The sequence below is a fragment of the Lithobates pipiens genome, unplaced genomic scaffold (assembly GCF_037356315.1).
Source record: "Lithobates pipiens isolate NorthernLeopardFrog02 unplaced genomic scaffold, aLitPip1_a1.2 Scaffold_22, whole genome shotgun sequence".
Taxonomy (NCBI): domain Eukaryota; kingdom Metazoa; phylum Chordata; class Amphibia; order Anura; family Ranidae; genus Lithobates; species Lithobates pipiens.
In genome coordinates, this window is record NW_027507784.1 from 310451136 (window position 1) to 310523224 (window position 72089).

At 42.6% G+C, this 72089-nt stretch overlaps 1 protein-coding gene across 1 annotated transcript; it reads left to right on the plus strand.

Annotated features, from left to right (window-relative positions):
- Positions 1-6851: 6851 nt before the first annotated feature.
- Positions 6852-40915, plus strand: LOC143924871 (NADPH oxidase organizer 1-like). Its single transcript, XM_077449376.1, has 8 exons — positions 6852-6984; positions 13024-13104; positions 24089-24164; positions 30997-31177; positions 34815-35005; positions 36359-36469; positions 37250-37364; positions 38448-40915. The coding sequence occupies exons 1-8, from the start codon at positions 6910-6912 to the stop codon at positions 38923-38925; spliced, it is 1308 nt and encodes a 435-aa protein (XP_077305502.1). The 5' UTR covers positions 6852-6909; the 3' UTR covers positions 38926-40915.
- The last annotated feature ends 31174 nt before the right edge of the window (positions 40916-72089 follow it).

Sequence of the window (72089 nt, forward strand, 5' to 3'; positions counted from 1 at the left end):
CAACTTCCCACTTTGGCTCAAGCCTGTTGCTCCTGCCCTACCCCTACCACCCCTGCGGAAGGGCCTGCCTCTTCCTCTGCATGTCATTTTTTAAATGACCCTGTGACAAAACTCTTAGTCCCTATACCGCTGAAGGACTGCTGCAGTATAGGTGAGCGGTCAGCAGTGGTGCACGTCAACCCTATCTATTGTGGACCTATAGCGGTCCTTACAGAACAGCAGACTGTACCGCACTCAAGCCTATGTACCGTAGCACCCTATACCAAGTTACCAGTCCTTATAAGAACTTTTGTGGACCAAGCAGGTTGTGTATTAGTGTTTAGCAGACTGTACGTCAGTCCCTATACCGCTGAAGGACTGCTGCAGTATAGGGCAGCGGTCAGCAGTGGTGCACGTCAACCCTATCTATTGTGGACCGATAGCGGTCCTTACAGAACAGCAGACTGTACCGCACTCAAGCCTATGTACCGTAGCACCCTATACCAAGTTACCAGTCCTTATAAGAACTTTTGTGGACCAAGCAGGTTGTGTGTTAGTGTTTAGCAGACTGTGCGTCAGTCCCTATACCGCTGAAGGACTGCTGCAGTATAGGGCAGCGGTCAGCAGTAGTGCACGGCAACCCTATGTATTGTGGACCGATAGCGGTCCTTACAGAACAGCAGACTGTAACGCACTCAGGCCTATGTACCGTAGCACCCTATACCAAGTTACCAGTCCTTATAAGAACTTTTGTGGACCAAGCAGGTTGTGTGTTAGTGATTAGCAGACTGTACGTCAGTCCCTATACCAATGAAGGACTGCTGCAGTATAGGGCAGCGGTCAGCAGTAGTGCACGGCAACCCTATGTATTGTGGACCGATAGCGGTCCTTACAGAACAGCAGACTGTAACGCACTCAGGCCTATGTACCGTAGCACCCTATACCAAGTTACCAGTCCTTATAAAAACTTTTGTGGACCAAGCAGGTTGTGTGTTAGTGTTTAGCAGACTGTGCGTCAGTCCCTATACCGCTGAAGGACTGCTGCAGTATAGGGCAGCGGTCAGCAGTGGTGCACGTCAACCCTATCTATTGTGGACCGATAGCGGTCCTTACAGAACAGCAGACTGTACCGCACTCAAGCCTATGTACCGTAGCACCCTATACCAAGTTACCAGTCCTTATAAGAACTTTTGTGGACCAAGCAGGTTGTGTATTAGTGTTTAGCAGACTGTACGTCAGTCCCTATACCGCTGAAGGACTGCTGCAGTATAGGGCAGCGGTCAGCAGTGGTGCACGTCAACCCTATCTATTGTGGACCGATAGCGGTCCTTACAGAACAGCAGACTGTACCGCACTCAAGCCTATGTACCGTAGCACCCTATACCAAGTTACCAGTCCTTATAAGAACTTTTGTGGAACAAGCAGGTTGTGTGTTAGTGATTAGCAGACTGTACGTCAGTCCCTATACCAATGAAGGACTGCTGCAGTATAGGGCAGCGGTCAGCAGTAGTGCACGGCAACCCTATGTATTGTGGACCGATAGCGGTCCTTACAGAACAGCAGACTGTACTGCACTCAGGCCTATGTACCGTAGCACCCTATACCAAGTTACCAGTCCTTATAAAAACTTTTGTGGACCAAGCAGGTTGTGTGTTAGTGTTTAGCAGACTGTGCGTCAGTCCCTATACCGCTGAAGGACTGCTGCAGTATAGGGCAGCGGTCAGCAGTAGTGCACGGCAACCCTATGTATTGTGGACCGATAGCGGTCCTTACAGAACAGCAGACTGTAACGCACTCAGGCCTATGTACCGTAGCACCCTATACCAAGTTACCAGTCCTTATAAGAACTTTTGTGGACCAAGCAGGTTGTGTGTTAGTGATTAGCAGACTGTACGTCAGTCCCTATACCAATGAAGGACTGCTGCAGTATAGGGCAGCGGTCAGCAGTAGTGCACGGCAACCCTATGTATTGTGGACCGATAGCGGTCCTTACAGAACAGCAGACTGTAACGCACTCAGGCCTATGTACCGTAGCACCCTATACCAAGTTACCAGTCCTTATAAAAACTTTTGTGGACCAAGCAGGTTGTGTGTTAGTGTTTAGCAGACTGTGCGTCAGTCCCTATACCGCTGAAGGACTGCTGCAGTATAGGGCAGCGGTCAGCAGTGGTGCACGTCAACCCTATCTATTGTGGACCGATAGCGGTCCTTACAGAACAGCAGACTGTACCGCACTCAAGCCTATGTACCGTAGCACCCTATACCAAGTTACCAGTCCTTATAAGAACTTTTGTGGACCAAGCAGGTTGTGTATTAGTGTTTAGCAGACTGTACGTCAGTCCCTATACCGCTGAAGGACTGCTGCAGTATAGGGCAGCGGTCAGCAGTGGTGCACGTCAACCCTATCTATTGTGGACCGATAGCGGTCCTTACAGAACAGCAGACTGTACCGCACTCAAGCCTATGTACCGTAGCACCCTATACCAAGTTACCAGTCCTTATAAGAACTTTTGTGGAACAAGCAGGTTGTGTGTTAGTGATTAGCAGACTGTACGTCAGTCCCTATACCAATGAAGGACTGCTGCAGTATAGGGCAGCGGTCAGCAGTAGTGCACGGCAACCCTATGTATTGTGGACCGATAGCGGTCCTTACAGAACAGCAGACTGTAACGCACTCAGGCCTATGTACCGTAGCACCCTATACCAAGTTACCAGTCCTTATAAGAACTTTTGTGGAACAAGCAGGTTGTGTGTTAGTGATTAGCAGACTGTACGTCAGTCCCTATACCAATGAAGGACTGCTGCAGTATAGGGCAGCGGTCAGCAGTAGTGCACGGCAACCCTATGTATTGTGGACCGATAGCGGTCCTTACAGAACAGCAGACTGTAACGCACTCAGGCCTATGTACCGTAGCACCCTATACCAAGTTACCAGTCCTTATAAGAACTTTTGTGGACCAAGCAGGTTGTGTGTTAGTGATTAGCAGACTGTACGTCAGTCCCTATACCAATGAAGGACTGCTGCAGTATAGGGCAGCGGTCAGCAGTAGTGCACGGCAACCCTATGTATTGTGGACCGATAGCGGTCCTTACAGAACAGCAGACTGTACTGCACTCAGGCCTATGTACCGTAGCACCCTATACCAAGTTACCAGTCCTTATAAGAACTTTTGTGGACCAAGCAGGTTGTGTGTTAGTGTTTAGCAGACTGTGCGTCAGTCCCTATACCGCTGAAGGACTGCTGCAGTATAGGGCAGCGGTCAGCAGTAGTGCACGGCAACCCTATGTATTGTGGACCGATAGCGGTCCTTACAGAACAGCAGACTGTAACGCACTCAGGCCTATGTACCGTAGCACCCTATACCAAGTTACCAGTCCTTATAAGAACTTTTGTGGACCAAGCAGGTTGTGTGTTAGTGATTAGCAGACTGTACGTCAGTCCCTATACCAATGAAGGACTGCTGCAGTATAGGGCAGCGGTCAGCAGTAGTGCACGGCAACCCTATGTATTGTGGACCGATAGCGGTCCTTACAGAACAGCAGACTGTAACGCACTCAGGCCTATGTACCGTAGCACCCTATACCAAGTTACCAGTCCTTATAAAAACTTTTGTGGACCAAGCAGGTTGTGTGTTAGTGTTTAGCAGACTGTGCGTCAGTCCCTATACCGCTGAAGGACTGCTGCAGTATAGGGCAGCGGTCAGCAGTAGTGCACGGCAACCCTATGTATTGTGGACCGATAGCGGTCCTTACAGAACAGCAGACTGTAACGCACTCAGGCCTATGTACCGTAGCACCCTATACCAAGTTACCAGTCCTTATAAGAACTTTTGTGGACCAAGCAGGTTGTGTGTTAGTGATTAGCAGACTGTACGTCAGTCCCTATACCAATGAAGGACTGCTGCAGTATAGGGCAGCGGTCAGCAGTAGTGCACGGCAACCCTATGTATTGTGGACCGATAGCGGTCCTTACAGAACAGCAGACTGTAACGCACTCAGGCCTATGTACCGTAGCACCCTATACCAAGTTACCAGTCCTTATAAGAACTTTTGTGGAACAAGCAGGTTGTGTGTTAGTGATTAGCAGACTGTACGTCAGTCCCTATACCAATGAAGGACTGCTGCAGTATAGGGCAGCGGTCAGCAGTAGTGCACGGCAACCCTATGTATTGTGGACCGATAGCGGTCCTTACAGAACAGCAGACTGTAACGCACTCAGGCCTATGTACCGTAGCACCCTATACCAAGTTACCAGTCCTTATAAGAACTTTTGTGGACCAAGCAGGTTGTGTGTTAGTGATTAGCAGACTGTACGTCAGTCCCTATACCAATGAAGGACTGCTGCAGTATAGGGCAGCGGTCAGCAGTAGTGCACGGCAACCCTATGTATTGTGGACCGATAGCGGTCCTTACAGAACAGCAGACTGTACTGCACTCAGGCCTATGTACCGTAGCACCCTATACCAAGTTACCAGTCCTTATAAAAACTTTTGTGGACCAAGCAGGTTGTGTGTTAGTGTTTAGCAGACTGTGCGTCAGTCCCTATACCGCTGAAGGACTGCTGCAGTATAGGGCAGCGGTCAGCAGTAGTGCACGGCAACCCTATGTATTGTGGACCGATAGCGGTCCTTACAGAACAGCAGACTGTAACGCACTCAGGCCTATGTACCGTAGCACCCTATACCAAGTTACCAGTCCTTATAAGAACTTTTGTGGACCAAGCAGGTTGTGTGTTAGTGATTAGCAGACTGTACGTCAGTCCCTATACCAATGAAGGACTGCTGCAGTATAGGGCAGCGGTCAGCAGTAGTGCACGGCAACCCTATGTATTGTGGACCGATAGCGGTCCTTACAGAACAGCAGACTGTACCGCACCCAAGCCTATGTACCGTAGCACCCTAGACAGACCAAGTTACCAGTCCTGATAAAGAGCTTTGTGGAACAAGTGAGTTGTGAATGATTAGCAGACTGCAGCAGAAGGGCAGCAGTCAAGTATAATATTCTTTCTATATTTGGAAGAAAGAATATTATACGTGTACAAGCCTATTACCGTACCACTGATACCAGTCCTGAAAAGAACCTTTGTGGAACTAATAGTAACAGCAAGTCTTTAAAATTATCCTCACTGCCTGACACACTGCTTCCTGCCTGTCCCTATACAAATTGGCAAAAAAGAGTAGGCTGGAACGATTAGCTGGAACAGCTCTTTTGTGGACCTGATAGTAACAGCTAATGATGATGATGATGATGATGATGAAGAAAGACTAATCTGGCTGAGCTGTCCCTAAAATAGCAGCATACAGCGCTCTGTCCCTTTATCTAAACTGACAAAAGAAACTCAGGCTGCTGACCTAACACCTATACCAGTCCTGAAAAGAACTTTTGTGTACCAAATAGCTAGCGTTTTCTCTGTCCCTACTCCACACAGGATCCTTTCCCTACAGTGACAGAAGAAAGAATGTAAAATGGCCACCGGATCGGGTGTATTTATAGGTTAGGGGGAATGTCCAAGTGTCCATGAGCTGTCATGTCTCAATTGGTTGTCCTGTAACACATGATAAACGTGTCACGAAAGGTTAAAGTTCTTGTATACATTAAACACGTAAGTCCGCCGGGGCGAACGACGGAAAAAGGCGTTCGAACCCGCGGACGGCGAAAGTCGGAAATTCGCCGCGAAACGACCGCCGGGCGAACCGTTCGGCCATCACTACAGGTAAGTGTCCATTTATTAAAAGTCAGCAGCTGCAGTATTTGTAGCTGCTGGCTTTTAATATTATTTTTTTTTTTAGGTGGACTTTTCCAATTTGAGGCAAATTTGCGTGGCAAGTCTCTAGCAAGAGCAAAGTTGCAGTGGTGAGTCTACAGCAAGAGCTCTACAAGTGTACAGCTTGAAAATTTAGGCACAGTGCCCCCTGTGGTGAGATGACTATTGCACAACATAACTGAACCAGAACTTGCAGAAAACTTGCAGAATGTTTGCAAAGAAAGTTGATCTGGAGTCATGCAATGTGAGACTGGTCAGCAGAAATTGGTGATTACATTGGTGGTCAGCAGAGATTGGTAATTACTTTGGTGGTCAGCAGAAATTGGTAATTATATTGGTGGTCAGCAGAGATTGGTAATTACATTGGTGGTCACCTGAGATTGGTAATTACATTAGTGGTCAGCAGAGATTGGTAATTATATTGGTGGTCAGCAGAGATTGGTAATTACATTGGTGGTCACCTGAGATTGGTAATTACATTAGTGGGCAGCAGAGAGTTTTAATTTCATTGGTGGTCAGCAGAGATTGGTAATTACATTGGTGGTCACCTAAGATTGGTAATTACATTGGTGGTCAGCGGAGATTGGTAATTACATTGGTGGTCAGCCGAGATTGGTAATTACATTGGTGGTCACCTAAGATTGGTAATTACATTGGTGGTCAGCGGAGATTGGTAATTACATTGGTGGTCAGCAGAGATTGGTAATTACATTGGTGGTCAGCAGAGATTGGTGATTACTGTGGTGGACAGATTAGATTGGTGATTACTATGGTGGACAGATTAGATTGGTGATTACTTTGGTGGTCAGCAGGTTTGGTCTTTAATCACCATTCACGCAGACAGGGACGAGTGCTTGTGTTTAGCTCCCACCTCCTGTTTTACTGGAAAGTATCTCAATGTGTGGCTGCCATAGTGTCACTATAAGCAATCTCCATTGTTCTGCATGAAGACAGGAGTGAGTGATGAGTAACACTCCTCAGGTGTGCACACAGGAAAGTCTAATGTAATCGTTTCCTTTTCTAAGGACCAGAAATTGCATCACAAAGGAATGTAATAAAAAAAAAAAGAGAGCACTCCCTGATTGGCTGCTGGAGTAGGGACTACGCCCTCTGTCATGTAGATAACTGAGCAGGTAGGACAGACTGAGTTCAGCATCCTTGGGAACATGAAGACCAGCAGCATCACCCGGCATCCCCTGGAGGTGGAAGCCATCGGACTCCTACAGCATGGCAAGCAGAGCGTGAGTCTAACTGTCAGAGCTATTCCTGAAAACTGCTGCTATTGCTGCATCTTATTCTGCAAATGCTAGTTTCCTGGCTGCATTGTTTACCCTCTTGCTTTAAAATGTTGTCAATCAAGAATTAAGATAGGGCTGACTTTCCTGAAATGCATACTTGTTCCGGGCTATTAAACTGAGCCAAGTTGATTAACCACAAGGGCAGACACGTAAGGCTGCCATAGCCCACGCTTGTTTCATGCCAATAACCTTTTCAGAAGGAAGTCAGCAATGGCAGTATTCCTATTTGAAAATATTTTAGGGAGGGATGCTAATTACATTCCTTAAAGAGACAGCCAGATCAGTAGCATTTTCAGAAGAAGGGGGGCAATGACAGCCTCAGGGCCCATTTATAATTTCCTGTTCCCCAAGTAACATGCATAAGCTTGCGTTATGTCTCATGTTAACGTTCTTTGCATTAAGGCAGCCCACCAGGTTTTAGGGAGGGATGCTAATCACATTGCCTGAAGCATCTAGCAGCAAAAACGGTCGCTGGTTCGAATCCCGACCACGACACTATCTGCCTGGAGTTTGCATGTTCTCCCTGTGCCTGCGTGGGTTTCCTCCGGGTACTCCAGTTTCCTCCCACACTCCAAAGACATGCCGGTAGGTTAATCGGATCCTGTCTAAATTAGCCCTATGTATGAATGTGTGTTAGGAGTGTAAGCTCGTTGAGGGTAGGGACTGATGTGAATGTACAATATATATGTAAAGCACTGTGTAAATTGATGGCGCTATATAATTACTTGAAATAAATAAATATAATATTAAAAGCAAAGACAGCAAGGCCACTAGCATTTTTTACAAGAAAGTGTGCAAGCTATGTATTTGTCTTCGTATATAGCTAGCCTTTAGGCTGCATTCACACCTGAGCGTAGCTTTTTCAAGCGTTTTTTGCGGCGTTTTTTACCGCGATTCGCGGCGTTTTTTACCGCGATTTGCGTCGTTTTTTTACCGCGAATCACTGCGTTTTTTGCCGCGTTTTGTCGCGAATTTGCACAGGGCAAAAGGTCACCAATGTTAAAAGAAGAAAAACGCTCAAATCAGCCCGATTTGCGCGACAAAAAAGGGTCCGGAACTTGTTTGAGCTTCAGGCGTTGGGCTTCAGGCGACTTGGAGTGGAGATATGAACCATCTCCATTGAGAATAATGGATTTTTTCCCCTCCAGCGTTTTGTAGCTTCAGGCTTCAAGCTACAAAACGCTCAGGTGTAAATGGGGTCTAAAGCAGGCAACTAGCATTTTCAAAATGAATTTGCACTTATCTTAGGCCCCATTTGCATCTGCGTGGAACAAGGGCGGAAACGCACAATTCTGTGCAAGTTTACAAAACGCATGAAAACTGGTGCCATGAAATTGTTAATGGCACCTCATATGTTCTCGCATGACAAACGCACAATAAACACGTGAAAATGCACGGAAAAAAAGCGAGTGAAATTCTCTGTCCCGGAAAGGTGTGGGAGCTTCTTTTGGCGTGTTTGTGCCACAGGGGAAGCCCATTCAAGTGAATAAGCTGCTCGGAAAAGCATGAGAAAAACGAGAGAATGGAGTTAAACAAAGTGTAAATTCTCTTTGCCAAGAATAGCCAATCATGTGCAAAGAACATAAAAAAAAAAAAAAAAAGAGTTTTCTTGCACATGATTGGGTGAAGTAAACAAAACTTTAGTTCAATCCCTAAGCTCTTAGCAATGTGAAATTTCACCTAGCTTGGTGAATAGGGTAAAGCTCTGCTGACTTCAACCTTCCAATCGTGTGTAAGGAAAATCTTTTTTTATTTACTTGCACCTGATTGGCTATTCTTTGCAAAGAGAGTTTTCCCTTTGTCACACTTCATTCATTAATGGTGGTCACATTCTTTGATTTTAATTATCCGATCAACAAGCGATTCGTTGAAATCGATCAAATCGGTCACTGTAATGTCCAGTCTCATCAATATAGACCTGATTTAGATTGGATTCAAGGAAAATGGCCGGGGTGAAAAAAAACGTTGATTATTTTGCATCGATTGGCAACACAGAGATACAGGGGTTGATGTACTAAAGGCAAAGTGCAGTTGCCCTCCCGCGCTTAGTAAATGATGAAAAGTAAAAAAAAAAAAAAAAGAAATTAGCATTTTTGCTTGCAGCTGATTGGACGATGGAAGTCAGCAAAGCTTCTGCTTATTTATTAAGCTCTGGAGCCACTGCACTTTGCAATGTGCACATTCTATTTGCTTTTAGTAAATCAAAGTGCACATTCTATTTGCCTTTAGTAAATCAAAGTGCACATTCTATTTGCCTTTAGTAAATCAACCCCACAGTGTTTATGAATGTAATCGTATTTCAGTCAACCAGATTGTGAAATTACATGGTGGAAGTGAGCAATAACTTGCGTGCGATCGTATGTTCCAACAATCGACTGTAATCCATTTCCCTGTGTGAGTCATATCGATCATATGGGTTGCCAACAAACGATTGTTAATTCCTGTCATGAGGGATTGATGAGAATTGAAATAAATAATTTGAAGGCGTGTATGGCCATCATTAGATAGGCTCTGTTGCTTTAGTAAATCAGGGTCACGGGCAGGGTTAGTGTAATAGCCAGGCAAATAGCATCTTCAGAATGGGGAGGGGGCTGTGGCAGTCCTATGTGTCTTTCATAAAAGATTTACTTTAAGGCTGGGTTCACACTGCTGCGGGGGGAGATCCGGATGTGATTCGCACAGCAAATCACATCCGATCTCCGTAGCACTGCGAGTTCAGCCATACAGATAGTATGGCTGAACTCGCAGCTGTCCCGCAGCAAACTCGCACAGGACCCTTTTTTGGGTCCGCAACGGAATCGGATCGCATGGGGGTTCACACCATGCGATCCGATTCCTGTGCGAGTCGGCAGATCGCACTGCGATATGCCGACGGATCTGGGGGTGTCATTAACATAACATTGACACCCCCAGCCGTCCGCATAGGGCAGTGTGAACTGCCGGCGGGAGGTATGCGATGCGGGAAAACGCCGCGGATTCGCGGCGTTCCCGCATCGCAATAGTGTTCACACTATAAGGCTAGGTTCACACTATTGCGATGCGGGAACGCCGCGAATCCGCGGCGTTTTCCCGCATCGCATACCTCCCGCCGGCAGTTCACACTGCCCTATGTGGACGGCTGGGGGTGTCAATGTTATGTTAATGACACCCCCAGATCCGTCGGCATATCGCAGTGCGATCTGCCGACTCGCACAGGAATCGGATCGCATGGTGTGAACCCCCATGCGATCCGATTCCGTTGCGGACCCAAAAAAGGGTCCTGTGCGAGTTTGCTGCGGGACAGCTGCGAGTTCAGCCATACTATCTGTATGGCTGAACTCGCAGTGCTACGGAGATCGGATGTGATTTGCTGTGCGAATCACATCCGGATCTCCCCCCGCAGCAGTGTGAACCCAGCCTAAGAGCTCATTTACTTCTTTCAATCAAATAGCCACAGCCTTTGGATTAATTGATGGTTGCCTTTAATAAATTCACACTTCAATAAATAAAGAAATAAACACTTAAAAAAAGAAACACTTAATAAATAAACACTTAATAAATAATCAATTTATTTTCCGATCAGTCTCTTCCAATAGGAATAATCAATCTACAGTTTAATCAATCTACGAGAAAGTGGATTTTAACTGACGGCTAAAATATAACCGTAATTTATGATTGTAAATTTTCAATTGCAGCCATTTTCCACCATGTAATCTCAAAATCAGGATGATCGTAAAACGATTGTTTTCTTGAAAATGTCCATGGGCTGTCGATTGATGCAAAACAATCAGTAATATTTTGCCCTGACCGATCAACTCAGTTTAATTGAAACCAGTTGAAATTGAGTCAATCAGCAGGGAAGGTATAGCTATTCAATTTTTTGCAGATTCGATCATTTGATTTAATTGTACATCAAAAAAGTGTGTGAGGCCACCATTAGATTTAACTGCCTGCCAACCCGCCATAGTACATAGATTGAAGAGTGTATGGCCTCTATTACCCTACAATCACTGATAATAAGGAGCTACACAGTGAAGGTAAATCAAATTAAATATCGGAATGTCTGCCCCCAAGGGGACACTTCCATATATTGTTGGGGAATGTCCCCATCGGCTCTGTGAAATGATGTCTCCTTTGGTTATGACATAGACCTGTCTCCGGTGAAGCAAGATGACATGAGTGTAGAACGGGTGAAGATATTTGTGGAATTCACTTTTAGCCCAGAGCTACACAATTTACAAAATCTCTCTACTATTGGCTACGGCCAGTATTTACTAAGGATTATACAATCTTTAGATCTACCCACAAGTATGTACTGCAAGAGTCTGCCTGATTGTATTGAAATTTACTGAACAGATTAGCTAGGTCCTCGTATTGCATAGTTTTGGTCGATCTAAAATTGATTGTACAGAGATTGTAACATGTATGGTGAACCATTGGGAGAGTTAACTGCTCATAAACTGACATCTGTTATCTAATTAGTGGTGATGGCGGGGCCATCGCTTCTCCTCCCAGCCGAACAGGAATCGGGTCCTGACCAGGGGTGGACTAACCAATGGGCCACTCGGGCACTGCCCGAGGGCCCCGTGCCTCTAGGGGGCCCCATCAGGGCCAGCCTCAGTAAAACCATGGAAAGTATGTAAAAATCTGTGTTTTTTTTACATCTGTCTCTGAAATGTCCCATACCGACATCCTTTTGGTCCAAAAATCCAGAGATTATAGCTACCCCACCTCTCCAGTACCTTCTCAGCCAATAGAAACATGTCTGCATATACTGTGTGATTGTATACTGTGTGTGTGTGTTAGTGTATACTGTGTGGCCCCATAATGTCTGATTACCTGGGGGCCCCATAATCTCCTATTGCCCGGGGGCCCCATGAGTTGTCAGTCCACCCCTAGTCCTGACTGAGACCTGATTGGCTGGGTAGTCCTAAGACTCCCTAACCAACTGCTTCCTGATTGGCCGGGAGGAGAATCTGGAAGACAATAGCGAATATTAATTCGCTAGTGTCACACGAGTGGGTGGGAGCACTGAGTCCCGAGCCTACGCTTTTTTAAAGCCAATTAGAGCCTCAGGCTCAAATCATGTGCTTAAAAAAAAAAACCCCTATTGAAATCCATGCGTCCGGTGCCATGCATGTAGATTAGGCGGCCGGATGCATGGATATGAATGCGCTCACAATTGCATGTTTTCCCGGACACAAGTTACAATTTGATTGTACAACCTTCTTTAGATCTACCAACAAGTATGTAGTGGGAAGGCTATAAACTGACTGGATAGATTAAGTAGGTCCTCATATATAAAGGTGGTATGATGAAATTCTAATATATCTGGTGACCCATATGCCACGTACACATGATCGGACTATCCGGCGGACAATCTGATGGACTTTGCAGCTGAGGTCTGCCGGACTTTCAAGCGAATGGACTTGGCCACACACGATCACTCCAAAAGTCTGGCGGATTCAAACGTGATGGCGTAGAATAAGGAAGCTCATAGCCAGTAGCCAATAGCTGCCCTAGCGTCCGTTTTAATCCATCGGACTAGCACACAGACGAATGGATTGTCCGCTAAAAGGCGAGTCTGGTAGACAATTTTGAAGCAAGTCTTATTTCTAAGTCTGCCGGACTTTTGGGAAGAAAAAGTCCACTGCAGCCCACACAGGATCAAATTGTCCGCCATACTAAGTCAGCAGAATAGTCCGATTGTGCGTACGCAGCATAAGACTGAGCAGGATGGGGTTAGATCCCCTATCGGGTTTGTATTAGGTAGGGCGCAGGCTGAGTGTAGTGAAGCACAGAGACCCAGTGATGATGTCATTGTGTGTAAAATAAAGTATGGAATAAAAATGGAAAGTCGTATTTTATTTTTAGAGAGAAACCAGAGAATATATAAGTAGATTACATTTCAGATTGAAACTCACCTGCTTTAAAATGTAAGAAAATATATATATATTTCCTATTAGTAACAAATGTTTCCCGTGGTTCTTGTTTCCCATACAGGCATACATGTTTTCCATTTTGTGGTCCGACCATAACAAGGTCCTCATTTACAGAAATTTTGTGGAGTTTAAAAGATTGCAGGTAAGGTTGTTTTTTTTTTTTCAATTGATCCCTTGATTGTCCAGAGTTTAGATGAACTTGTGTGTTCCAATGGTGGGGCAGCCAGCACAGAGTATAGGAGGGAGTATATAGTCCACCAGTCTGAGGCACTCCTTAATTCTACTGAATTGTCCAATCCAAATAGCAGTAAAGGGCATCTGATCATTATACATAAGGAAAGGCTGTTCTGTAGTGTGTATAGAAAGACATCCTTGGCATCCAATGTCAATAATCAATGTGCAGTGCTTCATTAAACATAACTATTCCCCATCAACAAACCTTCTAAATCATATGAATAAATAACATAAAAAGCGGGGGGGCGTGGTTTGCCTTGAAGAGGAATGGCAGCTTAACTCGTTCGCTCTGTCAGACGGTGGCCGTTTATTAGCTATAACGGGAGTTTCTCACCTCGTTTTACCGTTCGGAGTATGGGGACTGCTTCTCGTAACAACTCCGCTTCACGTTCGAGATCCCCGAGAGGTAACAGAAACCGCACTGCCCAGACAATCATGGAATCATCCCGCTCCCACAGAGCGAATATGGCGGCCGTCACCTCAGCCTCCTCACAGGCCAGAGATGCCATAGTGCTGACGCCGGCTCCCGCTCAAAATACCGACACTTCAGCGGGTCCCCCTCCTTCACAACATCCGACATTACATGATTTACAAGCTGTGGCTTTAGATATAAAGGACACATTCACTTCTGCAATCACGGACCTCAGACATGAACTGCAGGCTATGGCGGGAAGAGTACAGGAGGTTGAGAGGAAAACAGCATTGCAGCACTCCACACTAAGGAAGGTCACCACAGTAGTAGATTCACACACTGCACACCTGAGGGACATACAGAGGCATGTGGAAGACCTCGATAACCGTGGCAGAAGACATAACCTCAGAGTGAGAGGTTTGCCTGAAAGTATTGAAAACTCTCATTTGCTCTCCACGGTCTCCACTTTATTTAATAAACTACTAGACAGACCAGATACTGACATCATTGATATGGATCGTATCCACAGGGCACTCAGACCGCGCGGCAAGGATTCGGATCCCCCTAGGGATATAATTTGCTATATTAATGATTATAAATTGAAAGAAAATATCTTAAAACAGGTTAGAACAAACAGATCGCTGGAATTTGAGGGCAATAAGATCACTATTTATCAGGATCTATCGCCCATCACTCTGAGACAAAGAAAAGACCTGCGCCCTCTGCTGGAAGTTCTTCAAACAAGGAATATCCCATATCGATGGAAATTTCCATTTGCTTTATCCGCAACACACCGCGGCCGCACATTAGTGCTTCGGTTCCCAGAGGAATTAGACTCTTTTTGCAGGGCTCTTGACATTCCTTTTACAGAGGTTCCGAACTGGTATGCCGAATTCCACACTCCTAACTCGACTTCCAAGACACAGAACGAAGACTACATGGACACCCAGGCCTCACATTTCAGAAGACGCCGCTCTCCCTCCATCACCAGAATGGACCCAAATACTCCTTCGCAACCACATCAACATAGCCCTACCTCTGCTCCACATCCCAGAAGAGCACGTAGAGATCGTTAAACATCTTTTTTTCTTAGTTCCTACAATATCCATGGCTTTACGGGAAAGGAAGTAGCAAAAAGAATAAATAAAATAAAATAAAATAAACACAAGGAAATAACAATAGAAAGAAACAACAATACAAATTTTTTTTTTTTATTTTTTTTTTTATTTATTAATTTTTTTTTTTTATTTTTTTTTTTTATTTTTTTATTTTTTCAAAGCTTTTTCTCGTTAAGATCATATGATGACACATGCAATACTTTATGCGTATACCTACTACTATATATTATTCTCCACTAGGTGATAAAAATGCAGGTATGTTACCTCACATGGAAATAATATCTCGGGGCAGTGGTGCTTCCGTTGAGGATACGGTACACCAAGCACTTCAGCTGAGACGTATATGACAATGAAAACAATATGTGCTTTCTTACGACTCATTCACCCTAGATATTGTTCTATTCGTCACCTTCAGTTTTGCTTCCCATTACAGTGGCACATTAACCTTTATTCAACATCCGAGACTGAGCATCTATGTTCGGTCATGTACCGACTGAAATTATACTATACTCTATACTAGATATGCCCCTGATATTTTATGAAAAATGATTTCCAGGCATCCATACATTCATATTTTCTTCTTTTTTTTTTGAATGGAATGTCACAAGACTTCAATGTAATCCCTATGGTCTCTCCAATTCCACGCACTGGAGGATCCCTTTTGAACTGAATTTATACAGTTGCAACTCTACTCATATTCTTCAGTCTTCTTTAGTTACGCCTAATGTACCAATGTATTTGTGTTTAATAAGAAGTCTTATCAGCTTTCTCAATCCATGACTAGATCTTTACCTTCCTCCCAACCATACCCTGCTTTCCCCCCCTCTCCTTTCCCTCCTTTCCCCAATCCCTCATTATCCCCCATCACCCTTCTCCCAACATCTCTTCCCTCATCCCCCCTACCCCTCTCCTCCCTACCCTCTCTCCATTCCCTCTTTCTATCCCTTCCTCCCCTTCTTTTTTTTCTTTTTTTTTTGGTTTTTTTTTTTTTTTTATTTTTTTTTATTTATTTTTTTTTTTTTTATATTTTTTTTTTTTTTTTTGTTTGTTTTTGTTTCTATAATATACAATATTACCCGTATATATTTGACCGTATATTTTGAGGAGACAGAGTTTGTTTGTTATAGTTTCTGCTCTTTACGGTTACAAAGTTGCTGTTGGATCTGGTACACAGTTCTATGACATATGGTTATACCTCTACAGTTCTTTTAGATTTGTTTAATGGTTTTTACTAGGAATTGTTAAATTTCATTGTTAGCAATTTAAGTGACATTACCTCCATAGCGGTTTAAATATGCTCCTCTATTAATGGTTTACTAGTCGATAGTTCGAGCCTCAGATATGCACTAACATTTACTTATAATCCTACTGAACAAATATTATATCTATCACATAGCCCTACCTCTAGATCATTAATTCACTCAATACCATATTTTATAATTATCCTGCTATATCCACCCTTTCCATATCACTATAATTAGAGATACACCCCCCTCTGCTCTACATTCCACATTCTTTCCCGAAATTCATTCATATCATCTGCCTCTAGGCCCGCAGTCTGACGAATATTCTCGGACAACACTCCTTTTCAATTGAACCACCTCCCACAAAGTGGTACATTATTTTATTACCCCTTCACTCTACGCTTTAATTAGTATTACCACTGCCTTAAACCGGCTCTCTCTTTCCTCACTTTAATAGGTGAGCAGGTTCTCACCTATAGCCGGATATCCTACTACCCACCCCATAACCCCTATCCATCCCCGATTCTTTTTCCTGTTCCACCCCCTCCCACACACATATCCAGGAGTTCTATAAGGTCAAATAGTCTGACTATACATCATACGATAATCCTTTACCCAAGCAGTACTATCTCCAGTCATCTCTTTATTTTACTCCCTCCCATATCCAATTTTCCTACTTTGTTTTATCATTCTTTTGTATAATGTCTCCTAATCAAACAACATCAAATTCAACCCCAATCAAGATCATCTCCTTAAATGTCAAGGGTTTAAATTTGCCTGAAAAGAGATCTCAACTCCTTTTATATATGAAAAGACACCATGCTGATATCATATTCTTACAAGAAACCCACTTCCGAACAGATTCTATCCCTAAACTTCACAACTTAAACTTTCCTACAGTATATCACTCTACTAACACAACGTCAAAAACAAAAGGAGTTTCTATACTCCTGGCAAGACATTCCCCTATTCAAATCACAGACTCTCTCGCAGATATCCAAGGCAGATTCCTTTTTTTGAAAGGCACATACCAAAACCAGAAAATTACCCTGGTAAACATATATGCTCCAAACAGTGGTCAAGTTCCCTTCTTTCGAGATATAAAATGTCGTCTGATAGACTTTCAGGAAGGAACATTGATATTGGGTGGTGACTTTAACACCCCATTAAACCCTCTAGTTGACACATCGAACGGCGCTTCATCCCTACCGTATACAGCCCTTAAAGCGATCAAATCTGAATTACAATCACTTTTACTCCATGACACATGGCGAATACTATATCCAGACGGAAAAGACTATACTTTTTTCTCACCTCCACACGCTAAATATTCTAGAATTGATTATTTTTTCTTGTCCCAATCCGCCCTTCCTTATCTTCAATCAGCATCTATAGATCCTATGTATCTCTCTGACCATCACCCAATATCAATGAGCCTAATCTTCCCGGAACTTCACCCCCGATCCCAATCTTGGAAGTTAGATTCCTTTTTACTGACTGATCAAGCCATTATCACAGATATTGAAAGGAGCATTAAACAATTCTTTGCCGAAAACAACACACATGATACCTCATCGCAAATTGTATGGGAAGCACATAAATGTGTGATTAGGGGCATATTTATTGCTGCCGCCTCTAAAAAACGGAAGCTCAAGGACCAACAACAAGCTGCCCTGATCCAGAAAATTAAAGTGTTAGAGAATCTTCATAAACAATCACTAGCCCTAGATACCCTACATTCCTTAATAACAGCCAGGAAGGAATTGACACAACTTTTAGGCAAACAAATCAAACGTAAGTACATTCTAAAACAAAAATCCTTTTACGAATTCGGAAACAAAACCAGTAAACTTTTAGCTAGAGCCCTACAATCTCAAAGAGCCAACAATACAATACATGCCATCTCAACTTCTCAAGGTCATAAAGTCCACTCCACTCCTGATATAACTCAACAATTCCTGACTTATTATTCGAAATTATATAACCTGAATTCCCTGGATAATCTCCCGAATTCTAATCAACGAACATCCCTAATTAAAACATTTCTGACACAATACAGTCCTACTCCCATTTCAGACACCCTTGCGGAAGACCTCAACAAACCCATAAATATGGAAGAAGCAGAATTGGCTCTAAACATGTTGAAATCTGGTAAAAGCCCAGGACCGGATGGTCTATCTGTTGGTTATTATAAATCATTCCAAAAATTGCTGCTTCCTATTTTCACAACCACATTTGATGAATATTCCACATCTATAACACCCCCAAGAGATTTATTGATGGCACACGTTACGGTCATCCCCAAACCTGGCAAAGATCCCTTATTGGTGCCTAATTACAGACCGATATCCCTACTAAATGTAGACCTTAAATGGTATGCAAAAATCCTGGCTAACAGATTACTTCCCCTAATCCCTGACCTTATTCACCTCGACCAAGTAGGTTTTATTCCGGGCAGAGAGGCGAGGGATAATACCCTTAAAGCCATTAACATCCACCACTGGCTCACCAAATCTAAACAAAAAGGATTCTTTTTGTCGTTGGACGCGGAGAAGGCGTTCGATAGAGTGGCCTGGGATTATATGTCGGAATCCTTGAAAACAATTGGCATCCCAGATCGTATGCTTAATTATATTCTTATGCTATACTCCAATCCCACGGCGAGAATTCGCATTAATGGCCACCTATCGAACGCCTTTCCCATTTCCAATGGCACACGACAGGGATGCCCCCTCTCCCCGCTTATTTTTGTACTCACCTTGGAACCACTCCTTCGATGCATCAGAGCTAATCCAGATATCAAAGGCATCGATATACATTCCCGTACTTACAAACTAGCTGCTTTCGCAGATGACGTACTTTTGTTCCTCACAGAGCCACTGACAACCCTACCGAATCTTTTGACAACACTCAATCACTTTAACCAATTATCCCATCTCAAAATCAATCTTACAAAATCCCAGGCACTAAATATCACCTTATCCTCTGAACAATGCTCACAGTGTCAGAACAATTTCCCTTTCAAATGGAACACTCACACCATCTCATATTTAGGAATCCAACTACCGTCCTCTCTAAAAGATCTATATGACACAAACTACCTACCTTTACTGCGTAATATTACTAATGACCTTAAAAAATGGTCTACTGGTATTTTCTCTTGGTTTGGGAGAACAGCTATACTCAAAATGAACATTTTACCAAGGGTTTTATACCTTTTTCAAACGATCCCTATCAAGCTTCCATCCACGTTTTTCTCAACATATAGAAGAATATGCACCAATTTTATTTGGGGTTCCACACGTCCCAGATTGAATTACCTCAAACTAACCTTTCCCAAGCTTAGTGGAGGACTTGGTCTTCCAGATGTGGAAAAATATCACCAAGCAGCCCATTTAACAAGAATTATAGATTGGAACCTACATTCCTCCACCAAAGATTGGGTCCAATTGGAAAATTCCTTATCTAAAATTCCAATTGCACAACTACCTTGGATAACATGTAATCACACTCCAACAATACACAACACACCCCTTGATCAATTCTACGCTTTTTACTTTTCGAAAGGCTTGCAAAAAATATAATATCTCATCCATTTCTGGTCCAATGACACCGATCATACTCAACCCTGCATTCGCTCAGGGAATGCGGGAGCCCTTACTGAAGATTCAATGGCCTTACAAACAGATCAGAGCCCATCATTTCTTTAAAATCGACAATCTACTTTCCTATAATGAACTATCGAACCTCCTTGGACCAAACACAATTACATACGAAAAGTATCTTCTAATCAAAAATTTCCTTGACTCGCGATCTCCAAACATAGAATGGTCCAGGGCTCTCACCCCTTTTGAAGATATGTGTCAAAAATCTGAACCACATAAACACTTAATTTCTTTTACCTACGCATTATTGTTCCCATCTCAAATGCAATGGAATGATTGGACCTCCATGAAATGGTCCAATGAGTTATCTATTAACTTCACTCGTAGAGAATGGGAAACAATATACACAATTGTACACAAAGGGTCTCTGAATGTTTACGCACAAGAAAATGCTTATAAACTCATTACCAGATGGTATAGAACCCCTCTCAAACTCCATCATATTTTTCCTTCTGTATCCTCACAATGCTGGCGATGTGGAAATGAACAAGGCTCTTTATTACACATATGGTGGTCTTGTAGCAAGATCCAACCTTTCTGGAAGAAAGTTCATGCTTTAATACAAACCATCACCACATACAAACTAGACTACACACCAGCACAATTTCTTTTACACTATCCTGCAAAACCAAAACGTACCTACCTGCACTCATTGACTATGCACATGATCATGGCAGCTAACATGTGTATCCCTAGAAAGTGGCGCTCATCTACCCCACCATTAATAAGAGATTGGTTAGAGCGCATCCAAAAAACTGCTGAAATGGAAGAATTGATCCATCAAGCAAGAGACACCCCTTCCAAATTTATACATACATGGTCTTGTTGGCAACACTTTACCACCACACAAGAATATCACGCTTTGCTTAATGGATGAAGATAATTTAATTCATCATTTAAATGGATTTTACCAAGTCATGAATATGCTTGAATCCTTTTCACACCTCTATTAACCTTTTTTATGTTTGAATATATATAATTGTATTTCCTTACTTTAGAAAACAACGGTTGTATTTACACTTAGCTCCTTGGGGAGTCTCATACCATATTTACACCTGTTGATATCTGCCAACACTCCTGGATTTTACTCTCCTTCCAAGAATCCTTCTCTCCTACGATACTATCCTTCCCTCTCTCAGATAGATCCTTATGATAGACACATTGTTTTGTTACAGTTTCTGTTTACTTTATGTAGTTACTTTCCAATCCTAACTTCATACCTACACACTATTCCTTTGACCAACTTTTCATACACTTTGATCCTATGCTATATTATAGTATCCGGTCACAGTGAGTTCCCATTTGGGGTGACTGGATACTTATTTTTTTTTCACAATAAGCTCTTTCATATATATTTATGTGTATACATATATGTATTTATATATATATATATGCTATTTATTTTTTATTTTTTTCTCTTCTCTTCTCTCAATTTATTTTGTTTTGTAACTCTTGATATTGAATGTTACATTTTAGCATAACGTTTACTTCAAAGTTAGACTTAATTATTTTGTTTTACAACTTCGTAGATTGCTATTTGTAAAGATCTACGTTTTCCAATCTGCTTTCAATCATTTGTTTATATTAATATACTGTTATCTATATTGTATATCTGACAAAATCGAATAAAACATTATTGAAAAAAAAAAAATAACATAAAAAGCATCAAATAAATTAAATACAACTGAAAATTTCCATGGGGCTAAGTGCTCAAAATATAAGTTCAGTTCTTTCAACCATATCCTCGGTATACACAATCCTGAATGGAGAACGTGATGACGTCACTGAGCTCTGCCCCTTTACATGTTACGTCCCGTGGGAGGTGAAGATGTCCCCTATGTAGTGTGTATAGGAAAACATCCCTTTACATCAGAGTCCACAGAGTTCCCCTTTTACATCTGAACTCGCAGAGTTCCCTTTCACTGTAAGAAGGGGAGTCTGCAGACTTTGATGTAAGGGAGAACTCTGGGGACTCTAACAAAGAGGACTCTGGGAACCCTGATTTAAGGGGGACACTGAGCACTCTGATGTACGGAGAGGACTCTGATGTAAGGGGGAACACTGTAGCCTCTGATGTAAAGGGGAACTCTGATGTAAGGGGGGCTCTGGGAACCCTGATTTACCTTGGTGTACTCACTCAGAGGCAGGAGAGAGGAGGGAGGAGACTTCATTCACAGACAGGGATGGATGGTGAGTTCACTCACCCTTTGGCATTCAGTACCTCTCATTCAGATGTATCTGAGGCTGCTAGACTTCCAATTTCTGGCCCCCACTATCCTTTTCTGAGACACAGCCCTGGGGATTGGAGTGTGGGCAGATACAGAGGGGTAGGGGTGTGAGAAAGAGGTACAGATCAAGCCCTCTCTCCTCTCCCGTCAGTGTGGATGTTGGGGGAATTGTTAGTTTTGTTAGTGCTGGCTTTGGGCAGTGTGAAAAAGTGTAACATACACTCTCAGCTCAGCCAACTGCAGCCAGCAAACCTGCTGGGAAGCCATACTCCGAATTGAATAATGTGTCCATGTTTCAGGCAGTCTGAAACCTGGAACTCATGATTCCAAACCCGGACTGTGCGGGTGAATCCTGGACAGATGACAACCCTAGTCGTCCCCGCTGCAGGCCGCATCCACCGGTCACGGGACACTTATTCTAGGCTTACCAATACGCACAATGTATACAGGCGGGTATACAACTTTAATTAAAGCTTAGATGCACAGAACATATTTACCAGCATCAGTTACCTTGATAATAACTCTGGGGTTGATTTACTAAAGGCAAATAGACTGTGCACTCTGCAAGTGCAGTCGCTTCAGAGCTTAGTAAATGAGGTAAAGCTTCACTTTGCAAAAAGTACCCAATCACGTGCAAGGAAGATATATGAAAAAAAACAGCATTTTTGCTTGGACATGATTGGATGATGGAGGTCCACAGAGCTTTTGCTCATTTACTAAGCCATGGAGCAACTGCTCTTGCAGAGTGCATAGTCTATTTGCCTTTAGTAAATCAACTCCTCTACAACTAATCTGCCTACCTACATAATAGTTACATTATTTTGTAATGATACCTCAATAATAGTTACAGTTACATTATAATTATAATACAGGATTTATATAGCTCCAACAGATTACGCAGCCCTTTACAATGTAAAAAGGAGATAATACAGTTATACAGTTATAATACAATAAAATACAAGAAGATTAAAAGGGACCTCAGAGGAGCTTACAATCTAATAGGGTGGGGCAGGTGGTACAAAAGGTTGTAACTGTGGGTAACGAGCTGATGGAAGTGGTAGAAGATTAGTTGGAGACGTGATTGGCTTTCCTGAAGAGATGAGTTTTCAGGGATCGCCTGAAGGTAGCGAAAGTAGGGGATAACCGAACAGGTTGAGGTAGAGAGTTCCAGAGGATGGGAGATGTTCTGGCGAAATCCTGGAGATGAGCATGGGAGGAGGAAATGAGAGTAAGAGGTCTTGAGAAGAACGGAGAAGATGATTTGGGTGATATTTGGAGACAAGATTGGTGATGGAGCTCGGGGCAGAGTTGTGAATGGCTTTGTATGTTGTGGTTAGTGTTTTGAATTTAATTCGCTGGGTGATTGGGAGGCAGTGTAGGGATTGGAGGAGAGGGTTGGCAGACGCTGAGTGGTTGGTAAGGTGGATAAGTCTGGCAGCAACATTCATGATAGACTGAAGAGGGGAGGAGCCTAAGGAGAGGCAGGCCAATGAGATGACATGTAATGTAATGACATGTAAAGCTTTTATTTAGTACAATGTTTTAATAAATTCACTGCTTAGATTTATTATTATTATTATTATTATTATTATAAGCTGTTAAATTGAAAACATAATAAATGTTTTCTATGTTTTTACCCTAACTCCTTCCTGTCCAGCCCCAGCGTCCCTTTAACAGAGAACGACCGGCTGATCACATGACCGCTGTGATTGGCTGTCACAATAATTACATGACCAGGAGCCAATCCCGCCAGCTACTGATCATTAGTGGGGAACGAGAGCTGTGTTTGACAGCTCGGTCTCTGCAAAAGCAGGTAACATTGACCGCCCGGTGATGCGTATGTGCGGCGTGTAGGTGTTAAAACTTACCTCTATGCCACAGTGCATACATATGTGTTACACGGGTGGCAACAAGTTAAGAGCTGCAAAAGGCAGTTGCAGTTCTATGTCTATGTAGGGCACAAATTACGGTAGTTGGTGGGTTTGTTTTGTAAACAAACCCAAGTGATTGCTCTGATTGTCTCTGATTGATCACATGATTGGGAACCATTCCGACTGGTTCCCAACTGTTAGTTAGGACCAAGAGCTATCAGTGAAAGCGTAGTCTTGGAACTAGGAGCTATCTCATCGGCGGTGGCCTCCAGACCCCCCTCATCATGTATATAACTACTATATTTGGCCAAAGTTGATTTTTTAAATTTTTTTTTTTTATAATTCTGTACACAGAGAGATCTTAAGAAGAGATTCCCACTGGAAGCCGGAGCTGTGAACAAGTCAGAGAGAACTCTGCCCAAACTGAAAGGTAGGTACTCTTCCTGTGAGAATACCACGTATGATATAACTGTGGTACATACATGGCATTCCATCCCTGCCATACCACATAACCAACTGTCATTGTATTCGGATAACCTTTATGTGTGCGCACAGCACTCCCTGCTCTCATTCATGATGGCAATAATACTTTATTCATCCATCGCCTGTACAGAATGTATACAAAATTCATAATTCTAACACAAGTCTTGGGGGAAAAAAGGATTCCAAAAAGAATCCCGGTAGGGATTATTGCTGCCTGTGTCCCAGTTAGGGAGATTAGTCCCATTTACCATTTCCACCAAGACTAAAAGTGAAAAAAAAAGATTTAACATTTTTTTGGCTGTCACCAGATCAGGAAAAGAGAGGAACTCTTCCAATAGGCACACTAGTTCTGGTGAAAACCCGCAATTCCCTCACTTTGGGATTTCTCTCACTTCCTGTTGTAGTTACGGGACAGAACATGAAAGGAACTCTCCATAATGACACACAGCTGGCAAAAAAACAAAAAACAGACAAAATGAAAAATAAATAAAAATAAATTTGCCTTTAGTTTTACTTTAACCTCTCTGGCGGTACGATTATTTCAGATTTTAGGTGCTGAAAGCGGTACAATTATTTTGCATGAAAATTTTGGCGTTTTATATTGTAGTCCTGTAATTCTTAGGAATAACTCACTTAAATCTGTCCAAACCAGAGTCTAGCAGACATCCCAGGTATGATAAAGTTTGAAAAATGAAATCATAAATTATAATATAATAAATAACTATAAATAATTATACCAAATAATAATATAACAATAATAAAAATGATTCAATAATGTAATCAAATCTAAAACACTGAAATTTTCTCAGTTGCAGAATTGTCACTGTCATTACTTTTCAGTATTTGATGACGGATCTCCCCACAAATCGCTATCGTTCAATTCTGCGAGTGATTCTAATTTATTATCGCTGTTTTCTAGCTGGTCTAAAATCATTTTTGATGTAAAAGGACAGTTTTGGTTGCTATGGACAATCTCCAGTTTCCAGGCATAAAGAACAGTTTTTATAATATAAAACTGCATGCAGGACACTGGGCAGACCACTAGGGACAAAGGGGATGTGAAATTATTACATACAGCAATGTAATCTGTAAGATTACATTATATTGTATGTATACTGTGTGTTTTACTTTTTGAATTTGGCGCCGATCTCCGTCCCCGTGCGTCGCAACGCTCGCAGGGAACGGAGATCGGCTGCATGATGAATCGAGCGGAGGACGAGCCGCTCGTACAGCGGGGGGACATCACTGGATCCAAAGGAGAAGGTAAGTAAACCTCCTCCTGCATTCAGCGATGCAGTCCTGAGTCTGGCTCGGGGTTACCGCTTTTGGTGTAAAACTTCCAGAGCCAGACTCAGGAATACCGCCAGGGGAGTTAAAGCCCTTTGCCTTAACCAAATATACCTGCAATGGTATCCACTGGTTGATTTGACAATAACTCTATGACTAATTTGCCTACTTAATTCATTTTTTGAGGAATATAATTGTTTTTATTTTGTGCACTGTTTTATTAAAGTGGAGTTCCACCCAAAAATTGAACTTCCGCTCTTCCGGTTCCTTACCCCCTCTGGTGTCACATTGGTACCTCTCAGGGGGGGGGGGGGGGAGCAAATACCTATCTAATACAGGTATTTTGCTCCCACTTCCAGGCACATATACCCATGTATCTACGCGGGTATCTACGGTATTCCCCCCCCTCTGTATTCTGGAATACACATGGGTCCCAGAAAACAGCAGGAGTTGCGCATGCGCAGTAGTACCAGGAAGTGAAGCTGCAAGGCTTCACTTCCTGATTCCATTACCGAGGATGGTGGCGGCAGCACCGCCATCCAAGGGACAGATCGGCTTTGGGTGAGGACATCATGGGCAACCTGTCCATATTTTAAAAGTCAGCAGCTGCAGTATTTGTAGCTGCTGACTCAAAAAAAAAAAATGGCGGAACTCCGCTTTAAGTACATGGCTCAGTAGTTTTTATATAGACTACAAAATGGAAAAAATGGGAAAAACCTTGAGTAAGGGTTATATCAGATTTTTTTTTTTTTGCCATCTGTGTTGGACTGGGGAGATTTTCCTTCACTTCCTGTCCCATAGCCAAACTTCAGAATGAGGGAAACCTGGCATGTCGCCAGAACTAGTATCCCCATTGGAAGGTTTACTCTCTATTTATATTCTGGTGACAACTCAAAATATTGAATTTTGGTTCTCTTTCAGCGATACTAGTAAACAAGACAAATAGATAGATTGAATCTTTCTAAGGCTGGATTCACACCTATGCATTTTTAGTGCTTTTTGCAGATTTGCACTACAGTCCATTTACCATGGTTTCCTATGGAACACCTTCTGTAGTGCAAATAACCAAAATGCAGAAAGCCCTAAAAATGCATAGGTGTGAATCCAGCCTTACAGGAGGCACAGACAGCAATAAAAACATGAATAATAAAAAAAAAATTATATAAACAGCGCTCGTAGGATATAGTGCAAATGAACACACTAAACAATGAATATCGAATTGTAAAGTGAAATAAGTAAAAGTGAAAAAACAGCAGCAGCTATCGCAAAGATACTAAATTCTTGAGTTATGATGGATCAATATAAACAGCGCTTGCAGACTATAATTAGTAAGTGCAAATAAATGACCATGTAAAACATTACACAAAAAATTGAGTTTTTAGCAACTGTCCAGCAAGAGTCATGTCCCAAAAGCCAGAGAGCAGGTTGCAGACTGAAAATCGGTATATAAAAAAGCGATTTTGAAAATATGAAATAAGCATGTGCAAATTAAAATAACATAAAAACGACTAAAAACGGTAAATGATGATATAACAACCTAAATTGTATATTCAAAGTAACTACAGATTCCTTGTACATAAAGAGAAATGCAGAATGACAGAAAGCACGGTAGCACCATCTACTGGCAGAATTTGTGTATGACAATTTCACTTACTGGGAAACATAAAATAGCCTTTGTTAGACATCAGCAGTGATTGCGGATTACAATAATTTCTCTATACAGGTTTATGGTCATTAAAGTATAACTAAAAGCAAACTTTTTTTTTTTTTTCAATTTGGATAGAGTGAAGAGGGATTACAACATGTCATGTCATTGCTGAATCAATATAAACAGCGCTTGCAGATTATAATTACTAAGTGCAAATAAATGACTATGTAAAACATTACACAAAAAATAGTTATTCACAAACAATGTTTCTTATATAAAGTGCTAGGTGCTCAAAAAGTGCATAAGTGCTCCAATATTATTGCTGGTGCTCCCCAAATATGGACGGTGTTGTGTGCCACACTCCCCTCTTATGACCCCACTCACCAAATGACATGGACGCCGGGGCTTCATGCTGGTGCCTATTTTAGTCCGTGTTTTTGTAAGTAGCGCCTAGCCAGCGCAAACTTTTCTCCACCCATACAGTACTTCACTATTGGTTCCTTCTTTGTCTCCCATATATGAAAACGAATGAGCGACTTTAAACATCTATGGAAACCATTATTGTGAAGAAACCATTATTGTGAGAGGCTCCAGAGAAATCCCTTTGTCTCACACTCGATCTTATTGATCTCAGCTTTTCTGACCCCAGACTGCAAAGCTGTGGGTCCATGTAATTTGGTGAGTGGGGTCAGAACTGGGGAGTGTGAAGCACAGCACCGTCCATATTTGGGGAGCACCAGCAATAATATTGGAGCACTTATGTACTTTTTGAGCACCTAGAACTTTATAGAGAGTTGCCACCTGTCCGGGATTCACCCAGACAGTTCGGGTTTGGAATCATGCGTTCGGGTTTCAGACCACCAGCAACCCAGACACATTATTCAGACCAGACTATGGCTTCCCAGGTTGCTGGGTGCAGTTGTGTAAGCTGAGAGAGTCTGTTACACTCTTTCACACTGCACCAAGCCAGCGTTAACAATTACCCCTCCCCCAACACAGACGGGAGAGGAGAGAGGGCTTGATCTGCTCCTCTTCCTCCTGCCCTACTCCTCTTTGTCTGCCCACACTTCAATCCCTGGTGCTGTGCCGCAGAAAAGGAAAGTGGAGACCAGAAATTTGAAGTCCAGCGGCCTCAGTTACATCTGGATGAGAGGTGCTGCCAAGGGGTGAGTGAGCTCACCATCCACCCCTGTCTTTGACTGACACCCCCCCCTTCTCTCTTCTGCCTCTGAGTGAGTACACTAAGGTAAATCAGGGTTCCTAGAGCACCCCTTACATCAGAGTTCCCCTTTACACTAGAGGCCACAGTGTTCCCCCTTACATCAGAGTCCTCTCCATGCATCCGAGTTCTCACTGTTCCCCCTTACATCAGGGGTTCTAGAGCATCCCTTATGTCAGATTCCCCACAGTTCTCCCATACATCAGAGTCTGCAGAGTCGCCCCCCCCCCCCCCCCCCCACACACACACACTTACAGTGTAAGGGAACTCCTTGAGTTCAGATGTAAAAGAGGAACTCTGTGGACTCTGATGTAAAGGGGGACTCTTGTGATTAACTGTATTTGATTATAAACATTTAATTGCAAAAGATATGTATAGTTTATACAGTAAACTAAAATTTTGTTGTGTGCCGCTAAAGTGTTCAGGTTTGACTTGAAGAGAAGGTGGCAACCCTAACTTTATATAAGAGACATTATTTGTAAAAAAAAGTATTTTTTGTGTAATGTGGTCATTTATTTGCACTTACTAATTATAGTTTGCAAGCTCTGTTTATATCGATTCAGCAATAAAGACATGATATGTTGTAATCCCTCTTCACTCTATCCAAATAAAAAAAAATAAAAAAGTTTGCTTTTAGTTATACTTTATTGACCAGAAATCTGTATTGAGAAATTATGGTAATCCGCAATCACTGCTGATGTCTAAAAAAGGCTATTTTATGTTTCCCAGTAAGTGAAATTGTCATACACATATTCTGCCAGTAGATGGCGATACTGTGCTTTCTGTCATTCTGCATTTCTCTTTATGTACAAGGAATCTGTTGTTACTTTGAATATACAATTTAGGTTGTTATATCATCATTTACCTTTAAGTAGTTTTTTTTTGTTACTTTAATTTGTACATGCTTATTTCATATTTTCAAAATCACTTTTTTATTTACCGATTTTCAGTCTGCAACCTGCTTTCTGGCTTTTGGGACATGACTCTTGCTAGACAGTTGCTAAAAACATTTAATCCACTATTTTCAACTACTCTAAGTGAATTTCTTCAGAACAGTAAAACACAGTCATCATACAAGAGACTTTAACATGCAATTGTAATAAGCCGATTCATATGTTTAATCAAAAACAAACTCGGATTGTAGATTCCTTTTAATCTTAAGCCTCGCACACACGATTTCCAAGGAGAAATGTTCCATGTCAGGCTGTTGGCCGTAAATGTACGCTCCACCGGACAATTGTTGTCGGATTTTCCGCAGAGAAATGTTGGCTAGCATGTTTTAAAATTTCGGATTTTTCGCACGTGTGTACAGAAGTCCGTCGGTCAAAAGTACAGCCAGTACAGCCAAGTACAAACAGGCATGCTCAGAAGCAAGGACGAGCCAGAAGCGGTCGGTCTTGTAAATTCGTAATGGAGAATTAACATTCATGATACTGCAAATTATGAAATCTCCAAATGCAGCGCACAATTCTCTTCTTCTTTAATGGGATAATAATGAAGCTGCTTTGCTGGTGATACTGATGGAGTTATTGAAAACAAATTTTCAAAGGCTTTTTTTTTTCTAATGAGATCAAGAATAATATTATTATGCTTGTTATTTTTTATTTGGGCAAGTTACCACAACACCATTTTCCTGTAGTTTTTAAGATCAAAGATACAACTATGTTGGTGCCCCTTGTTAATTTTACATTGTATTTTTTTAAATGTAACTGCCTACTCCCAAACTGTCATTTGAAGTAAAACATATAGCCAAGTATTATTCTCCACAATTTTTTTATTGTGCATTAAAAAAAGAAAACAAATAAAATTAGACATGCTATCTGCCCATAGAACTTAACCAAAAAGTGCATTCTATGCATCCAAAAATATAGAAAATCTACCAAATCAAATCATTATTCAATAAAAAAAAATGTCAAAGAAATAACTCCAAGGCCAATAATAAATAACACATTATCTCCTCCGATTCCGCAACGTGGCTGGTTGACGAACAGCCGTTCATAGACAAACTGAAAAGCGCAAAATGAAAAGCACGAATAAACACTCACCAAACTTCTACTAACAGAAAATTAGCAGAAGGAGCCCAAAGGGTGGCGCTAAACAACTGAGAAACCACGTAGTACGTCATTACATTCGTAATTGTTGGCCAACAATTGCGTGCCGTGTGTATGCAAGACAAGTTTGGGCCAACGCCCTTAGGACAAAAGTCCATGGTTTTGTTGGCCAACAATCCAATCGTTTGTGTGAGGCATTAGTCACCAGGAAGTAGCAGTGGATGCAGAAGAGAACTCTTTCCAGACCTATGAGGACAGGGCGTGGTATTCAGTATGTGATCATCAATTGCTTTTTAGTTTTGGAGTTCAGGAAAAGCTAGCCCTTTCCCACTCTATGCAAAACGCAACTATAAAGAAATGAGGGAACAGTCCAAGTTTTAACTATTCATATATATATATATATATACACACACACACACACACACACACACACACACACACACACACACACACACACACACACACACACACACACACACACACACACATATATATATATATATATATATATATATATATATATATATATATATATATATATATAAAACTCAATCTGTTAATTAAATTTTTGTAGATGTCTCAAGGACATTAGGAAAGAAGAAAGGAACCAAGCAGGCATTGGAGAGACTCCAGATACTGGAGACCTATTCACAGTCGGTGCTGAGGTTGGACGCCAAGATCTCACAATGCGATATCGTTGTTCAGTTTTTCACTCTAAAGAGCCATGACCTCAATCCATCTTTCCCAGATGACAGGTAAGGTTCTGATCTGCAGTGACATCCTTAATAACAGTGCTGTCAGGAGATAATTAACTTAGGCTGGCCATACATTATAAAGTTTTTCTTTAGTTTTACCAAAACCATATAATATGAGGTCAAACCTAAACAGTTTCAATTAATATGAGGTCCTATACACTTTCAATTTGTATACAATTGAGCAGGCCCTTGCACTACATAGTTGAAGGTAAGTCGAAAGGAAATTTAATAGGAAAACTGCATAATGTATGGCCAGCCTAAGGGTAGCCAAGTATCGACATTACAGATAATTTTATATGGAGGAATCTGTTTCCGCTGACTATCTGATTGTGTGTACAAAGATCAGGTCACAGTATGATTACTATAAGACAAGGACCTAATTGGATTGACTGGAGGAGATAGTTCATACTTAGACTAAATCTACCCAGGGCTGCTGTTAGAAATCATAGCTGACAGAACAGTGAACCAAGCCTAACGAGTGACTCCAGACGCATGAACAAGCCACTGATTCACGCAGCCGGAATATGTGTGAGAATGAGCCTTTAAAGTGGTTGTATACTCACATTTTTAACTTTTACCTACAGGAAAGCCTATAATAAGGCTTACCTGTAGGTAAAAAAAATATCTCCTAAACCTGTACGGTTTAGGAGATATTCCCCTCGGTATGCACCGCTGACGCGGGAGTGACGATATCGCGGCTCCGGCCACTCACAGCGCCGGAGCCGTGATACCCAGAAGAAACACCGAGGGAGCATGTCAGCTCCCTCGGCGTGGATCGGGCCAGATGTCGGGGCCTCGTTCTAAGGTGCATACTAGCTCATTATGCCTTTTGCTTTGCAGGTTTAAAAAAAAAATTTTTAAAAATTTGCAGGTTTACTACCGCTTTAAGTATTTTTTTGAGACAGAGAAAGAGATTGAGGACACAGATTCTTCAAACCTTCCTCTGCAGCCTCAGCTGCAGAATGAATGAACAGGAAGTGCTCTGTACAGAGACTCCCTGTTCATTCACAAACAGAAGCATTGTAAACACAGGGAGGGACACAGCAGAATTTGTTCCAGTAATTGGGCCCATCCTGGGCCACATACAGGAGCGCAGGTGCTACCCCCTTATGAGCGAACCTGAAGCCGACCATACACTTCTCTAATAATTCCTGCTGGCTTGGTCTAAATTTGATCAGTGTCTGGCCCTGCCGGGAATGATCCATTCGCCAAAAGCCAATTGTTCAATGGACTTTTTTTTATCAAAGGAGTCTGTTGGAATATTGTCAACTAAACAGCGCCTTCATTTGATCAAATGCAGGCACTATTCTTTTAACTACAATAGCCAGGTAGGGGGATTCATCCATCTGCGTTGTTTAGCATGGATGAAGAAATCTATTCCTGTATGGCCAGCATTAGGCTGCCTACAGTGGGTCAGATATCTTCCTCACAGGTGCAAGTTGGGTTGCCACCCGTCTGAGACTCACCCGGACGGTCCGGGGTTTCAATCGTGTGTCCAGGTTTCAGACCACCTGAAACCGTGTGTACTCAACATTAGCCCAAATTTGAACTGTTGATAACTTTTAAGGCTGACAGTTGCTAACTTCACTATCAATTGGCTGTGGTGGAAGATGCAATAATACAAGGGCCATGTAGGCTGGTCTTAAGCCTCTACTGTCCCTTGTATGATATTGGCAAAGATCGCCTACACAGTGAATGTCCATAACTATTATAACGTATATATTGTGTACAACAGGTTATTACCATCAGTGGAGAGGAAACATTTTCAGATGGCTCAATCTGCTCTACATAGAAAACTGTTGTCTTAGTAAATAGCAATAAGATAGTAATAAGCAAGTTCCTTATGACCTCTGCACCCGTTGAAATGGGTGCAATATACTATAAAAGGCAGGAAGGAATTAAGTGATTTTTCCTTATCATTTATTGGGCTGTTTGCTTTATCTTTTAATATTTGCAGTATGTTTGTTGTATTAGAATTGTGAAAGTAGATGCAACCTTTTAATCTGTTTATATAATGTGTCATAGAGTTATGTATAGCATATAACAATATCGCAATAAGCCTCTGAAAGTGTGTCACTGACTGCCAACTACAGGACATGTTTAAATATGCCTGAGAAGCAGGACAAGTCAACTGTTAACCACTTTACCTCTGTAAGATTTACCCCCCCCCCTTCATGACCAGGCCACTGTTTGCGATACAGCACTGCGTTACTTTAACTGACAATTGCGTTGTCGTACGACACTGTACCCAAATACAATTTTCACCTTTTTTTCCCACAAATAGAGCTTTCATAAACAAAAAAAGAGCGACAATTAAAAAAACAAAAAAAACAAAAAAAACAAAAAAAAAATTTTTTTTTTATTTGATATTATAAGACAAATCTACTAAAAAAATTAAAATAATAAAATTTCTTCATCAATTTAGGCCAATATGTATTCTGCTACATATTTTTGGTAAAAAAAATCCCAATAAACGTATAGCAATTGCTTTGTACAAAAAGTTATAGCGCCTACAATCTATAAGATATTTTTATTTATCTTTCTTTATTTCATTTTTTTTATTAATAATGGCGGCGATCAGTGACTTATAGCAGGACTGCAATGCAGACAAATTGGACACCTAACTGACACTTTTTGGGGACCAGTGACGCTAATACAGTGATCAGTGCTACAAAATATGCACTGTTACTGTACTAATGACACTGGACACTGGACTGCCAGTGGACATTGGGTCCATGGGCTGGGCTCCACTGTGTGTGATCACAGTGGGAGCGGGTCACCGCCGGCTCGCGCCCCAGACCCGGAAGTGTCAGATAACGTATTAGGTATGTGATGTGGTGCAGCCACCCTGTCCCAGTATATGTACAGTGGGCGGTCTGCAAGTGGTAACTGATAATTTAGCTATAGGGGGAGTCTGGTGGGTTGACAAGCCATGGTCAGGAAATAGCCACGGTCAAACTGGTAATCAGCAGAGACAAGCCATGGTCAGGAATTAGCCAAGGTCAAATCAGTAATCAGCAGACAAGCAGTGATCAGCCAAGGTTTAAACTGGGATAGAGCAGAGGAAAAAGCAGTGGTTGAAAACTAGATACGTTTAAAATGGGAATCGGCAGAGACAAGCTGTGATTAGGAACCATCTAAGGTCAAACTGAAAATCTTCAGAGACCAGCTGTGGTCAGGATCCAGCTTAGGTCAAACTGGGAATAAGCAAATTAAAGGTGGGGTTAGGGACTTACTGGGGTCAGTAGCAGGAAGGCAGAGTAGAGACAAGTCCATGGGCAGGCCAGGTCAACAAAGGAAAAGTAGATCTCAGGAACAGGTTCAGGGTTTAAGTCACATGGTGACAGCTGAGGGCAATCCATTAACTTTTTAATTGAGCACTGTTCCTTGACTAGGTGGTCTGGTGCCAAGATTGGAATTAAGTGTGTGTCTGTGCACCTATTCATGCATACTTTTGTCCAGTGAGTGTGCATAAACTAGAATGCTTTTACAAATCTACCCTTGTTCTGAGTATTGGCACCTGCGTACATCTTCTGAAGCCATCCTGAGTGAGAAGTTTCCTCAGCTATGACCTAAGAAAGCTAACTGGATAAATAGCATAACATGTTCGTCTCTCATGACTTCTTTGTTTTCCCAGCATTGTCATCGTGCCTTCTGAGAGAAAAGAGGAGAGAATCATTGCCTCACCACTTACCCCCATTATCTCCAAGCTTGTGGTCTCAGCCAATCACTTGTGTATAGCAGACTATGAGACAGTGGATCTGAGGAACAGACCGTTCAAGGTGAAGAGACATGAGCTTCTAGATGTCCTGCTGAAGGAAAGCTCAGGTATGTCATTATATAGGGGCACCTCCCCTCCATATCTTATACTAGAGGTCTGGATTCCGAAAATATGGGCAGAAAGTTCTGTCACTTTCCATCTCCAGGCCCTTTTTCAGTATGCAGTTTACCTAGTAGTTTCTAATACAGAGCAATGCCAAACTATAGCCTATTTTTAAGATTTGGATAGAGCTAAAACTTCAGTAATGTTTTTAACTCTGTGGCACCATTGGGAAGATTATCCCCCCATCCCTCTCCCTTTGACACAGTACAAAGAATAAAGGATGCAGTTGACACTAAGGTTGCCAAAAGGCAATATTACCTGATAGAGGTTCTAATACTTTCCTCCTGTTTCCAAAATGAAATTGGGTAGGACTGCTGTTAGGTAGTGCAGGCACATGGGGCTGCCCCATCGGCAAATAGGAGGAAGATAATGACTTCTGGTAGCCATTCCGAAGGAAAAATATTCAGTACTTTTTGCCTAAGTTGCCTTAGGGATAGAGGCCAGAGTCAGACAGATGATACATATGTGCTCCAAGGACCAGCTGTACAGATCTGTTAGATCTCAATGCTGTTAATTTTGGCACAATCAACCTTGGACTACTGCATGTCCAATTGCTCTATGTAATGAAGTGTATATATATAAATAAATAAAACCACCACTTCATGTGATAGAGGTGCAACAAGAAGTAAGGAAACCTTTAAAATGAGGACAATATCCCTCTAAGCCCCCATGCACACGGTTGGACATTCTGCCAACCAAATCTGTTGGATTTTGTCCGATGGATTTTGTCCGACGGATTGTGTCCGAAACTGTTGCATATACACGGTTGGACCAAGTTGTCAGAAAATCCGATCGTTCAGAACGTGAAGACGTTATTTCGTTGCGACGGGACTACGTTCAGGCTAGTAGCCAATAGCTTTGATGTAGGAATTTGATCTGAGCATGCGTGGCACTTTGTCCAATCAAAATTCTCTACACATGATCGGAGTATGTCCGATCGGACCAGTTGGTCGGAAAATATTTCCAACATGTTTGAAAACTTGGTCCGACGGATATTCCGACAGAATCAGTCCGATGCATACCACACAGTCGGATTATCCAACAACATGATCCGATAGGACACATTCCGACGGATTCTCCGACGTGTGTACAAGGGCTTAGACAACTTATTCCGATGACAACTATAAATTTGAATTTTTACATCAATTTTGGTGATCCCCAGGACAATTGGATAGGTAAATCTCAACAGTAGGGGCATAGAATCAATTAAAACCTGACCCTTCAAAACTCTATGCAAGATCTAAATTGTTGCCCAGTGTTTGCATATTTGTCTTACACAGCTGTTCTCTGTAATGCAGGCTGGTGGCTGGTGGAGAACGAAGATCGCCAAATAGCTTGGTTCCCTGCACCTTATTTTCAGGAAGAAACAAACTGTGAAGCAGGTGACAACACCATGGAATGCCAAGAAGGTGAACATTGACCTAGTCTTGTGTCTAATGACTTAGAAACCAGACTCACAACAGTTTACAAAATAGATTTTCTTTAAGAACTGCAGTAAAAGTAAATGGTATTGTTACCTACATTAAATCTGACTATAGACATGCAAATACCTATCCAGGAACCAAGGGAAGGACAACATTGGTCTCTCACAGGAAGCTCCAGAACACTCCAAACTCTACAAATTGGTTGAAGGTGCTTGTGTATTGAACCTGCCTAACAAGTTGTAGAAATCTGTGTGCAATACCATAAGCATCTGACACTGGGAGTGCATATTTGTGTCCCTAGATGGGATCTTTACAATAGTGTGTCACAACATCAAATTAGGACAGGGCCAGAATGTTTGTGGCTCCCTAACCAATGGAATGCACAAAAAAAGACACCTTCATGTTTGTTTTGTATAACTTTATCACATGTAAAAATTAGATTGGATGCTGAAAATTTCTGCAGTTTGTAAATAGCTGTTGGCCTTATTGCATGAGACTAAAGAGAGCTGTCATTTCCAAACAGTCAGACATTGATAGGGCTCATTTTGTGAGTGCTGCAACAGGTAAATAAAAGGAGGAGAGCAGGAAAATGAGTGTGTCATTTTCTAATTGCAGCCCTCCCCTATTGTCTATAGTTGCCCCAGTGTTGAAGGCGATCAATATATTGTCACTTATTTGATGAGTGTGAGCGATCTATCATAAAGGGGAAGAAGTTACAATTTAGGGATCCCTGACCATTCCTCACTCTGTATTTATCCCTCTCAGGTATGTGTGTGGTGACAAAGGGCTATGAGGCTCAGAATTCAGATGAGCTCACCGTCATGGTCGGCGTGGTGGTGAAAGTCTTGAAAAAGTCAGACAACGGTTGGTGGCTGGTCAGGTGAGATCTTCTATTAGTTCTAAACTATAAAGACCATGAATTATAAAAACTGAAGACCTGGAGTGAGAGAATATGGGGCCTGCCATTGCAGAGCTCCTGCAAATGCGGGTTGCCTGTCCACCTTACTGATTCACTGCAGACCATGTGATCTGACTTCATGTTTATTCTAATGTACATGCTTGTTTTAAGCAGTTCATAAATTACCTGATTTTATTACCTTCCGCCATCAGTGGATGGAAATGTGGCCATATTATGTCAGTGATGTCATGAGCCTCCCCTACTCTTTGTGTACATGCAGCATTGGGGTGGGGAATGCCCTCTTCACAGTTGATTGGGCTGGCAATGATGGCTTCCTTCTAGGTTCTGCTGAACATGGGTTCTTACTCCTCACTCCTCACAAGTGTCCTCACAGAGACTTGTAGGGCTGAGGCTGAGGGTTTGTCTGACCAAGTCTGTTTGATTAAAGTGGTTGTAAACCCTTACAACACACTTTGACCTACAGGTAAGCCTAGATTAAGGCTTACCTGTAGGTCCAAGAAATATCTCCTAAACCTACACGGTTTAGGAGATATTTGCCGAAAGACAGGCACCGCTGTCTACGGCGCATGCGCCGTAGACAGCGGCGCGCAGGCGCACTGAGCGCGCCGCAGTCAACGGCGATATGCCGCGAGTGGCGGCTCCCGAATGAATGCGGTGGAGCGGCGAGACCCACCGAGAAGATGGATGCGCCATACTACAGGGGACAGCGGTGACTTCGCTGGCTCCTGTGTCAGGTAAGTGACACATAATGGACTACTATGCGATGCATAGTAGTCCATTATGCTTTACCTTTGCAGGGAATGAAAGAGGAAGTAAACCCTGATGGGTTTACTTCCTCTTTAAAGAGTACACTGGGCAGTGTGGTCAGACTGGGGCCTATTGGGCTGCACATTCATATTTACACTGCACAGCTGCTATAGCAGGAAGGTGGAGAAAAGACTATGGAAATGGAGCCTTAGTTAGTACAATGTCTATCTGAGTGAATATCTATTTTAGTGACTTTAAGCATACTGATATACAATATCTGATTTGTTTTTGCTGCAGCTATAACAGAAGGACAGGATATGTCCCATCTCTTTATCTGAAGTCTTACACAAACCCCTGTGAGAAGATCCAGACTTTCCTTAGCAAGGAGCGCCATAAATCTACACCCAACCTATATGGAGATATGTATTCGTTCCTCCACCAAAAATCATCAGTGGGTGACCAGAGGCTGATTGGAATCACCTTAGAGGAGAGATTAAGGAGCCAGTCACTGGACTCTGAGGCCAGATCTGATGCAGATTCCGAAATAGACAGCATGACAGGGAGCAGACGGAATTCTTCATATAGCGAGAGCTCATCTCTGAACAACTCCAACCCATCCTTAGCAGAGTCAACCTCATCATCTGTTCTTCCCAAAGTACCTCCTAGACCTAACCCAAACCAAATCATACAGAAGTGCAGCACTGTCACCAAGAAGAGGCTACAGATGTCGCTAGCAAGTCTGGAAAATTCTGGCTCTCCTGGGACCAGACTGTAATCCACATGCTGTAAAGGGTTTTTCCAGTTTGTAGCTAACGTGTCTAACTTCTAAAGAAGTTCCTGACCCTTTTGCAAAATCGCGGCGCACCAAATTGCAAAGGTGCTGTGGCACTATGCATTGGCACAAGCTAAAATGCCCATTTTAGCAGATGCATGGGGGTGCCATTAGGAATTAGTGGCACCACTGCATGTTTCAATATATGTTGGGGAAGCACACGATTTTGCGCATGTTCTTGAGTGTGACTGTAGTGAATATGAAGGATTACACAAACAAATCTGAAGCTCTCCCCTTACCTCATTCTTCACATTCAAAAAAGGCAAGAAAGGGTAAATGTGGACTCAATATTAAACAAAACGAGGCAGATATTCTGTTTCCATGCAGTGTCACTGTCACCCATCTTGTCTGAGCATCTGATGCTGCTTTAAAGAATCACAGGTACCTGCCTCTATGTTAGGATATTAGCTTACATTTTCTTACCAGATTCCAAAAATTATAATTGTTCTTATTTTTGAATTGGGCAGGTGGTATAATCATTGAAGTATAGCCCTTCCTACTGGAGAATGGATAAATGTTGTGCCCTAGGATCTCTCGCCCTAGGTGCCATCTTTTCAGTCTTATTTCTAGAAGGTAGATGCCAAGGATTTTCTAGATCCAATGTCCATAAATTGACAGTGGCACTTGTGTCCCCTTATTCTTTTTGGCCCATCTGGCCTAGTCTATGGCTGTTTTAATATGTGTTGGTTTTAACTTACTCTCATGCCGCGTACACACGATTGGAATTCCGGGCCAGAAAAAGTCCGATGAGAGCTTTTCATCGGAAAATGCGACCGTGTGTATGCTCCATCGGAATTTAGCTGTCCGAATTCCCACCAGCCAAAAATTGATAGCATGTTCTAAATTTTCGGAAAAACTTTCTATCGGTAATTCCGATTGTGTGTATGCAATTCCGACATGCCAAAAATCACACATGCTCAGATTCAACTACGAGACAGAAGCTATTGGCTACTGGCTATTGAACTTCCTTTTTCTAGTCGTGTTGTACGTCACCGCGTTATAAACGATTGGAATTTGGTGTGACCGTATGTAGGCAAGACAGCTTGAGCCGAATTCTGTCGGAATTCCGTCTTGAAAACCATCAGAGCTTTTTCCAACGAGAATTACGATTGTGTGTACACGGCATAACCCTTACTATTAAAGTATATTTTGGCTGGCCCTCAAGTTTTATTCTTGGCTTGGCCCACTATATCTTACAGCGACCCTACTCTGAGGCAGTACAATAAACTCTGTGGTTAGTATATTATAGACATGAAAGACAAAATAGCAAAAAACTTGGATAACCCCTCCAAGGATTGTTGGAGACCATGCAGCACCATGTATTTACTCACCGAGACTCTGAGCACAAATCAGTAGGATGCCATTGAGTACTAGCAGCAGCATTCTCTATTCATTATGGAGTTGTTACAATATTTTGGGCAAAGTTTGCCTGAAAAGTGTGCCATCGAGGCACATGATTTCCTAGCGGTAAGGCTATACCTGTAGTAGAATTTTTTCTACCTATGTTAGATGCAGCAAATAGTGGTTCATTGTATGCATCAATATTGTATATGTGTGGGCAGTTTTGTATAACCTTTAGAGATTAATTCCACCCAAAATTGATTTAAATAGGTATTGAAGGGATGTGCAATCCCCTACTAACCTTGTGGACTCTGTGTTTCCGCCTACTTCCAACAAGGCCAGAATGAAAGTGTTAGAAAGTTCGAAGGAAGTTATAATTGTAAAGGCTGTAACACTTGGTCAGGACTGGCAAGTGTATATAATAAAAAGGGGAAACATAATTTGACTACATTTTTTAGCAACTCTGCAAATCTGAAAAAAAAAATTCCGGGAGAAAGTGACTTTTAAGACAAAGAGCAGAGTTCAACACTCATAGCAACCGTGTAGAAATCCACTATCATTGGTCTAAGTACAATAAACTGCAGGAATTAGATAGGTTCCCTTGGATTACAGTATTAACAACCCATCATAAATCTTCTCATTACATTACATTACTGACATCTGATTGGTTGCTATGAATAACTGCCCATTATTATTCTTTTGTATTGTTTTTTTATTGCATTTTGTTACATTTCATTGTACACTGACCCCAGTTATTTCAGTGCCCTGAACTTTTCTAAGAAAATACTTGATAGGGGTTTAACAAATATATGAATATCTGGGGACATTTTTTAGCTTATTTAAATAATTATTAACTTTATTAACTAATTATTAACTTTTTAGTCTGAGTTGGTGAAATAAACATAAAATCAATTTAAATATCATATTTTTTGATAGAACATTGGGATCACCTTCGCAGACCAGTCAGTATTCTACGAAAGGGAGCGGCTCAACCAATGGGCTACATATCTGTAAAGCAGGTTAGGTTGTGGAAATGTTTGGTGTCACTAACACTGATGTTCTGTATGACAGGGATGCCAGGGGTTATTTTTATCATTAATGATTTTTATAGATTTCTTTTTTATAGAAAGCATAAAAATACATGCACAGTATACATAACAGATATTTTGGACCTTCATGTTTATTGAAGTCCTTAATCTGTAGTTGTATGTATAGTTACAACTTTTCCATATGTGTTCTGTTATGCACTTTATGTGACACAGATTGGCATTTTTTGCTCTTTTAATTTTCTATTAGCACAGTAGTTTATAATCTTATGTATACGCAAAGTGGAGCATCCATTTCAATTTTGTTAGATTCCATTTCAGGTGGACATCCCTTCATTTCATTAGAATAGGCAAGTGGAGATTTTAGAACTAGAAGGTAATGTTTTAATGTCATTTCGATGTTGGACATTTGTTTTTTGTAATTAAGTATTTTTTTTTTAAGATAAAATGTATAATTGCAATAAATTGAGATCTTATATTTCATTCCATCCAACGTGTGGTATTTTACTGCTTTCAAAAAACATGTTTCTAAATAAAAAAAATGTTTACAGTTTTTTTTTTTATGATCTGAATGAGATTGTTTTTGGTTGTACATATCCGAAAGCTGACAGCTTCACTATGACTCCTATAACATCCATATGTGTTCAGGGGAAAACATATATAAGGACCGCCCCACGTACATATACTGCAGCAGGGAGGCCCTTAAGTGCAAAATCACGTACCTGTACATCATTTTTCTCTTCGGCTCTGGGGCGTGCACGTAGCTCTGAGGAAGGGGGTGCACCCCCAAAACGTGTTAGCTGTACCCCGTATTCTATGCATGTCCATGCATTGTTTTTATGGCCTTTTGTCAGTTGCATTTTGTGAGTACCCACTTTTATATAAAACATTTTTATTATTAAATTATCTTTGGTAATGCACTAGGTGTGCAAGCCTTCCATTTCTGTTTTTCTTGTAGTTCCTTTCAGATTATCCCACCTGAGGAAGGCAGCATCCACCCAGTTTCGGATACCATTATATACCTTTCACACCACCATTTTATTTGATATCTGTTAAGCCACGCCTTGGAAGACCTATTGGCGTTGGTAGTGACTTTTTCTTTTGTAACCTGGCCATACACTTAAAGAGGAACTGCAGTCTGCTCACATAATTTGTAATAAAAACATCTTTTACATTCTGAAGCTTCCCTCTAACCACTTTGCATATTATTTTATATATATACTGTGATTCTATACTTGCCAAATATGCTGCAGAAATCTCCCTCCACTAAGTTTGGCTGCAAACATTTTAACTGTGGGCAGCTCAAGCTGCTGCCTGTTCACTTCCTGGATTTACACAGATACACCTAGGCACACCTCCAGCTCTACAGCTCTCATTGGCCCTCTTATAACTCATTCCACCTTCCCTTCCTAGCAAACTCTCACAAGAGTGAGAGAGAGGGAGAGAGCTGTGCATGATGTCATAAGCCTAGGCTAATGACCAGACAAGAAACAAGAAGTGGGCTGTATAAAGTATTTAATGGCAGAAAAAAAAATGTTTTACTATCCAAAGTTAAAACAACAAGGGCAGAAGATTTAATAGATGGAAAGATGTAAAAATTACTAAAGGTCCACTTTAAGTATATTTTTAAATGAATGTTCATACCTAAATTCATACAAATATTCGTATGACAATTCTCAGTACATTCCACTAAAAATTAGAAAATCAATCGAACGTTCCTAAAAACAAAAAGTTTAAATTAAATTCTACTGATGTAGACGGGAAATGTTCGATGACAGGCTGTTGGCGGTAAGTCCAACCGTGTGTATGCTCCATCGGACAATTGTTGTCGGACTTTGCGCCAACAAATGTTGGCTAGCAGGTTCTCAAATTTTCTGCGGACAAATGTGTGTTGTCTGATTTTCCGATCGTGTGTACACAAGTCCGTTGGACAAAAGGCCAAAGTACAAACACGCATGCTCGGAAGCAGAAGCGGTTGGTCTTGTAAACTAGCGTTCGTAATGGAGAATTAACATTCATGACGTGGCAAATTATGAAATCTCCAAATGCAGCGCACAATTCTCTTCTTCTTTAATGGGATAATAATAAAGCTGCTTTGCTGGTGATATTGATGGAGTTATTGCAAACATATTTTCAAAGGCTTTTTTTCTAGTGATATCAACAATAATATAATTAATTTTTTTTTTTATTTGGGCAAGTTACCACAACATCATTAACCCGTAGTTTTTAAGATCAAGGATCCAACTATGTTGGTGTCCCTTGTCAATTTTACATTGTATTTTTTTAAATGTAACTGCCTTCTCCCAAACTGTCATTTGAAGTAAAACACATAGCCAAGTAGTATTCTACACAATGTTTTTATTGTGCATTAAAAAAATAAAATTAGATATGCTATCTGCCAATAGAACTTAACCAAAAAGTGCATTTTATGCATCCAAAAATATAGAAAATTTACCAAATCAAATCTTTATTCAACCAAAAATATATGGCCAAAGCAATAACTCCAAGGCCAATAATAAATAACACGTTATCTCCTCCGATTCCACAACATGGCTGGTTGATGAACAGCCGTTCAGAAATGAACTGAAAAGCGCAAACTGAAAAGTGTGAAACGAAAAGTGCGAAATGAAAAGTGCGAATCAACACTCACCAGACTACTAACGCAAAATAAGCAGAAGGAACTCAAAGGGTGGCACTAAAGATCTGAAAAAACATGTAGCACGTCACTATGTTCGTAATTGTGGGCCAAAAATTGAGTGCCATGTGTATGCAAGACAAGTTTGAGCCAACGCCCTTCAGACAAAATTCCACGGATTTGTTGGCCAACAATCCGGTCGTGTGTAAGAGGCATTAGGCTGGATTCACACCCTTATATTTTTTCTTTATATTTTTCCATTGATTTCCATTAAAAGTGCATCAAAATGCAGCTCAAAACATGCATTAAGATGTGCGTCAATGAATGCTAATGTCCGTTGAGGTACATTATAATGCACATCAGTGGCGGCTGTTGCTCAATATTTTAGGGGGGGGGGGGTCAATGTCCACACAGATTTGGCTAATGATATAACTTTCCTAATGCTTAATATCATTCTGCTCTGAATATATCAAAGTCTTTTTATTCTCAAACCCAAATTGTAATCTCATCTCACATCATAATCAGAGTTTCCACAGCATCCCTTTCCCACAGGCTGCTCACACCACATTGAGGACCATGGACTCTTATTCCCTGCTTCAACTCCATGGAGAATGCATGCTTGTTAACTACACATCCCAGGTCTGGGGGAACCCAACTATATGGTATCTACTAATTAACCAGTCCCAGCAGGAAGGCTAAGCATATGACCTCTCACCTTCCAAGTCTCTACAGCACCATGACACCCCACACCGTGCTCTTGTGCTATTACTTGGCCAGGAATATCAATCAATCACAAAAAGGGCAGACCACATAGAAAACTCCTTAATGGAGAGTCACAAAATCCCCAAAAATGTATCCAAACCCAGGAACCAAAATGACCAGTCAAATGTGGTGGCTTCATTCGTTTTATTTTTATCCATAATTTTCACCTAGGGATCCTGCTCGTAGGCAGGTTGACTACTTTAAGTTAGTCAGCTTTGACTGCCCTAGCCAGGGGGAAGGGTTTAATGGTTTTTCTGCCTCCACAGGGATAAGTTGGCAGGCTTTTTTGGGGTCCGGCCTCCCATCCCGTGTGGTATAAAAGGGAGAGGGGTCCAGATCCCGAGGGCCATAAGGGCCATAGAGACACAGATGAATCCCTTTGAAGATTTGCACCGTTCTCACTCAGCCATTATGTAGAAGGGCTGCTGGGACTTGCAGTCTGCTCCAAGGAATGCAGTCTGCTCCAAGGAACACCGACTCATCGGGATACCATTGTTATGTACTACTGCCACTCTTGATTTGCCATATATGGACTCTTCCTATGCAGGTATGTTGGGGCAGCCACAGTTAGGGTTAGTTAGGAAAAAGACTATTACCTGTTAAAATGGTATGTTGATATACAGGGGTGGATTTACTAAAGTCAAATAGACTTTTCCAAAGTGCAGTTGCTCCAGAGCTCAGTAAATGAGCAGAAGCTCTGTTGACTTCTATTATCCAATCATGTGCAAGCAAAAATGCAGTTTTTTTTTAATTTTCCTTGTAGGTGATTGGGTACTCTTTGCAAAGTGAAGCTTTACTTCATTTACTAAGCTCTGGGGCAAGTCTATTTGCCTTTAGTAAATCAACCCCACAGCCTCTCTGCTGCTTCCTCAGCCAAAAAAAGCAGAAAAAGCATTGTACCTGCCCCCTTCCTCAGCCCGCTTGATTTGACCTCTGAGCTAAGCTGTATCAGGAGGAGGTGCCAGCATATTGAAGGTGGGGGGGGGGGGATCAGGATAGGAGTTGAGAGAACACAGCCTGCTATGGAAGATGGGGTACAAGAGGCAGACGGATCATTTCCCAGTGAGTCTAATGCCGATCGGACTTTCCGGCGGACTTGGTCCTGCACTATGTACATAGTGCACCCCTGAACTCTGCACCCTGTGTACATAATTCAACTCTGTGCTTCTTTGGTAAGCTATGTCCCTCCTAAACAAAACATACAAGCACAGTGTGTAGCAGCATGGTAAAAATAGCCTGTCAGAGGAACTCTGCACTTCATCACTACACACAGTGAGGCTCAACTCTAAGTCAGGAAACTGCCATAATGTTTGACTTTTCACATGACCATTGTATCTATAGAGGTGCAGCAATGTCACCCTAGAAAAGGAAGCATGTTAGGGCAACAGAAGGGATCCAAAAAAGAGAACTGAGAACTAGGGATGGCCGAACTGTTCTCCTGGCGGTGGGTTCCCGGTGAATTTTCCGCGTTCACGATTCGCCAAACCGGCGGACTATTGCCGCTGTTCACCCAGCGGACATATGTGTTTACAGTGGGAAAGAACTTTGACCCATGAGGACACATCCATCATGGGGTACAGGACAGCCAATTGAGACATTTCAGCACATGGACAATTGGACATACCCCCTACTTTATAAATAGACCTGATCTGGCGGCCATTTTACATTCTGTCTTATGTCAGTGTAGGGACAGGATGCTGTGTGCAGCAGGGAGAGACTGTAGTGACACAAATCACTAGCTATTAGGTCCACAAAAGTCCTTTTAAGGACTAGTATAGGTGTAGTACAGTATATAGGGTTTCAATGCACTGCTGTGCTGGTGATTGCAGCTGTCTTTTGTCAGTGTAGGGACAGGACGCTGTGTGGAGCAGGGACAGTCAGTTTAATCACTAGCTAGCTATTACTACTAGGTCCACAAAGGTCCTTTTAAGGACTGGTATAGGTGTACAGTATACATAGGGTGCTGGTGCACTGCTGTTGACTGCTGCCCTATTCTGCAGCAGTCTTTTATCAGTGTAGGGACTGTCTGCAAATCTTAAACAAAAGAAAAAAACAATCTCTTCACCATAAATTGACTCCATATGTAGGTATTGATCTAATTGCCTAATATCACTTCTCCTTATACCAAGGCTGCTGCCGTAGCCAAAAAACGATGCATATAAAACTATAGATATAAATAAATAAATATAATTGAGAAATTGAGGATTTCCTTAAAGTGCACTCAACGTTCTGAAAAATTGGAAATTAACTGACACCTGAAGAGTATCTAAATTTAAGATAAAATAAAAAACTAGCTTTCAATTGAGCATAAATCTTTTTCTTTGAGGAAGAAATAGACTACTCAATCTAACTCAGGGAATTTATAGATATAAGTCTAGACATCCACTATCCCAGGGAAATCCATGCCCTGAGACTCCAATTATGTTGAATTATTTATTATTTAATTATTTATAAAGGGACTACTGTCCCTCTTGGAGTCCCAGGATATGGTTGGTGTGTGAGGTACCTCTGTCTGTGTATATGTTTTATGTTGGTCTATTGTTTTTTATGTGTCGCTTTTTTATATAGGTTGCAGGTTTATGGAAATATTTTTTGAATAGTCACATAGGTGGTGTGAAGTCAATATTGTATATCAAACATTTTTAGGATTATTTATGAACTAGTCATTGCACTTTATGAATTCTTGCAATTATGGTATTTTTCGCTAATTAAATAAAGAACGTTTTTTATTTATTTATTTATATCTATTTATTGCAGCCCAAAGTAGCTATCTGCCTTTCTCCCTTGTTTTCTTTGGAGGTGAACCTTCCTTGTGTTCCCCCCAAGGGAGATATAGTTTTATATGCATCGTTTTTTGGCTACGGCAGCAGCCTTGGTATAAGGAGAAGTGATATTAGGCAATTAGATCAATACCTACATATGGAGTCAATTTAAGGCGAAGAGATTGTTTTTTTCTTTTGTTTAAGTTTTCAGATTCCAGTTGATCCTTTATGATTCTCTTCCAATTGTACTCACGTGTTAATCCTAGTGTGTTTGATTACCGTTTAAGCGTAGTTTATTAAGATGAGCAGATTATATGTAATTAGATTGCTTTGGTGTGTTTTTTTTTTTTCCTTTTTGGGGGATATATTAGTGTGGCCTGTACAACGATCATGGCATTTATTTTAGGAGAGGAAATCGATATGGAAATTAAGGAAGCCTTCGAGGAAGGTGCATCCCAACTCCTAGATAAGGAAGAGGAAATAAAAAATGGATTTAAAGAACATAAAACTTTGTTAATCAAGCACCTTAATAGGAAATGGTATGTCACCTTTTTAGAGACCTATATTCAACATAAAATAGTCCCTCGAGGTTTGCGAGATAAAACTATACCAGCAGAAAATCTTCATAATGATCGATTCGTCCCTAAATGGAAGGAACTATGTAGAGATCATGGAATAGCAGTCATGGCTTTGATTGTGGAAGAGGAAAAAATTCAAATGTCAGAATTGAGGAATCAGATAGCGGAAAGTGCTAAGGGATTAGATCTATTGAAAGATAGTGAGGAGTTTGTGAAACAAAATGACCTTTTGAAAAAAGAAATCGAAAAGATTCAACTAGGGATGCACCGAAATTTCGGCCGCCGAAACATATCGGCCGAAAATGGCCTTTTCGGCATTTTGCCGAAAGAGAATTCTTAACGATAATGGTGCCGAAAATCACGCATGCGCAGTAGCGGTGGGAGAAACTTCGGATGACATCACTCGTTCTGTGGGCGGCTTGCACGTTCCTCGCGGATAAGACGCCGCACTCGTAAGCACGTTCCCTGCTGAGACGCTGGCACCTTCCCCGCGGACGCTCCTCGTGCTTGTGAGACGCTGCTGGGACCCGAGAGACGCTGCTGGGACCCGAGAGACGCTGCTGGGACCCGAGACGGCTTCATAGAGGGCTGCACATACTGAAGTACAACAGTGGGCACTGGGCACTGTCCCTCCTGGATGGCTACCATTACTACTATTCGCCGGTGAGCAATGCATTGCCTTTTTGCCTTAAACTGCCAAACAATCCAACTAATTTATTTTACTATACTACTGAAACTGTCATAGCAGTCAAACAACATGTATTACTTTTGTGCCATGCAGTATGGTATTAATTAAATGTCTTACAGTACATCGTGATGTAGCAAAAAAAAAAAAAAAAAAAATGTAAACTGATTTGAAATGGAATGGCATGCTATTTATTATTCTGTAGTACTAGTATACTATAAAATGTATGCCCTTGTTGTCATTGAATTTGTCATTTGGTATAGTATAGCACACTGACATGACATGATTTATCATTTTTTTAAAACATGACAGACAGTACGCAATATAATATATTATATTTAACAACTATATATATATTATATATTTTATTGTACAACAAGCACATGAAGTTATAGTATTATATTATACTGCAGAATAGCGCCCAAAAAATTAAATATAGCATGAAATTGCAATTGCAATTTGCATGCAAGCAATCCATTCCATTTGCAATGAAATTTAATCAGTGCAATTATATTATCTTTTGGTACAAGTCAGGATATATACTGCAGTGCAGACATATTAACTACCTTGCATGGCAAAAGCTGCAGCGTTTAAAAAAAAAAGTGATAGTTTGTTATTATTTTTTAAAGCTGCCTCCTGGGGTTTAGCTTTAAAATTAATTTCGTCCTTTTTTTTTCTTTTCCCCCTCAGATTTCACTCCCACTATAGATCATTCTATGCTATTATTCTGCGCTACCAGCAAAGGTGGACCATGTCTGCAGTGTGGAGATATTTTAAAGTTTCTGATAAAGACCCCAAATTTGCAATCTGTAGTCTTTGCTCAGCAGAAATTTCAAGAGGGGGTACAGTGCCAAGGCATTTTTCAACAACAGGTTTGATACACCATCTGAAAACACGACATCCAGTTCAGCATTCAGATTACAAGAAAACAGTGCCACTTCCAAAAAGTGACTCAGGCTCAACACCATCTGTGGCCACGGTCTTTGAAAAGGTTAAAAAATTTGCAAGTGACAGTCCCAAAGCTCGTGCCATAACAGATAAAATTATGGAATTTATTGCATTAGACGACCAGCCATTCTCTGTTGTTGAGGACATTGGATTCCGTAGGCTTATGCAACATATTGAGCCGCGTTACTCACTACCAAGCAGACGCTACTTTGCAGATACCTGTCTACCTGAATTGTTTTGCAGTGTTAGAAAACACATTCAAGAGCTCATGACTACCGACATCATAGCAATCAGTTTTACTACCGACATTTGGAGTTCAGACGTCAGTCCAACGAGCATGCTTAGCCTGACAGCGCAGTGGATAGATGACAAATTTCAATTGCAAAACATCCTACTTAACGCACGTGAGTTTGTTGGATCACATACTGCAGCAGCAATAGCTGACACTTTAAAATCCATGCTTGACACTTGGCACATTGAGAAGTCTAAAGTGCATTTGATTGTACGAGATAATGCGCGGAACATGGCAAAGGCAATGGAGGACAGTGAACTTAAAAGCATACCGTGTATGGCACACACGCTGCAATTGGCTGTGAATGAAGGATTGCTGAGTCAGCGCACCATATCTGATATTGTATCAAAAGGAAGAAAAATTGTGGGTCACTTTAAGCATTCTCCACTTGCTTATTCCAGATTACAAGCTTTGCAGATACAGTTTGGAATGCCACGAAACGACTGCAGCAAGATGTAGCCACTCGTTGGAACAGCACCTACTATATGCTGCAAAGTCTTTTTGAACAAAAGTGTGTTTTAGCTGCATACATTGCAGATTACGAGCTGCCGGCAACACTGAGTGCACATCAGTGGATGTTAGTTGAAAATAGTTTGTCTCTTCTATCTTCATTTGAACAGTTAACAAAAGAAATAAGCTCAACTAATGCTTCCATTTCTGAAGTTATTCCCTTGATTGCCGCACTGAAGCGTCTGCTAGGAAAAGAGATAGAAACAGACCATGGCGTAAAAACGGCTAAAACCACTCTACTGGAGGCTGTTACCAACCGGTTTCAAGACACTGAGTCCAACCCTCTGTACTGCATTGCAACAGTTCTAGATCCTCGATTTAAAGAGCATTATTTTAATGTTGAGAAAAAGCAGCGTGCACGGGAAATGATACAGGCACAAATGGAGGTGGTGGAAGCATCCGGTGAAGGAGTTTTGAGGTGTACCACAGAGGAACGTGAGAAGAAACGGTTGCATACAAGTGAAGAGGAACACGCTCCCTCCATATCTGATATGTTTGAAGAAATTTTACATGAATGCACCCCGGTCCATAGCAGTGCAACAACAAGTGCAGCTACCCAACAGCTGGACATTTATTTAGCTGAACAGCCTATCGCCAGAAGTGACAATCCCCTTGTGTACTGGCGCATCAACAAACAACGTTTTCCTTTGCTTGCACAGATTGCACGCAGATATTTATCTGCCCCAAGCACCAGTACAGAGAGTGAGAGACTATTCAGTCTAGCATCTCATATTCTTGACGAGAAGAGAAACCGTCTCTCCTGTGAGAAAGCGGAGCAACTTTTGTTCTTAAAGCTAAATCTGCCACTTATACTGAAATAGATTTATAAATCCGTAGCATAGACCAATTCCTTTACCATGTTGTTGAACATAGTAAATGAATTGGCATTGGACTGTGCTATTTGGACAATTGGAACATACAACATAGTATGACTGACTACCAGTATGTTCCAGTTGTCTAGTTGTGCCATACTGCCATTAGTTGTTTGTTCATTGTAGTAGTTCTACAGTTTTTGCACTTCTTCAATTTAAGAGATCTCCAGTTTTAGTACTGTACACAGTCACACACATCATACATAGTTTGTTGCTGTTGGGCCAAACTATATCTCTCTCTCCCTAAGCTTTCAGCCCGCTGCATGTGCAAAACTGTATGTCCTGTATTTGTGGCTGTCCACATATTCCAGTACTATACACTATACCACACTGTGTTCCAGATATGGGCAGAGACTTCCAGAAACAGACTAGTCTACATTGCTTGCTGTGATTGCCCGAGCACCGCTGCTGTAGACCAGACTGTAGACTGTGTTCCAGAATGTCTCTGCTCATACCCGGGGGCCGGAAAACAGTGTGGTCTACTGTATGACTGTGTATGTAACCCGCAGCTACATACATACACTTTTATCGCACATGCAGCCGCTGACACCTTAGGGAGAGAACTTAGGGGGGAAAAAATAAATTACTACAGTTCTCTCAGGTTGAAAATATTATTGCATTTAGCATACTTATACATTACTGTGAAACAGAATAACAGCCTTCTGCTATTGTTATTCTTCATAGTTTGTTGTTGGGACAAAACTGTCAGTCATTGATTGTCCCTCCCTAAGCTTTCAGCCCGCTGCATGTGCAAAACTGTATGTCCTGTATCTGTGGCTGCCTACATATTCCAGTACTATACACTATAACACACTGTATTCCAGATATGGGCAGAGACTTCCAGAAACAGACTAGTCTACATTGCTTGCTGTGATTGCCCGAGCACCGCTGCTGTAGACTGTGTTCCAGGATGTCTCTGCCCATACCCGGGGGCCGGAAAACAGTGTGGTCTACTGTATGACTGTGTGTGTAACCCGCAGCTACATACATACACTTTTATCGCACATGCAGCCGCTGACACCTTAGGGAGAGAACTTAGGGGGGAAAAAATAAATTACTACAGTTCTCTCAGGTTGGAAAATATTTATTGCATTTAGCATACTTATATATTACTGTGAAACAGAATAACAGCCTTCTGCCATTGTTATTCTTTATAGTTTGTTGTTGGGACAAAACTGTCAGTCATTGATTGTCTCTCCCTAAGCTTTCAGCCCGCTGCATGTGCAAAACTGTATGTCCTGTATCTGTGGCTGTCTACATATTCCAGTACTATACACTATACCACACTGTGTTCCAGATATGGGCAGAGACTTCCAGAAACAGACTAGTCTACATTGCTTGCTGTGATTGCCCGAACACCGCTGCTGTAGACCAGACTGTAGACTGTGTTCCAGGATGTCTCTGCTCATACCCGGGGGCCGGAAAACAGTGTGGTCTACTGTATGACTGTGTGTGTAACCCGCAGCTACATACATACACTTTTATCGCACATGCAGCCGCTGACACCTTAGGGAGAGATAACTGAATTACTACTAGTTCTTCTGGTTTAAGTTGAAAATTAATAAAGTCTAAGACATTAAGTCTTCTTAGACTTAGTCTTAGTCGTTTTATTTTTATATTATTTTATTTCATTTTTTTTATTTATTTTGTTATGGTTCAATGTGCACTGACTGCAGTCTACACTGTAGGATATGCGGTAGTAATTTATCATTTAATTTTGTATTTTATTTGATTTTATGATTTTATCTTCTGTGTCCACTGTCCAATTTATTTGGGTTGCTTTATTAAAGTACTGTTATTTTCCATTACTGGACTATTCTTTTATTCATAAAATTAATGATTCAGTTGAATATGAATACTATAATGAATAATACTATATAAGGCGATTTTATATATCTTTTTTTTTTTTTTTTTTTTAAATAGATTTTATTGAAAAGAGATAATAGGCACAAAGGTTCAGATATACAGTGAGATCCCCAACAATCGGGGGGAGTAAGATGTTAACAAAATTGCAAATTAAACGTACAAAAAGTTCAGTAAGATTGTATACAAGAACATTCTTGGATTAATGGGACCAAAAAGGTGTGGGATGTGAGGGTATAGACTGCTAGGCATAAGGCAACTACTAAGAATGGGAAAAAAAGGGGGAGTTGAGATGGGGAGGAGTATAAGGGGAACTTGGTTTGATCTGCAGCAGGGAGCTAAGGAGATATATGTCCCCGTGAGGTGTGCGGGCCCATCTGGGGGATGGGGTCGGAGCTCTATGCAAGAGGGGTTGGGTCTGTTTCAGAGGTGTCCATGGGTAAATGGTAGGGCAGGGTAGGTAATAGGTTTCCAAGTCGCTTCTTGTAGGTTCCTGGAAAACGCTGTGGATCAAGGCTGGAATGACGTCATGTTGGGGGTCTGTGACATGAAGTACAGTGGTATGTCTGTGTGCCTGGGTTGGAGGAGAAGGGGCAGAGGGGAGTGGGAGTAGAAAAGAGGGGAGAAAGAGAAAAAGAGAGGGAGGGGGGGGGAGGGGGAGTGATGGGGAAGGGAAGCAGCAGCAGTGGGATGTAAAGGTACAGGAGAGACTGGGGACGTTTGGGGTCCCCTTCCCCAGGACCCCCCGGAGCAGGGAAGCTGACACATAGTTAGATAACCTGTTTGCCCTTCTGGCCTGATGATCTCCAAAGTAAATCAATATCATGAAAAGTAACTCTTCATAGCCAATCCTTAATTCATGAGGTCCCTATTTGTTTGCGTCCAGATAATCAGCAGTAGTCTGGAAGTGTTTCCAGCAGGCCCATTTTGTGCTGAATTTAGAGGGGGTATCTCTGGATATGTGAATCAGTTCTTCCATTTCAGCCGTTTTGCTGATTCTGGTGAACCATTCTTTGATGGAGGGAATCGTGGATGAGCCCCAGTGAACAGGGATGCACTGTTTAGCTGCGTTGAGCATATGCATAGCTAAGGAGCCATGGTAAGTTCGTCTCGGCAAGGGCGAGAGGTGAAGGAGGCACTGGGATGGGGTTGGATCAATATCATAAGTGGTAATTTGGGAGGTGAGTCTGCAAACTTCTCTCCAATAATTCTGCAGTGAGGGACACGACCACCAGATGTGGAGTGGAGTTCCTCTGTCTTGGTTACATCTCCAGCAAATGTCAGTGGCGTTGGGGGCAAATTTGTGAAGAAGGGAGGGTGTGCGGTACCATCTCGATTGAATTTTATAACCGTTCTCTTGAACGCTGACGTTTAGAGAGCCCCTGTGAATTGTATGGAAGATAGCCTCCCATTGCTCGTCATTGATTGGCAATGCAAGGTCTTCCTCCCAATGTTTACATGCAGTGGTGGAACCGGGACGTTCTCCATCAAAAAGTAAGTTGTGTGTGAGCGCTATTAGATGTCTTTGGGGGGTAGATTGAGTGCACAGGGTTTCGAACGGAGTCAGCGTTTTTTTTTTTTTTTTTAATATATAAAAAAAGCCATTTTCGGTTTTCGGTGCTGTTTCGGTATCGGTTTCGGTTTTCGGCCTAGTGTATTTTTCATTTTCGGTATCGGTTTCGGCACCAAAAAACCCATTCGGTGCATCCCTAGATTCAACAAAATTTAAAACTGACCAATCTAAATACAGAAGGGACACAATAGATTTTGAAACTGATTTGACCTAACCATACGGAGAGGGAGAAGTGGTTCTTCACGTAGCGGGAATAGATCACAATCTAGAAATAGACAGGGGGGTTCCCCCACAAATAATGAAATTGGAAATAATCAAAAAACAGTGACTTTTTTGGAAAAAGAGGGGTTGGAGGACGAGGTGGACTGCATCCCCTCTCAAACGAAGAAGTCATCTCAACAAGGGAATGACAAACAGAAAGAGAAAACAGTAAGGAATCAAACGAGAGGATCACGTACAAGAAGTCAAAATCATTAGTTCTTGAAATGGAAAATCATGATTCCTGCTTAGATATGATGGTCATTAAATTGTCCTCATTTCCTATTGAGGAACGACATATTCAACTATTGAAACATGGGATGTCCTTTTCTCCAACAGTCTGTATGGACGAATTTACGGTCTATAAGGACGTTGTCTTATATTTAAGAAAAGTTTTTTTTAAATCTTTATATGAACAAAAAGATACCCAAGTTAGTGGAAAAACTACTCTTATAGATGTCGATGATCAAAAAGCGATAGATATACTTAACTCTTTATTGGAGGAAAGTGAGGATAGTCAAATGAAAGATACACCTACAAGAAGGACCCAGAAATTGAATATTAAATCCAGGAAGATGCCACCACTTAATAAAAATCAGTGGTTAAGCATCTTCCTGGAAATGGTCCAGGCCGATCTTTGTGAATTACCATGGAAACATTTGGGGGAAGATAACTTATCTAGCCATGAACGTAAGGAATTAAAAGAGGCAAAAGGAATTATAATAAAGAGAAGTGACATAGGTGGTAATGTTGTCTTATTAGACAACAAAGACTATGAATTTGAAGTAGAACGCCTATTGGGGGATGCTGAGACGTATCGCAAGTTAGAAAATGATCCATTCCCTAGAGTGGTCAGAGAACTCAATAGCAGACTGGATGATGCAGTGGAAGCTGGACTTATCTCAAAACGGGAATTTGGGCACCTTTCAGTTGAGGATTATAATATTCCCACTTTTTATTATATTCCAAAAGTCCATAAGTCACTAGAAAAACCTCCAGGGAGGCCAATTGTGTCTGCCATTCATGGTCCATTAGATAGAATAGGAAACTATTTAGATTCCTTGCTTAAAGAAATGGTAACAGACCTGAGGTCCTATGTACAAGATACTCGCCATGTATTATCTAAAATTAATGATTTAAATATAGAGGGCAATGTTTGCTTGTTGAGTATTGACGTTGAGTCCTTATATACATCCATTCCGCATGCTTGCGGAATTGCAGCGGTGCAGAGGTTTTTAGAAAAATGTTACACAAACTATGGTCCACGGAATGAATTAATCGTTGAACTCTTACTTTTTGCCCTCCTCAATAATTTCTTTCAGTTTTCCTCGGCCTTCTACCATAAAATCCGTGGTACCTCGATGGGGGCGGCCTGGGCACCGGCATATGCATGCCTCCATCTGGGAAATTGGGAGGAGGAGGTGGTGTTTGATCATCCGATGTACCTTGGCTATGTCCATACATGGCTAAGGTACATCGATGATGTCCTGGTTTTATGGAGGGGTGAAATGGGTGACATTCATCCATTCATAGACCAGTTGAATATTAATGATCGGAACATACATTTGACGTATGTTGCTGATAGGACTGAACTGCCATTCTTAGATCTGATGATTAGACTTGAGAACGGGAAAATTAAAACAAGTACTTACCGCAAGAAAGCGGCGGCAAACACCTTACTTCAGGCAGGAAGTCATCATCCCCCTTGGTTAAAAAATGGGATCCCCACGGGACAGTTCATGAGAATAAAATGGAACTGTTCCGACGGGGTAGATCTCCGTAGGGAAAGTAAGGACCTATATGGAAGGTTCCGTGAACACGGATACTCCCATAAACAGATCCGTAAGGCTAAATTAAAGGCAGCAAAACGCACAAGAGAGAACCTGTTATCTACTGCAAAAAAAAACAATAAGCCGGGACTCATCTGCACGAGACCCTGTAAGATTAATTACAACCTACGGACCTCAATGGAATTCACTGCGTAAAATCCTTGAGAAACATTGGGGTATCCTGAGAGGCAATAAAAATGTATCTGCAATAGTGGGTGATGGACCAAAGATGGCCCAGAGGTCTAAAAATTTGGGAGACATCCTCATCCATTCTGAATATACAAGACCAAAGAATCCTAATTGGCTCTCTGAATACCCACGATGTAAAGGAATGTTTCCATGTACTAGATGTCAGATCTGCCCCTTTGTGGAAAGAACAAATGAGTTCTGGGACGCAATGGAACAAACGAAGTATGAGATCAGGGACTTGATAAACTATTCCACTACACGGGTAATCTATATGATTACCTGTCCCTGTCCTAAGATCTATATAGGAAAAACAAAGAGGGCTTTAAGAATACTTATAGGTGAACATTTACGTAACATAAAAAAGGAGAAGGAAAAACCAACGGAAAACAGGGAAAAAAAGGTGGAAAGACCCATAGCTAAACATTTTGTTCAATACCATCAAGGATTAACTGATGGCTTGAAGGTCAAAGGCATATATGCCTTGAAATTACCGACGAGGAGGGGGGACTTCGACCGCATCTTGCTGCAAAAGGAAAAATGGTGGATATATACTTTGAGGTCCCTTGTCCCCGTCAGAATGAATACAGAACTAAATTTGCAACCATTTTTAGAGTGATTGTAAATAAAAAGAGGAGTGTAAAGATACCTAAGTATTGAAGCGGGTCTACGTCCTCTTTCAAGTTTAAAAAGCTATGATGTGTCGGTGTATCTTTAAAATGTGTACTGTCAGTGTTATGTGTGTGTCATCTTATGTCTTTGTTAGGGCACCCCTTTAAATCGAAGTGATCGGAAGGTAATGATTATGTCCCCCTTGTGCTAAGTATGTATATATATATATATATATATATATATATATATATATATATACATCGAAAATTCAAAAAAAGGATAAAATAGAACTATCTGCTCTTCTTTAGTGGACTTATTTTATGTAAACATCAACCAGAAGTATGACATGTATCCGAGCTGAAAATGTAAGCTTGTCCTTAAAGTAAAATGAAAAGGAGAAGGACGCAAACACCTTGATATAATATAAAAGGAAAGGTGCTATGTGGGATCCCTCACATCCAGTTGAAGCTACGTGACAATGACGTTGCAAAACGCGTCGACGTAACAACGGCAGGTATGCTCTCACTATACCACTGCCATCAGGGAGAGTGAAGGTCTACTTGACTGGGAGACCATTTGGCCTTTGAATTGCTGAGTTAGCTCTCTACTATGCCTGGTGCTCACATTGGAACAACAGAGGCTACTTGATTGCAGAATGACACAGCCTTAAAAACAGGCTATACCGATCCCGATAATGACCGACCTAGACATCGCCACTTGAACCACGAGCCAGCCTAACATACATCTTGTTTAAAGAGTGGGGCGCTGATTGAATCGGCCGATAAGTGGATCTGTGTATGACCATGGACTATAACTGATATCGTACACGAGAAAGGTTGGCTATCGGGATATCACCGACTGATGAAGCGGTCTGTGAGGACCTTGGATATTATTGAAATCTGCTAGCAGTCTCTTGAAAACCATCTGAAAGCAAAGTATAAAAAATCGATGAACATTGATACATTCAGTTGTGTACTGTATGCGAAATGAAACATTGTGTTACATGCTCGTTAGTGGTGCAAAAGGTTTCCTCAGAAGTACTTCAGTGTGTTATCTTGATAACTAAAGAAAATATTGACTCACTGTGTAATTGTGCAATGGAAAACTGGCATTAGCCTTGAGCAGCGGACTTTGGTTAAATTGAGGATTACCTTAAAGTGCACTCAACGTTCTGAAAAATTTTAAGAAGAAATAGACTACTTGATCTAACTCAGGGAATTTATAGATATAAGTCTAGACATCCACTATCCCAGGGAAATCCATGCGCTGAGACTCTAATTATGTTGAATTATTTATTATTTAATTATTTATAAAGGGACTACTGTCCCTCTTGGAGTCCCAGGATATGGTTGGTGTGTGAGGTACCTCTGTCTGTGTATATGTTTTATGTTGGTCTATTGTTTTTTATGTGTCGCTTTTTTATATAGGTTGCAGGTTTATGGAAATATTTTTTGAATAGTCACATAGGTGGTGTGAAGTCAATATTGTATATCAAACATTTTTAGGATTATTTATGAACTAGTCATTACACTTCATGAATTCTTGCAATTATGATATTTTTCGCGAATTAAATAAAGAATGATTTTTACTTATTTATATCTATTTATTGCAGCCCAAAGTAGCTATCTGCCTTTCTCCCTTGTTTTCTTTGGAGGCGAACCTTCCTTGTGTTCCCCCCAAGGGAGATATAGTTTTATATGCACTGTCTGCAAATCACTAGCTACTAGGTCCACAAAGGTCCTTTTAAGGACTGGTATAGGTGTACAGTATATAGGGTGCTGGTGCACTGCTGTTGACTGCTGCCCTATTCTGCAGTAGTCTTTTATCAGTGTAGGGACTGAAGGACAGTCTGCAAATCACTAGCTACTAGGTCCACAAAGGTCCTTTTAAGGACTGGTATAGGTGTACAATATATAGGGTGCTGGTGCACTGCTGCTGACTGCTGCCCTATTCTGCAGCAGTCTTTTATCAGTGTAGGGACTGTCTGCAAATCACTAGCTACTAGGTCCACAAAGGTCCTTTTAAGGACTGGTATAGGTGTACAATATATAGGGTGCTGGTGCACTGCTGCTGACTGCTGCCCTATTCTGCAGCAGTCTTTTATCAGTGTAGGGACTGAGGGACTGTCTGCAAATCACTAGCTACTAGGTCCACAGAGGTCCTTTTAAGGACTGGTATAGGTGTACAATATATAGGGTGCTGGTGCACTGCTGCTGACTGCTGCCCTATTCTACAGCAGTCTTTTATCAGTGTAGGGACTGAGGGGCAGTCTGCAAATCACTAGCTAATATGTACACAAAGGTCCTTTTAAGGACTGGTATAGGTTTACAATATATAGGGTGCTGGTACACTGCTGTACTGCAGATTACTGCTAGTTTCTGCAGCTGTCTTTTATCAGTGTAGGGACTGAGAGACTGTCTGCAAATCACTAGCTACTAGGTCCACAAAGGTCCTTTTAAGGACTGGTATAGGTGTACAGTATATAGGGTGCTGTGCACTGCTGCTGACTGCTGCCCTATTCTGCAGCAGTCTTTTATCAGTGTAGGGACTGAGGGACTGTCTGCAAATCACTAGCTACTAGGTCCACAAAGGTCCTTTTATGGACTGGTATAGGTGTACAGTATATAGGGTGCTGGTGCACTGCTGCTGACTGCTGCCCTATTCTACAGCAGTCTTTTATCAGTGTAGGGACTGAGGGGCAGTCTGCAAATCACTAGCTAATATGTCCACAAAGGTCCTTTTAAGGACTGGTATAGGTGTACAATATATAGGGTGCTGGTGCACTGCTGTACTGCAGATTACTGCTAGTTTCTGCAGCTGTCTTTTATCAGTGTAGGGACTGAGGGACTGTCTGCAAATCACTAGCTACTAGGTCCACAAAGGTCCTTTTAAGGACTGGTATAGGTGTACAGTATATAGGGTGCTGGTGCACTGCTGCTGACTGCTGCCCTATTCTGCAGCAGTCTTTTAACAGTGTAGGGACCCAGGGACTGTCTGCAAATCACTAGCTACTAGGTCCACAAAGGTCCTTTTATGGACTGGTATAGGTGTACAGTATATAGGGTGCTGGTGCACTGCTGCTGACTGCTGCCCTATTCTGCAGCAGTCTTTTATCAGTGTAGGGACTGTCTGCAAATCACTAGCTACTAGGTCCACAAAGGTCCTTTTAAGCACTGGTATAGGTGTACAATATATAGGGTGCTGGTGCATTGCTTCTGACTGCTGTCCTATTCTGCAGCAGTCTTTTATCAGTGTAGGGACTGAGGGACAGTCTGCAAATCACTAGCTACTAGGTCCACAAAGGTCCTTTTATGGGCTGGTATAGGTGTACAGTATATAGGGTGCTGGTGCACTGCTGCTGACTGCTGCCCTATTCTGCAGCAGGCTTGTAGTTGTTGATCCCAGATTCACTTCATACATTTGTTATGTCAGTGGCCATGTGGTGGGACTATGTGTGCACAGCTAGTAAGTATTTTGTGGCTGAAAATATGACTTGTAGGTCTTTAAGGTTCGCCTGCCATTGAGGTCAATGGGGCCCGCCGCAAACTTTGCGGTTCTCAAACTTTTGTCCGCGTTCGCGGTTCGCGCTTTCACGAAACGTCCCGTTGGAAGTTCGTCCATCTCTACTGAGAACAACACAACTGATACCACAGGCAGAGAGCATAGGAGGTTATCAGCTCACAAGATTTCTGGCAGGATCAACTGGTGTTTTTTTGTACTTGAACAGATATAACAAAACATTTCCAATGCTATATTTAACAAAGGGTAGCAAATAAGAGAAGTTAGACCCCTTTCACACTGGGGCCGTCTGTACGTTAGCAGTAAAGCATCACTGGTTTTAGCGGCACTTTACCGAGGTTTAATCCGCGCATTTCGGCCGCTAGCAGGGCACTTTTAACCCCAAAGAAGGGGTTAAAAACACTCATGTTGCTTCGCTTCCGAAGAGATTTTCAGGTGATTCAGAAGCGCTGCCCAATTCATTGCAATGGGCAGGGGTGTTTTGGGAGCCCTGTATACAGAGCTTCCAAACCACCCCAAAGATGCTGCTTGCAGGACTTTTTCTAAAAAAAAAATGATAAAACATGCATTTGTGCATACATCTTTTTGCTGTTCATGTACTCTTTCTGTTAATTCTGATGATGGGTAGAATGAGATGACATATTCTATGAGTAAATCTATTAGTAATCAAAGTATACTCACTACGACTCTTTGTTCCTCAGTCCTTCCTTTTTCTAGTAAGCATATGTAATTTTGTGAAATGACATTAGTACTAACAAAAGAAAAAGAACACATGACTCACAAAATAGAATTTCTCACATTTATAGCAGAGTCTCTGTGACGTATTTCATATTGGGGTTTTTAATGGCGTAAAATTCTGACTATCACAAGTTTCCTAACAATGGTAGCTGGGAAAGAGTCGACAAGGAAATGTTCTGCAAATGGTATGTGGTGAGTGTGACCGAGGCTTGATTCACACTAATGCACATTTTTTTAACATGGGTTCCACATTCACATTAATGCATTTTTGTGCCTCTGCATTTTTGGAAAGGGTCGGGGACTTTTTTTCCTGCAAAATGCAGCGTTTTGCATGTAAAAAACTTCAATGGACCCACATCCAAAACTCAAGTACCAAGTTTTTGTGATTTTTTTTTACACTATATAGCTGGTTGCTAAGGAGAGGGCCAGGAAACTGGCCGCCTTGTCCTTAACAACTGAAGAGCTGCATTGTAAAAAAAGTGTTAATTTTGCCAACGAAAACATCTTCCTCATAATCTTCATCAGTGGCTTTTTTACAGCGATGAAAACGAAACTAAAAGTACAGCATTTTTTCATCAACTGACAAAAACTATGACAAAAATCGAATCCGTTTTCGTTAAGGAACTAAAACAGGACGTTAATGGCAAGGAGGGACGTTTACCCTCATGAACTACTGTATTTATCGACGTATAAGACCCCTTTCACACTAACGGACCGCTCAGGTCCGCCTGTCAGTTTTTTAGGCGGACCTGAATGGACGCTCCATGCAGGTTTAGGGATAGACAGATGTCAGCGGTTACCAAGTCCGCTGACATCCGATCCGATCTGCTAAAATCAGACGTATGGCAAAACGTTTGCATCCGTCCTGGCGGATTGGATCGGATGAGATCTGATGAAAACGGACATGCTGTCCATTTTCGTCTGATCCCTCCATAGGAATCAGCGTCTTTCTGACAGGCCCCTCCCCAGTCAGTGAGCAGAGACGGACCTGTCATCCGCCGGCTCAGCCGAGATCAACGGAGAGATCTCCAGCTGAGCTGGCGAACAGAGCTGAGCGGATCCGCCTCGTGTGAATGAGGCCTAACACAGGTATTTGTTTTTTACCAACAGGGGGCGGGGATCGGGCGGTCCGCCCCGGGTGCCACACATTGGGGGGGGTGGTCAAACCGGCCACCCTGCTTCTCTCCTGACACTTGGACAGCACTGCTAGCAGTCTAAAGTTAGATAAAAATCACTGCCAGGCCCTTCTCCTACACCACTTCTCATCCTTCTCATTGTAAGTTGAAGCTTCTAAATAATTCGATAGCTTCGTTCTCGTTGGCCACTCTCCTCCTCCTGCTCCTCCTCTGAGTGTTGCTTTAGATTGGAGGAGGAGAGCGGTCACATGACCATCCATGAAATGTCAGAGGAGAGCAGTCATGTGACCGGGTCCATGCAAGAACGAATATATTGAGGTCTATTTAGAGACTTTGATTTACAATAAGAGTGACACAGGAGGAGCTGTGTATGAGAAAGGGCTGGCAGTGATTTATTCTTAACTCTAGAGTACACTAGCAGTGCTGTCCAAGGAGACTAGGGGTCTCCTGGGAATGCAGGGGGGGCTGTGTATTGTGCAGAGGGTGTTTGGCTGTGTGGTGTATACTGTGGGGGGCTGTGTATTGTGCAGAGGGTGGGGGGCTGTGTGTTGTGTGCTGTGTACTGTGGGGGGCTGTGTGCTGTGTACTGTGGGGGGCTGTGTATTGTGCAGAGGGTAGGGAACTGTGTATTGTGCACGTTCAATTTTAGTTGACTAAAATTATTTTATTTCAACTAAAATGTACTGGAGATTTTAATCAACTAAAATATGATGGGACTAAAACTAAAATGGGATTTTAGCCCTAAGACTAAAACTAAATCGAAATTTTCTGCCAAAATTAACACTGCTGATAAGCCTCCACCCGCAGACCCTGCAACCACTGGCCAGGGTTGTTGGGATGAGGCCCTTGTCCCCATTAAATGGGGGGTAAGGTGCTATGGGGTGGAGGGCACTCATCCCCCCCTGCCCCAAAGCACTCATCCCCCCCATGTTGGGCATGCAGTCTGATATGGTTCAGGAGGGGGGGGCGCTCACTCGTCCTCTCCCTTTCCCGACCTGCCAGGCTGCATGCTTGGATAAGGGTCTGGTATGGATTTTGGGGGGGACTCCACGCCATTTAAAAAAAAAAAGAAAAATGTAAACCATTACTGGTTCTAGTGGGCGGTATAGTGCCCCTTCATTGGTGTCAGTTGAAGAAATTGTGCCCTTCGTTGGTGTCAGTGGAAGGAATAGTCCCCCATCATTGGTATTAGTGGGAGGAATAGTGCCTCATCATTGCTATTAGTGGGAGGAATAGTGCCTCATCATTGGTATTAGTGGGAGGAATAGAGCCTCATCATTGGTATTAGTGGGAGGAATAGTGCCTCATCATTGATATTAGTGGGAGGAATAGTGCCTCATCATTGGTATTAGTGGGAGAAATAGCGCCTCATCATTGGTATTAGTGGGAGGAATAGCGCCTCATCATTGGTATTAGTGGGAGTAATAGTGTCTCATTGTTGGTGCTAGTGGGAGCAATAGTACCCCATTATTGGTATCAGTGGGTGGAATAGTGTCTATGTGTTGGTGTTAGTGGGAGGAATAGTGCCCCATTATTGGTATCAGTGGGCGGAATAGCGTCTACTTGTTGGTGTTAGTGGGATAAATAGTGTCCCATCATTGGTATTAATGGGCGGAATAGTGCCCCATCATTGGTATTAGTGGGCGGAATAGTGCCCCATAATTGGTATATGTGGGCAGAATAGTGCCTAATTGTTGGTGTTAGTGGGAGGAATAGTGGCCAGTATCAGTGGGAGGAATAGCGCCCCAAGGTCTGGATAAAGTCAAGCAAAGGGCTGCATCTGGCTGCAGTTTGGAGACCACTGTTTCAACTCTAAGCCCTTGTACACACGGTTGGAGATTCCGATGGAATGTGTCCGATCGGACCGTATTGTCGGATAATCCGACTGTGTGTGGTCTCCATCGGACTGTTTCTGTCGGAATATCCGACAGACCAAGTTTTCCAACTTGTCTATAAAATTTTCCGACAACATGCTCCGATCAGACATACTCCGATCATGTGTAGCCTACTCCGACGGACAAAGTGCCACGCATGCTCAGATCAAATTCCTAGACCAAAGCTATTGGCTACTAGCCTGAACGTAGTCCCGTCGTAATGAAATAACGTCATCACGTTATGTACAATCGGATTTTCCGACAACTTTGTCCGACCGTATGTATGCAACAGTTTCGGACAAAATCCGTCTGACAAAATACGGATTTGGTTGTTAGAATGTCCGACCGTGTGTACAAAGGCTAAAACAAATTTCTTTAAAATGTGGAATTTTTGCCGAACAACAAAAGCTGTCAATTTTTACAGACGGAGGAAGACTGTGTTCAGCATACAGGGCTAATTTGAACGCTGGTCAGGATGACGAAACCTCTGAGGGTAATATATCTACACTACTAAGACAGCTAAACAAATTCTCCTTACTGCGCAGCCTGCGATGGGGATCTGGGACTAGTGACAATAATTCTGAAGTCTCCCCCTGTACACTGGATGTTAGCTCTTCTTGACTGTAAATGTAACAGGGGGTAAAAGATTTGACCAAAATAACTATGTATGTATCATACCTGGTCAATCTCCCTGGTAGCTGGATACATCTGTGGACGGGGGCCAGGAATTGGGTACCCAAATTGGAGGAATGGTAAATAGAGTCAGGAAAGGGTTAAACAATTCTTGTATTTTTGTATCATAAATGGAGTGCTGATAAGGCACAGAGATCTGCAATCACTAGCTCAGGTACAATGGCTATAGTAACTGCGGCACACACTTGCAGAAACAGTTCCAAAAACAGTATCTCTCAGTACTGCACATGTCACACAAAGCTGGCCTACATAACCAGGCACTGCATCTGTTAGGCTAGGTTCACATCTATGTGGTTGCAGCTGATGCGGTTTTCCAGCGTGTTTTACGTTTTTTAACATGCATTTTTAATGCTTTTTGCATGCATTTTTCATGCGTTTTGCATTTTTGTTTCTCCTTAAACTGTGAATAGCCAGTTGTTAAGGAGTGGGCGGCCACCAAGACCTTAACAACCGATAAGTCATCAGCTGTCAACAGGGTAACCCACTGACGGCTGAATGTAAAAAAAAAAAATTGGCAATGAAAAAATAAATAAATGGCATCCCCCCCACAATTCGGGTCTGGTATGGATTTAAAGGGGAACCCCACGCCATTTTTTTTTAAATGGTATGGAGTCCCCCCCCCCAAATCCATACCAGACCCATACCAGAGGTGACTCGGCAGAGCTGAGGTATTAAGTGGTAGACTATAAAGCTGACAGTGGTGTCTCCCCTCCTCTAGCAGGAAGCTTTCCCTGAGGCTCACTGTCCCTGACAGGTGTGGTTCCTCTCCTTACACTAGCTACTTACAGAATGCAACCAACTACAGCAGGGCACTGCTTTGTTTTAGCATTGACCACACTAAAGATGGCCGGCAAGGTCAGCCAATGTTACAGTGTCCAATTGGACCACAGTTCCCCCTGATGACACCTACAGAGCCTGCAGAGGAACAATGTTCCTCTCAGGCCGCGTACACACGGGCGGATTGTCTGCCCAACTAAGTTCAGCAGACAATCCGACAGACAGTCCGTTCAAAATTAGCATGAACGGACTTGACCACACACGATGAGCAGACAGTCCGCTGAAAGCGTGCGTGATGACGTGTACGGCACGTACGACGGGACTAGAAAAACGACGTCCTATACACTGCAATGCAACCTTCGGCCGTGTAAACCCTTTATGAGCATGCGCCATACTTAGTCCGTCCAACTTGCCTACACACGAGCGGACTGTCCGCTGAAACCAAGTTTGGACGGACAAAACCAAGTTTGAACGGACTGTCTTACGGAAATTCCGTAAGACTTTGTTCGTCAGACTGTCCGCTGAAAAAGTCAGCTGAAGCCCACACACGAGCGGATTGTCCGCTGAAACACTGTTCAGCGGACTAAGTTGGGCAGACAGTCCGCCCGTGTGTACGCGGCCTCAGCCTCCATTCCTCCTGCACAGTGGCACAGCAACCAGCGCCACCTACAACAAGGAGGAGGACCTGCACACTCTGAGGTGTAGAACATGACATCACCATCCTGCTTCTCCACATCATCCAATCAGAGAACACTTTGCACTCATTCAGTAAATTCTAATCATTCTCTGAATGGCACTAGTGATGAGTGGCTGACCTTGACCTGTATTCAGAATGCAGCAGAGCAGCCACTCAGCACCAGACCTGGACGTAAGTGGAGGTCACTGGAGTAGCAGTCTCTACTACAGTAATTTCCAGTTTCCAGACAGACCAGCCAGGTATAGCATATACATAGACCAAGCTGGATCAATGTAACCATGTGTAGCACCCTGATGTTTAGGCAATGTTGCTCTTATATTTACCTGCCAGGTATAGTTGCCTTGGCTAATTGCTAGGGATCAATTGATTTCAGCCTAAGTCTGGAATTGCTGCACTTCTCTCTTCAGTTACTAGATGGCCGGGTATCAAGGACAGATTAGGAATAGATAGAGTATCTCAGCCAATGGGCAGGGATTTTCTTGGGTACCTTGGCCTGCTGGGAGAGCCTATTTATTTCGGTGAGGTCAGGTTTCTGTGCCACCTTGCTGTCTGGGTGGATGTGTGTTGTATTGCCTGGGCTGCTAGGCCAGAGTTTGGACCTAATCCGGGCACATCTGGCTGCTAGGTTGTCTGAGGGCCTATCTAGAAGCAAGAGAGCAGCGTAGGGTTGGGATTGCGGCTTGCAGTCCAACCAGAAGTGATGGTTCTGCCAGCCGGAGAACCTGTTGTGGTCAGAGGTAGAGGGGAAGTTAAGGGATCAATCACCTTGTACCAGGGACCACTGTGAGTAGCTGAAACAAGTACCAGAGCCGTATTCTCACCAACTGGGGACGGTGAAGAATCGGGAAACTTCAGCAGGTACAAAGCCAGTCAGTGGGGTGATGCTTGAGGAATATCTGGAGTGCCAAGCCAGGGTCCCAGCAGGGAAGCGGGGGTGACGCTTGAGCAAGATACTAAAGTAAGAAGAATAGAAGAGTTCATGAGATTCAGTGGCAGTGAATCAGCAAGTCTAGTGAGAGAGACTGAGGGCTCAGTGGGCTGAGAGTCTACAAGAAGTGACTGTATGAAAGTTAAGGAATTCCTTACAATCTGTGTTAGGAATTGTTCTAAGACTGTTGCCATAGGAGACAGCATTCCTACACATACAGATGTAGTGTCTTGCTGGATGCCTTTCCCTGAATGGTTGTCTACCTATAGAAGTCTCAGAGTCTGCTAATTGACATTGAACTACATAAGGGTGTCCTGGCCCCAAACCCTCTCCCCCACTGTTCTGTTCAAGTGAAAATAAATCTCTTTGCATTCAAGAAGTGTCTGACGCCCATGAATCTACCTCACATTACACCCACTATGCCTTGCAACCCACTCTATACGGAAGGATGTCAGCTGTCCCTGGCTCTGAAGATTCTCATTAGACTAAAGGAGGCCTGGGACCTTGCTACATATAAATAAAATATCCATACCTGGAATTCCTCTTCCTCTAATAATACAGGGATAGATATGTGTTATCCTCACATGTTCACAGATTTTCTGTTTAAATTGTCTCAACGGCCTCCCTAATAGGACCTCTTTCCACCTCCAGGCTCCATAATAGCTGTGTGGGCTACTATGACCTATTGTTGAACCACTTGTATGGAGGTGAGCATGGAGGAGCTAGGCCAGCAGCACAGAGAGTAATTTGACCCCCTCAGAACAGATGAGGGCTTTGATGTGCCAGAAAGGAGGGGGTCATTTTAGGGAACCTGAAAAAAATCTAATATTTCGAAAGAGGCACATTGCAAGTGAATAATTTATGGAAAGTTAAACATTAGGTAAACATTTTAAATACCGTACTAGCTTTTTCTGTTCTTTTTTTCTGTGATTTTCCACTTCACCTTATACGTATAAGGTCATGTTTGTATAAATTTTGTGAATTCCATATTGTCTTTGTGTTTAGTACAGGATAACTCCTACGTGACCAAGAATTCTATAAATGTCATTTTTTGTGCAGCAGAGTAAATTCATCATTTTTTTTTGGTAAGTCACTGACTTCTCTCTCACCCCGATACAGCCCAGTGATCATACACCTGCCATGTAAGACTGGCCAGTTCTCATTTCCTCATTCCATCTACAAAGATTGGACACACCTGTGCCTTTTACAGCCGGATTGTTGTTTTATGTCGTCTTACAACATTTATTTTTTTATTTTATTTATTTCAGGTCTTTATAAAGCGCCATCAATTTACGCAGCGCTTCCTAAGGGCTGATTTATTCTAGCAGTGCACCCTGAAAAACAATCTGCGGTGGATCACTTTCAGAGGACATTTGACAGACAGTGAGAAGGTGTTATGACCCCAGCTCATTGCTTCCTTTAACCCTTAAAAATCTGCACCACAGTGCCCATTAGGTGGGTGGTTGTCAGGACTTGAGTCAAGTGCTGCTGGCACTATGCTTCTTATGCCGCGTACACACGTAGCGGACTATCCGACGGACTTAGTCTGGCGGACTTCCCGCCAGACTGTCCGTCCGACTTTCCGAACGGGCTACTTGCCCACACACGGCACTTTTTCAGCGGACTAATACGGCGTACTAAGTCCGCCGTACTATCCGCCCTACTTTTGAAATGAACGGACTCGCCCACACACGCGGAGGAAAGTCTGTTCATTTGGAGCAGGTCTCCAGGTAGACGGGGCTCGCGAAGGAGACGTCGCTGGCCCCGCCACCTGGTATGGACTTAAAGGGGAACCCCAACGCCGAAAAAATCGGCGTGGGGGTTCCCCCCAAGTCCACATCAGACCCTTGTCCGAGCACGCTACCCGGCCGGCCAGGAAAGGGGGGGACGACCGAGCGCCCCCCCCCCCTCCTGAGCCGTACCAGGCCCCCCACCCCAAAGCACCTTGTCCCCATGTTGATGAGGACAAGGGCCTCTTCCCGACAACCCTGGCCGTTGGTTGTCGGGGTCTGCGGGCGGGGGGCTTATGGGAATCCGGGAGCCCCCTTTAATAATGTGAATGAGTATGGGGTACAATGTACCCCTACCCATTCACCTGTGAAAAAAAGTACAAAAAAAACACAACACAGGGTAAAAATAGTTTATTTCACAGCTCCGGGGGTCTTCCGTCTTCGGGGGTCTTCTCGCCGGACTCCTCTGCTATCTTCTGCTAGCTCTTTTGCTAGCGGAGGAGCCTGGCTTTCTTCCTCGCCACCGCCCTTTTTCCGACTTCGGGGGTCTTGTCCTCCTCTTCTGGGGTCTTGTGCCCCTCTTCGGTTCTTCTGCCGGGCCACCGCGCCTTCTTATAGCTCTTTTACAGGCGGTTGCCCGGTCTTCTGTCGCCGCCGCCGCCTTCTGTTCTTCTCTTCTCCTGATGGGGACCGGGCGCGCGGCGACTTATATAGGGACATCACCAGATGATGTCCCCGCCTATTATGATGTCACAGTCCCAGCATCCTCTGGGACTGTGACACCATAATGGGCGGGGACATCATCCAGTGATGTCCCTATATAAGTCGCCGCGCATCGCGTTGGAGCCATTGTGAGCGAAGCATGCGACGAGTCAACATCTGAAGAGAAGAACAGAAGGCCAGAAGGCAGCGGCGACGTCAGCGGCAACAGAAGACCCGCCTGTAAAAGAGCTATAAGAAGGCGCGGTGGCCCGGCAGAAGAACCGAAGAGGGGGGCAAGACCCCAGAAGAGCAGAAGAGGGGGACAAGACCCCCGAAGTCAGAAGAAGGGCGGCGGCGTGGAAGAAAGCCGGGCTCCTCTGCTAGCAAAAGAGCTAGCAGAAGATAGCGGAGTCCGGCGAGAAGACCCCCGAAGATGGAAGACCCCCAGAGCTGTGCAATAAACTATTTTTACCCTGTGTTGTGTTTTTTTTGTACTTTTTTTCACAGGTTAATGGGTAGGGGTACATTGTACCCCATACTCATTCACATAGGGTGGGGGGCCGGTATCCGGGGGCCCCCTTATTAAAGGGGGCTCCCAGATTCCGATAAGCCCCCCGCCCGCAGACCCCGACAACCAACGGCCAGGGTTGTCGGGAAGAGGCCCTTGTCCTCATCAACATGGGGACAAGGTGCTTTGGGGTGGGGGGGCCGCACGGCCGCACGGCCCCCCTTCCCCAAGGCACCCCCCATGTTGAGGGCACACGGCCTGGAACGGCTCAGGAGGGGGGGGGGCGCTCGCTCGTCCCCCCCTTTCCTGGCCGGCCGGGTAGCCTGCTCGTACAAGGGTCTGATTTGGACCTGGGGGGAATTCCCACGCCGATTTTTTCCGGCGTTGGGGTTCCCCTTTAAGTCCATACCAGGTGGCGGGGCCAGCGACGTCTCCTTCGCGGCCCCCGCCTACCTGGAGACCCGCTTGAAATGAGCAGACTTTTCTCCGGGCGGGAAAAGTCCGTTCATTTCAAAAGTACGGCGGACTGGCATACGCATGGCCGAAATGAGAGTCCGGCGGGAAGATTGGAGTGCAAAACTACTTTCTAAGTCCGCCATACTTTCGGGTCAAAAAAGCATGCCGGAGGCTACACACGGGGGGATTGTCCGGCGGACTTGAGTTTGCCGGACTTTTCCACCCGATTGTTTGATCGTGTGTACGCGGCATTAGAGTAGAAAGTTGTAGTTCCAGTGTCCACCAGCGAGTGTCTCCCAGCAGCCAGCAGTTTCTAGTAATCAGTCTCTACCTGATACTGGTTGCTGGGAGAGTGTTTAGGTTCTCCTCTGCTAGTACACTTCACACCAGTGTATTGCTTTGTTGTGCTAAGTATTATTATTATTATTATTATTATTATTCAGGATTTATATAGCGCCAGCAATTTACGCAGCGCTTTACAATATAAAAGGGAGACAATACAGTTACAATACAATTAAATACAAAAGGATTAAGAGGACCCTGCTCAGAAGAGCTTACAATCTAAAAGTATGATGTTGCTTGCCATTTTTTCTGCTC

Excerpts from the sequence above, each read along its gene's own strand:
- LOC143924871 (XM_077449376.1), top strand. The coding sequence starts at position 6,910 with ATGAAGACCAGCAGCATCACCCGGCATCCCCTGGAGGTGGAAGCCATC. Across the intron at positions 24,165-30,996 it reads AACTCTGCCCAAACTGAAAG|ATGTCTCAAGGACATTAGGA; the intron begins GTAGGTACTCTT and ends AAATTTTTGTAG. Across the intron at positions 36,470-37,249 it reads CACCATGGAATGCCAAGAAG|GTATGTGTGTGGTGACAAAG; the intron begins GTGAACATTGAC and ends TATCCCTCTCAG.